We start from the raw sequence: 69,519 nt of genomic DNA, 5'->3' as shown, positions 1-69,519 counted from the left end.
AGAAAACCCTTTCAGGTTAAACATAGCACATCATGCAGAAATTCTACTTCTAGATATATACACAAAAGAATTGAAAAGAAGGACTCAAACTGATAATTGTATGTCAGTGTTCATGGAAGCATTATTCACAATAGCTAAAATGTGGAAGCAACCTCCTGTCAATCAAAGAATAAATGGATAACAAAATTCCATACAGGGCTTCCCTGGTGGCGCAGTGGTTGAGAGTCCGCCTGCCGATGCAGGGGACACGGGTTCGTGCCCCGGTCTGGGAGGATCCCACATGCCGCGGAGCGACTTGGGCCATGAGCCATGGCCATTGAGCCTGCGTGTCTGGAGCCTGTGCTCCGCAACGGGAGAGGCCACAACAGTGAGAGGCCCACATACCGCAAAAAAAAAAAAAAAAAAAAAAAAAAAAAAAAAATTCCATACAGTAGAATATCAGCCATAAAAAGGAACGAAATTCTGAAACATACTACAATATGGATGGACCTTAAAAACAGGTATGAAATAAGCCAGACACAAAAGGTCAAATAATTGTGTGATTCTCTTATGTGAGGTACTGAGAGTTGCCAAATTTATAGAAAGTGGAAAAGAGGTTGCCAGGAGCTGTGGGAGAGAGGAATGGGGAGTTAGTATTTAATGGGAAGTTTGTTTGGAATGATGAAAAAGTTCTGGAGATGTACAGTGGTGATGGTTGCTGAACTTAGAAATGGTTCAAATGGTAAATTTTATGTTATATATATTTTACCACAGCACCCTTACACTGAGCACATTTCTCATCCTCCCCAATTTATAGTCTGAATTAAGTTTATTAGCATGTTCCCTCCCACAATGCTTTGCTTCATTCTCCACTCAAAACTAAGTGAAATCAAGCAACTGAATACTGAGAAACAGCTTATATATTTCCTAGACATCTTAATATGGTTGTATAATTTTCAGTCCATTAATAACTAAGGGTTTTGCCTTGAGGCGCCAACTCACCTTTCTGTAATAGGAACCTTACTTATTGGGAACGATGAGTTAGGTGATTACCTTCCTTAGCTTTGCGCAGTGGCAGTATCGTAGCCAATGAGGTTTATCCGAGGCGCGATTATTGCTAATTGAAAACTTTTCCCAATACCCCGCCGTGACGACTTGAAATATAGTCGGCATTGGCAATTTTTGACAGTCTCTACGGAGACTGAATAATGCAGGTTTAAAGAAAGTATGTGTTTTTATAACCGCCGTTAAACCTCCGGGAAGATACGCTGGAAATTCAAAATCACTCTCAACGTTGAGAATACACACTGAAAAGCCAAAATAACTAGCAACGTTTAGAGTACGCTAAAGAACCAGACTCACCCGCATTGTTGAAGATACGCTGAATATCCGTAGTTATCAGCAGCGTTATATCCGCTCTCAAGTTTTCACTGTTTACTAGGTGGGGAATTGTTTTTCTAGGAAAAATGTAGCACGTGTTCTTTTCGGTTTCGTCTTCAACATAAACGGTTAACTTATGGAAACAGTTCGTTTCATATCTGCCCCCCAGTTAGTTCGTTCTTTACGCTTGCATGTTAGTTGTTGTCCAAGTCGTATTAACAATTGAGATATTTACTTCATTTCTGAGGTGTTTTTTTGGGGTTTTTTTTTTTTTTTTTTTTTTTTTGCGGTACGCGGGCCTCTCACTGCCGTCGCCTCTCTCACTGCCGTCGCCTCTCTCGTTGTGGAGCACAGGCTCCAGACGCGCAGGCTCAGCGGCCACGGCTCACGGGCCCAGCCGCTCCGCGGCATGTGGGATCTTCCCGGACCGGGACACGAACCCGCGTCCCCTAGCATCGGCAGGCGGACTCTCAACCACAGCGCCACCAGGGAAGCCCTTTTTTTTTGGTTATAACACCCACATCTCCACCTACTCGTTCCCCTTTCGGATTACTCTCTGTTTCCGTTTTTTCTTGCCGCTGTTTTTTAGAACGGGAGTCATTACCCGGAGCGTCTTGGTGATGTCATGGTAATTTGCATAAAATTCCCCAGCGTCCTTAGCGAAAGGCGTTCTTATTTTCAAAAGGTTAGGGTTCGACAACAGATGCTCTAATACCCAGCAGCTCTTCGTCACATGGGTTTTAAACAGAAATGTTTGCAGGGAAATGCTTCATATCTTCCGGCTCGTTGTCAGTCGCTCACCCTCACAGTAAAAGCAGTTGTCATCCATGGGGGAGGTAGGTGCGTGCTCCCGTTCTCCAGCTTTGCGCAGTGGCAGTATCGTAGCCAATGAGGTTTATCCGAGGCGCGATTATTGCTAATTGAAAACTTTTCCCAATACCCCGCCATGACGACTTGAAATATAGTCGGCATTGGCAATTTTTGACAGTCTCTACGGAGACTGAACAATGCAGGTTTAATAATAGATGTAGGATTTATTTATTTTTTTTTATTTTAGTGAAGTGAGTGTTTTGGTTGTTGTGGTTTTTCTGGGAGTTTTTTTTACTAACTCTTGCTAAAGTGTTTGTGGGTTTATATTATTGTTAAGAGCGGATGGCTTGTCTGTTTCGGTTTTTACCGGCTCTCAGTATACCTGCTTTTGAAGAGACTTTGTTGTCTTTTTTAGTGTAAGTTGGATCGCAGCTCGAATGTGTTCCAGTACAGCAAAAGTAGTTTTGGTTGGAATAGTTGTTGTCTGGGAGCTGATAGTTGCAAAGTGATCGACTTCACTTTCATGTCACGGATTCGCAGGAACAGACGAAAATCTGCAAATATGTCATCCAAATGTTTCGTTTTAAAGCGATCACAGGCAAAGAACACAGTGGATTTCGTTAAGTCTCACTCTGGAGTCCCGGGTACAGCTGCCCTTGGAATTAATTTCTCTTAGTGTTGGTGGGGTGCTGGTTTCCACTATATCACCTGCTTCTAGGCTTGTGATGTTAAAAGAACCAGGCGTGTCCACGCACAGAAGGCTTGAGAAGTCTTAAGCCTGGGCGTGGCAGATCCAGCTGGACCTAATTAGGCCACCACCCATGAAATTTTTCTGTTCTCTAGCAAAAGAATGCGGCTTGTAAGGGCGAGGGTGGTGGAACAGCATCTACTGCTTCAAAGCAGCACACTGTGGAAAACCGCCCTAGCAGCAAATCAGACACAGTCCCTGCTTCAGGGAACTCACCGTTTTGAAACCGCAGATAAACAAAATAATTACAGATTATTTCAATACTATGGGGGGATGTGATGGAGCCATTCTGGAGACCAGACAAGTTCCAACACCACCAACTACGGATCACTTACTGTGTGCCAGACTCCACATGAAGTGCTTACTTCATATGCCAGACTCCATGCAAAGTGCTTAAAATGCTTTGTTTCGTTTAATTCTTACAGAAACAATTCTCCCCATCCCCCCCTTTTTTTTTACAAAGAGCTCTACTGAGGCATAATTGATATTCAATAAGCTACACATATTTAAAGCCTACAATTTGATGAGTTTTGAAAACATACACACCCATGAAACCATTACTGCAAACCAGCTGGCGAACACATCTATTACTCCCCAAAGTTTCCTGGTGTTCCTTTGCAATCCATCCCTCCCTCCCATCTCTCCCCACTACCCCTCCTCCATTCTGTCGCTATAGATAAGTTCGCATTTTCTAGAATTTTATAGGAAAGGATTCTACTGTATGTGATCTTCTTGAGATAGACTTTTTTTTTTTTTTTTTTTTGCGGTACGCGGGCCTCTCACTGCCGTGGCCTCTCCCGCTGCGGAGCACAGGCTGCGGAGCACAGGCTCCGGACGCGCAGGCTCAGCAGCCACGGCCCACGGGCCCAGCCGCTCTGCGGCATGCGGGATCCCCCTGGACCGGGGCACGAACCCGTGTCCCCCGCATCCGCAGGCGGACTCCCAACCACTGCGCCACCAGGGAAAACCCCGAGGTAGACTTTTTTCATCAAACAATATGTCCTTGCAGTCCATCCAGGTTGTTGCATGTATCACTAGCTCATTCTTTTTCCTTGCTGAGTAGTATTCCATTTTATGGAATTACCAGATTTGTTCAACCATTCACCCATGGAAGGACATTTGAATTGTTCCTAGTATTTTGCGATCATAAATAAAGCTGCTAAGAGCATTCCTGTACAAGTTTTTGTATGAGTGTAAGTTTTTAATTCTCTGGGTCGTATAGTCAGTTGCATGTTTAGTTTTGTAAGAAGCTGTCAAATTATCTTCCAGAGTGGCTTTCCATTTCCATTTTATTTTCCACCTGCAGTTTAAAAAAATCTAGGCAAGTGCCCCTGACTTTTTTTTTTTTTAATAAATTTATTTATTTATTTATTTTTGGCTGAGTTGGGTCGTTGTTGCCACGCGCAGGCTTTCTCTAGTTGCGGCAAGTGGGGTCTACTCTTCGTTGCAGTGTGCGTGCTTCTCATTGCAGTGGCTTTGGAGCACAGGCCCTGGGCGCATGGGCTTCAGTAGTTGCCATACATGGGCTCAGTAGTTGTGGCACACGGTGTCTGTTGCTCCGGGTATGTGGGATCTTCCGGACTAGGGCTTCAACCCGTGTCTCCTGCATCGGCAGGCGGATTCTTAACCACTGCGCCACCAGGGAAGCCCCCGCCCCGCCCCCGCTGCCTTTTCTCTTTCCTTCATGACACTGATATTTTGAAGGGTCCAAGACAGTTATCGTGTAGAAGCCTCACATTCCAACTTCACTGACTGTGTTCCCTTTATTTCCTGTAACCAAGACCACAGCTTGATTCAATTCAACAGAACTTCAGAGATGGCGTTGTGAACTTTGTATTGCATCTGCAACTATAATCGATGCTGAGTTTAAGCACCAGGGTAAAACAGTAACTGGGTCTCTCTCTATTGTAAAAGTGCACTTTCCCCTATGTAATCAGTAATCTGTGGAATGAACAATCCTTGACATTTGATGATAAAAGCCCTTTGCTTTCCACAACTACTCCCTTAAACCACTTCCTGGGCTTCCCTGGTGGCACAGTGGTTGAGAGTCCGCCTGCCGATGCAGGGGACGCGGGTTCGTGCCCTGGTCTGGGAAGATCCCACATGCCACGGAGCGGCTGGGCCCGTGAGCCATGGCCACTGAGCCTGCGCGTCCGGAGCCTGTGCTCCGCAACAGGAGAGGCCACAACAGTGAGAGGCCTGCATACCGCAAAAAAAAAAGAAAAAAAAAAAAAAAAAAACACTTCCTGATCAGTCATCAGAATATGGCTAAGTAAGATAAATTAATGTCACTTCTTCTCTGGAACCTAGGGTAGGTTTGCTGGGACCAAGGAATATCCTGTGTTCAGGACCTGTGGTCCCAGGAAAGGGAAGAAGAGTCCCCTGCGGAGCCAATGTATTACAATTGAGCAAATATGATGGAAAGAGGGGGTCAATGATAACTACCCAAAGGGGCATCCTGAAGACCCCACTACGATTGTGGGAACTACAAGAGGAGCCAACATGTGCTACCCAGAGGCTGAAATTTCAAGCAGCTAAAAATTTCCTTGATAGTGTGGTCTGAAAATGCACTCCAACCATTTCTTTTCATCTTAGCTGGTTGCCAAGATGAATAATCTGGGTGTCAAAACAGGCCTGGAGGAGACAGAACATGAACGCTCCCTCCTATGGCAAATTTTGTATTGATTGGAAAGTCAGATGATGCTCTGGCAAACACTCATGTGCGTGTGTGTGTGATTTTCTTAGAATTTATAATAGCAAGTAAGTAAAATAATGACTCATTTGTAAGCATACAAGAAAGAAAAGCATGGAAAAACCACCAAGGGACTTCCCTGGTGGCACAGTGGTTAAGAATCTGCCTGCCAAGGCAGGGGACTGGGGTTCGATCCCTGGTCTGGGAAGATCCCACATGCTGCTGAGCAACTAAGCCCTTGCGCCACAACTACTGTGCCACAACTACTGAAGCCCATGTGCCTAGAGCCCATGTTCTGCAACAAGAGAAGCCACCACAATGAGAAGCCCACACACCACAACAAAGAGTAGCCCCCACTCGCCACAACTAGAGGAAGCTAGCGCGCAGCAATGAAGACCCAACGCAGCCAAAATTAAAATAAATTAAAAACTTATTTTTAAAAACCCACCAAAAGGGACTTTCCTGGTGGCACAGTGGTTAAGAATCTGCCTGCCAATGCAGGGGACACGGGTTTGAGCCCTGCTCAAGGAAGATCCCACATACCGCACAGCAACTAAGCCCGTGTGCCGCAACTACTGAGCCCATGTGCTGCAACTACTGAAGCCTGCGTGCCTAGATCCTGTGCTCCACAACAAGAGAAGCCACCACAATAAGAAGCCTGTGCACCACAACGAAGAGTAAGCCCCACTCACCACAACTAGAGAAAGCCCGTGTGAAGCAACAAAGACCCAATGCAGCCAAAAATAATGAGTAAATGGATTTGCCTTAAAAATAAATAAATAAATAAAAATTTTAAAAAAGCACCTCACAAAAAATATGAACAAAAAGCTTAAGGATAAAAAAAAAAAAAAAAAAAAAAAAAAAAAAAAAAAATTGGGCTTCCCTGGTGGCGCAGTGGTTGAGAGTCCGCCTGCCGATGCAGGGGACACGGGTTCGTGCCCCGATCCCGGAAGATCCCACATGCTGCGGAGCGGCTGGGCCCGCGAGCCATGGCCGCGGAGCCTGTGTGTCCGGAGCCTGTGCTCCGCAACGGGAGAGGCCACAGCAGTGAGAGGCCCGCGTACAGCAAAAAAAAAAAAAAAAAAAAAAAAAAAAATTAAGGAAAGCAAAACAAGTTTTTTAAAGGTAAAATTTATAAAACATATATGTGATATTCTGCTCTCAGCTCTACTGGAATCTTTCTTTGGGTAGTTTGAGTTACAATGACTTTTTTTTTTTTCATTGAATTAAAATTCACAGAACGTAAAATTAACCATCTTCAAGTGGATCCATGTGATTTTTACATATTATTGGTTTCAGTTTCACAACCTAATTTTTTTCTGGTTGTAAAATTACTGCATGTTGGTATATAAAATCCAAACATTATATATATGCAGCAGTGGCAGTCAAAGATCACCATAATCCCACCTCCATGGCTAGAGAAAATAGCCACAGATAGGTGAGATTATTCCTCCAAATTGTTCTATTTACGTGTCAACCTAATTATTAACAAACATTGGATTATATTCTACATTCAGTTCTACTATTTCCTTTTTCTTTCTGCTAAACTAATATATGATGGACCTATTTTCCATGTCAGCATATAGCTCCCCTCTTCCCATATGGATATATCCCACTTCAGCTAACCAATCCCTATGGATGGACATTTGGATTGTTTCCAGTTTTTCCCAATTATAAGCAATGCTATGATGAACATCCTTGGATGTGCATCTTTGCCTACTCATAGGGTTTTTTGGGGGGAATTTTGCCTACTAGTGTGCTGTTTCTATGGGAAATTTCTGTAGGTGAGATTGCTTGCACAAAAACCATTCACATTTTGCATTTTATTTATTTATTTATTTATTTTGGCTGCACCGTGCAGCTTGTGGAATCTTAGTTCCCCAACCAGGGATTGAACCTGCAGCCTCGGCAGTGAAAGTGGAGTCCTAACCACTGGACCACCAGGGATTTCCCCATATTTTGTATTTTAAAAGATGCCCCCAAGTTGGGTCCCCCAAGACTGTACTGTGTATTCTCCCACAAAGCAACATAGGAGAGCATCTGGAGAATATTCGATGTGTACGTCTGAAACACTGCAGCTTTCACAGGACTCTTCTGGGTTAGGGAGGGGACGAAGAAGGAGAGTGAATTCATATCCAGCTCCAACATTTAGTTGTTCTCTAGCTCCTTTCCAGGCAGAAAGCAGAGAGAAGGGGCTGGCTTGGGTGAGGTAATCCTGACCCTCTCCCCTTCCACCACGTATGGAAATATCCTTGGAAACATCAGTTCCAGATGGAGCCAACCCCCACCCCACCCCCTCCCACCCTGTCGCCCAAGCTAGCCTGGATCTACTGGCTCCAGGGGACAGAAGAGCTGGACTCTGAGGAGTATCTCAGCAGGGAACGGGTCCACCAGCCCCCAAACAATCTTCCCAGTGTAAGTCCCTGCAGGCTGTCTGCAAGAATCACTGGCTTCTCTAGGTTAAAAATATCCTGTGCCCAAGGGGCCTTCAGTGTCTGTCTCAGAAGAGAGCTTGCTTACAGCTCTCCATCACTGGGGAAATGAACTGAGACCAATTGATTTTTTTTTTCCATGAAGCTTTGAAACCAGACTTTCTGGGTTCAAATCTTTGCTCCACTATTTACTAGCTGCGTGACCCTAGGCTACTTACTTAATTTCTCTGTGCCTCAGTTCTCTGGCTGTAAAAGGAGTGTCAGGATCATCACATCTATCTCAGAAGCCAGTGGGTCTCCACCCGGGCTGAGCACTTAAAATCACCTGGGGAGCTTTTAAAAATCCTCTTGCCCAGGCTGCATTCTGGGTCAATTCAAACAGAATTTCTGAGCATTAGTTCTGGGCAAAAAAAATATTTTAAAGCTTCCCAGGGACTTCCCTGGTGGCGCAGTAGTTAAGAATCCACCTGCCAGAAAACTATAAGACACTGATGAAAGAAATTAAAGATGATACAAACAAATGGAGAGATATACCATGTTCTTGTATTGAAAGAATCAACATTGTGAAAATGACTATACTATCCAAAGCAATCTACAGATTCAATGCAATCCCTATCAAACTACCAATGACATTTTTCACAGAACTAGAACAAAAAATTTCACAATTTGTATGGAAACACAAAAGACCCCAAATAGCCAAAGCAATCTTGAGAAAGAAAAACGGAGCTGGAGGAATCAGCCTCCTGGACTTCAGACTATACTACATAGCTACAGTAATCAAGACAGTATGGTACTGGCACAAACACAGAAATATAGATAAATGGAACAGGATAGAAAGCCCAGAGATAAACCCATGCACATATGGTCACCTTATTTTTGATAAAGGAGGCAAGAATATACAACAGAGAAAAGAAAGCCTGTTTAATAAGTGGTGCTAGGAAAACTGGACAGCTACATGTAAAAGAATGAAATTAGAGCACTCCCTAACACCATACACAAAAATAAACTCAAAATGGATTAAAGACCTAAATGTAAGGCCAAACACTATAAAACTCGTAGAGGAAAACATAGGCAGAACACTCTATGACATAAATCACAGCAAGATCCTTTTTGACCCACCTCCTAGAGAAATGGAAATAAAAACAAAAATAAACAAATGGGACCTAATGAAACTTAAAAGCTTTTGCACAGCAAAAGAAACCATAAACAAGACGAAAAGACAACCCTCAGGATGAGAGAAAATATTTGCAAATGAAGCAACTGACAAAGGATTAATCTCTAAAATTTACAAGCAGTTCATGCAGCTCAATATCGAAAAAACAAACAACCCAATCCAAAAATGGGCAGAAGACCTAAATAGACATTTCTCCACGGAAGATATACAGATTGCCAACAAACACATGAAAGGATGCTCAACATCACTAATCATTAGAGAAATGCAAATCAAAACTATAATGAGGTATCACCTCACACCAGTCAGAATGGCCATCATCGGGCTTCCCTGGTGGCGCAGTGGTTGAGAGTCCGCCTGCCGATGCAGGGGACACGGGTTCGTGCCCCGGTCTGGGAGGATCCCACATGCCGCGGAGCAGCTGGGCCCATGAGCCATGGCTGCTGAGCCTGCGCGTCCGGAGCCTGTGCTCCGCAACGGGAGAAGCCACAACAGTGAAAGGCCCGCGTACCGCAAAAAAAAAAAAAAAAAAAAAAAAAAGAATGGCCATCATCAGAAAATCTACAAACAAATGCTGGAGAGGGTCTGGAGAAAAGGGAACCCTCTTGCACTGTTGGTGGGAATGTAAATTGATACAGCCACTATGGAGAACAGTATGGAGATTCCTTAAAAAACTAAAAATAGAACTACCATATGACCCAGCAATTTCACTACTGGGCATATACCCTGAGAAAACCATAATTCAAAAAGAGGCATGTACCACAATGTTCATTGCAGCTCTATTTACAATAACCAGGATATGGATGTCCAACAACAGATGAATGGATAAAGAATATGTGGCACATATATACAATGGAATATTACTCAGCCATAAAAAGAAACAAAATTGAGTTATTTGTAGTGAGGTAGATGGACCTAGAGTCTGTTATACAGAGTGAAGTTAGAAAGAGAAAAACAAATACCATATGCTAACACATACATGGAATCTAAAAAAAAAAAAAAAAGGTTCTGAAGAACCTAGGGGCAGGACAGGAATAAAGACACAGACGTAGAGAATGGACTTGAGGACATGGGGAGGGGGAAGGGTAAGCTGGGACGAAGTGAGAGAGTGGCATGGACATATATACACTACCAAATGTAAAATAGATATCTAGTGGGAAGCAGCGCATAGCACAGGGAGATCAGCTCGGTGCTTTGTGATCACCTAGAGGGGTGGGATAGGGAGGATGGGAAGGAGATGCAAGAGGGAGAAGATATGGGGATATATGTATATGTACAGCTGATTCACTTTGTTATGCAGCAGAAACTAACACACGATTGTAAAGCAATTATACTCCAATAAAGATGTTTAAAAAAAAAAAAAGAATCCACCTGCTAATGCAGGGGACACGGGTTTGATCCCTGGTCTGGGAAGATCCCACATGCCGCAGAGCAACTAAGCCCGTGCACCACAACTACTGAAGCCCGCGTGCCTAGAGCCCGTGCTCCGCAACAAGAGAAGCCACCGCAATGAGAAGCCTGTGCACGGCAATGAAGGGTAGCCCCCGCTCAATGCAAATAGGGAAAGCCCGCGCAACAACGATGACCCAACACAGCCAAAAAAATAAAATAAAATAAAAGCTTCCCAGGTCATTTCAATGTGCCAGTGCTGTAGAGATTTTGTGGGTATTAAATGAGATAATATAGGAAAAAGTCTCCCCATGGTGCCTGACACAGAGTTATATGCTTTGGTGGGGGTTGTGGGACCAATTATCCAAGCCTGGGTGGTGGTCAGGGAAGGCCTCCTGGAGGAGGGGGTGTTGAGCTGTGAACTGAAGGAGGAGAGAAGTTAACCAGGAGAAAGAGGACAGGATGCCTTTTAGCCTGGGTATCAGTACCTGCAGGGTTCTGGAGCCAGGAGGATGTGACCGCTTGGAGGAATTTAAAGTCATTCCCAGAAATTCCCTGGCAGTCCAGTGGTTAGGACTCCACGTTTTCACTGCTGAGAGCCTGGGCTCAGTCCCTGGTCAGAGACCTAAGATCTGGCAAGCTGCACGATGCGGCCAAAAAATTGAAAAGTCTTTCCCTGTGACTGGAGCTGAGAAAGGAGAAAGGAGAGTTGGTGGAAAATCACTGGGCTTTATTCTGGTGTCAGGAAGATTTTAAGCAGGACAATGAGTCGGGGGGGTTGCCCTCCCCCCAAATTCAGAAACAGCAGGGCCTCCTCAAGGCATTGTGTCCAAGCCCTCTGGGGAACTTGAACTTGCCAAGGGGTGTGGGACACAGTCCCCAAGCTCCCCTTCAGGAGCCATGTCCTAGACTGTAAAGTCAGACAGTCCTGGGTTTGAATCCCGACTTTGCCACCTCGTACTTGTGTGGCCTTGGGCACATGACTTCATTTATGAGCCTCAGTTTCCTGGTTTGGAAAATAGGCATAAAACCCCCATTGGATCTTTGTGAGGATTAAATGAGATGATAATGTAAAAGACTTAACATGTTGCTTCCCACATGCTAAACAATAAATGTTCCCAATATGTGTGTCAGTGTGTGTAAAAGACGGGTCTAGAAGAATCTACAACTGGTCATTAATTTTGGGGGGATTATGGATACTTTTAATTTTTATATCTCAGTTTATCTGTTGTTGTTTTTCTAAAATTCTTTCTGCAATGAACAACCACTGTTTTTGTAAAGAAAACTTCCACATCTGTATTGTAAGCTCTGGAATTTATTCTTCTAAATCTTTTTTTCCCCTTAATCCCCTCTTTCTTCCCAACATCAATTAGTGCAGTGGTAAACTTAATTCATTAAATGGGTACTTAACAAATGTTAGTCACACAACATATTTTTATTCAGCAACTACTATGTGCTGTGTCCTGTGTCAGGCACTGGGGTAGAGCAGTGAATGAGACAGACTTAGTCTCTGCCTTCCTGAAGCCTAGAATCTGGTAGGAGATGGACAGATGCAAACGAGTGCATAAGAAGTGTTTAATTACAGCCGTCCCTCGTTATCTGCGATTGGTTCCGGGAGCCCCGAATGTACCAAAATCCCTGGATGCTTAAGTGCCATAGTCGGCCTTCTGTATCTTCAGTTCTGCATTCGCAGATTCAATTAACCATGGGTTGTGTAGTACTATCTGAATTTATTGAAAAAAAACAATCTGCTTGTAGGTGGAACCGCTCCATTCAAACCAGTGTTTTTCAAGAGTCAACTGTATAATTATGAGGAGTGCTTTCAGGGTGCTAAAAAAAAAGGGTCTTAATAACAGGAGCCCTGACATAGTCTACGAGGCCAGGGAATGGTTTTCTGGGGAAATGGCTTTTAGGTTGAAATCCCCCCAAATAATGATGCCAGCTATCATTTAAATCTGTGCTGTCCAGTGTGGTAGCCACTAGCCACATGTGGCTACTGAGCCCTTGGACTGTGGCTAGTGGAAATGAAATGTGCTGTCAGTGTAGAATGCACATATGATTTCAAAGACTTCCTATTAAAAAAATCAGCTATCTCATTGATATTTTTTATACTGATTACAAGTTGAAATGATAACATTTAGGATGGACTGGATTAGGTAAAATATACTAAGATTAATTTTAACTGTTTCTTTTTATCTTTTTTAATGTGGCTACTAGAAAATTTTTAATTACTAATTTAAAAAAATTTAATTACTAATTTTAAAATTAAAAAATTTTTAATATGTGGCTTGCATTTTGTTTCTAGGGCATAGCGCTGAGTTAGAGAGTGCCTGTTAGTGACAAGGTTTATGCTAAGTAGTAAATGTGTGGTATCTTGTTTAATCCTATGATGACTCTGACAGGTAGGTATTATTTATCTTCTTTCTACAGAGGAGGAAACTGGCACAAAGAGTGAATGGTCTGAGATTCACCACCAGCAAGGAACAAAGCTGGCATTAGAACCTGGGTGGAGTCAGTCCAATGAGCTGTGCACTTAACCTCTACCCTACACTGCTAAGTAGAGGGGCCTGTGGGCTGGGACAGGAAGAGGCATCAAGAGCCATCCAGGTGGAAGGAACAGCACATGTCTGAAAACACTGACATTCCATGGACTAGAGGGCCTCAGAACATTCGGCCGTGGAGTGATCCCATGGAGGATCTACTTTCTTGGAGACTGTCTTCTCACCGTGAGGACCCTGAATTCAGTTTTGGCAGGGCTGTCCGTCAATGTCCTGTCAATGTCAGTTCTTTTTTTTTTTTTTCTTTTTGAGACTATTTTCCGTCAACCTATTTCCATTTTAAGAGTTTGTGGAAGAACAGCTTAAGACCACTCAGTGGTTGTTCTACCCATTCAGTGGCCTGAGCAGTGGGAGCTGCAGACCAGCCTTCAGTGGGGGGACTGCTGAATAGGCACAGAGGGCACCTGCACACCTTCGGACCAGTCTGCCACCTCAGGTTGAGTAGCAATGAACTCAGGAGGTGGGGCGGTCCATTCACCCTGAAATTCCTCCTTGGTCACAGCCTTCTCAGCTGCTGCCTGCTCTTCCTTTTCAATCTCTTCAGGATCTCTGTAGAAGTAGAGATCAGGCATGACCTCCCATGAGTGTTCACAGTAGATGGTGCCACGCACGTGCAGAACTTCCCGGGTGAGTATCCACCACATCAGACCCACTGAGTGAGCTCCCTTGTTGTTGCACGGGATGACAATGTCCACATAACGCAGAGGAGAGTCTGTGTTACAGACTGGTTACAGTCTGGTAGGCAGGTTAACATAAGCGGCCTCTGTGAGAGGCTGGTGGTCAACCCTGGGATCAGTAACCACCGGAAGTCTTGGCTCCCGGAAAGCTGCCTGGATCTGGTTAGTGAAGGTTCCAGGAGTGAAGCGGCCAGCAATAGGAGTGGCTCCAGTGACAACAGCAAACTTCAGCCCAGCTCGCTGGCCAGTATTCCTGGAGGATATGACACTGACATCAGCTGGGTTTTCAATGGCAACAGTGGCACGAGCTGCCAACAGAAATTTCTCCCAGGTTCTCTGCATATTTATGATGTAGGTGCCATCAATTTCCCTTTGTAGATGTACTGTTCCATTTGGAAGTCAAGGTTGGTGCCACCTAAGTGGGTTCCTGCTTCAAGGAATTTGAGGATATCCTCCTCCTTCATTTGCTGGACATCAAGGGCTCCGGACATTGTGAAAATTTCCCTTTAAGTTACGATGGGAATCCAGAGCAACGCCGTATGGACCCCTGTCTGGGTAGCGCGGAAAGGCAATGCCAGTTCATCCTTAGGAAGTATGAGAAAACCTGGTTTGAGTTAACCAAGTCTGATGGCTGGGGGATGGGAGTCCCCGAGGGGATGAAAAGGTTTTTTTTTTTTTAAAGATCCTTTTTAAAAAAATTTTTATTGATTGATTATTTATTTTTGGCTGCATCAGGTCTTAGTTGCAGCACACGGTATCTTTCGTTGTAGCACATGGGCTCTTCGTTGCGGCACGTGGGCTTCTCTCTAGTTGCGGCCTGTGGGCTTCTCTCTAGTTGTGGCTCGCAGGCTCCAGAGAGCACGGGCTCAGTAGTTGTGGCACGCAGGCTTAGTTGCCCTGTGGCATGTGGGATCTTAGTTCCCCAGCCAGGGATCGAACCCGTGTCCCCTGCATTGGGAGACGGATTCTTAAGCACTGGACCACCAGGGAAGTCCCAGGAAAAGGTATTTTGGGGCTCTTTACATTAGGAAATCCCAAGCAGGGGTCTGAGTGTCCAAGGTCACCAGCACTGAACTCCAAAGACTGAGTTCTCCTTAGAACTCCACCCACCAAGGGCAAAATTGACGGCTCAATTGAGGTCTTGTTTTTCCTCTCCAGGGAATATTGCTTTGAAAAAGGTTTGAGACCTTTGAGACAGGGACAAGTGTATGTCCTGGGATTGGTCTAAGGATAATGGTTTCACCTGGCACAGTAGCAGGTTTCCCGCACAGGCCTTAGCAAAGAATTCCCAGGTTCAGATCCCAGTCTTCCCACTTACTAGCTTTGTGACCTTAGGTAACTCAATCTCTCTGTTCTTAACTTTTCCAACTGGAAAAGGGGATAATAGTGGTCATCTCCTAGGCTTGTGGTCAGAATTAAATGCAAAAAAGCATGGCAAGCACCCAGCCCACAGCCTGTTCATTATACTGATAGTACAATTATAATTGTTACTGTTGTTCTGAAGAGAACGCATTTGACCTTCTCTAGAGGAAATGTGACATTACATCCCCGTTGTAATATCCCCTATTACAGTTTTCGCATACTGTTCACCCCAGAAACTCCAGGGCTTAATGTGAATTAGACTAATTGTGGGTTCTTCTTTATGCCTCTCCCAGCTTTAGCCCAGTGTCTGAGGCAGGATAGGCGCCCCTGCTAACCCCTCTGTACCCCCCTTATCAGTCTTCACCTTGTATTCCATGCTGCAATTTCCTTCTAGTTCTTCCAATGCACCATGGTCTCTGTCTTGCTTAAAGGCCTTTGCATATGCTGTTCCACACAGCTGGGAATGGTGTGAGGTTATTCATCCTTCATACAGGCCTGTTTGCTCTTCTGTCTGCCCTTTTGGACTAAATCCCAAGAAGGCAGGCACCATATCAGTCTTATTCATCATTGTATTACCAGCCCCAACACAGGACCTGTTCGAAGGGAGTGCCAATAAATATCTCATCATTGAGTGAATGAATGAGTGATCTCACTATCTTAATCGTCCATTAAACTGTGAACTTTTTGAGGAAAGGGACTACAGTTTGCTTTGTTCCAAGTGTCAGGCGCAACATCTGCCAGCCATTCAGCAAATATATATTGAGTGCTTACTACGTGAAACACACAGACTAAGTACAGATATGAACAAAAATGGACATGGTTTCTGCCCTTGTGCACTCTTAGTCTGAAAGGGAGAAAGACGTTTATCAAACAATCGTACCACTAAATGTAAATTACAGCAGAGAGACGTGCCTACAACACAGGAGTACATGGAAGGTGTTGGAAGGGCATGCAGTAGACTGCCTAGCTGGGAAGCAGTCTTAGCTCTTGAATTTTAATGGAGGAGAATGTGGCATCCACAGAGGAGAGCCACTTGGTTCTGCCTTCAAAAAAGAGCTTATCATCCAGCTTGAGAAATGACAGCTTCCAGATGCAGGGCCTTCAGGACAAGGTCACACACTTCATGGGCATCCCCAGCTGATGGCTGAACATGGTGGGGGAATTGGGACCTGGACATTTCTGCCCAATGGGGACTCCTCTAATGAAATTTTGTTCCAGGGCTCCCAATTGAGTTGGCTTATCTTTGTCATATCCAAGTTTCTCCTTGCCAGTCCTGCCTCTTCCTCTTTCTCTCTCACAGGCACTCCTCCAACTCTATCTCAACATCTGCTTCCTGGAGGACCTAACCTGACACAGAGGGTCTTGAGGGCTGGATTTCTGTGGGAAGGGGAACTTTTTTTTTTTTTATCTGCGTTGGGTCTTTGTTGCTGCGCGTGAGCTTTCTCTATTTGCAGCAAGTGGAGGCTACTCTTCGGTGTGGAGCACAGGCTCTAGGTGCACAGGCTTCAGTAGTTGTGGCTCATGGGTTCTAGAGCGCAGGCTCAGTAGTTGTGGCGCATGGGCTTAGTTGCTGTGAGGCATGTGGGATCTTCCCGGACAGGGCTCGAACCCGTGTCCCCTGCATTGGCAGGTGGATTCTTAACCACTGTGCCACCAGGGAAGCCCCTATTACCCAATTTCTGAGTCTGTGGGAGCAAAACCCCTCTGGAGTCTGGGATGGCAGTGGGGTGTTTCAGGAAACTATACCCAGCGCTGGGTGTAACCTCCCTGTAGCTTTTCCTTTACCGTCTAAGGTGGGGTCCTTTTTGCTCCATGCAGAGTTTCGGAAAAATCTCCGTCTAGAGAGGATGGATATGTGGAAGATTAAAGGATATATAACCTCGAAAATATTGAATCTGGCCCCAAAGCCTGGGCTGCGAGCTTCACTGCCATCGATCCAGAGGGCGCCCTGAGGAAAGGTCCTCCAAATGTTCCCTGCCTCGCCTGGTACTGATTTAGAGTCCCCTTGGGAGGCGACTTAACTGGGAGATAGACGGACAAATCTGACTCTCCAGTGGACAGACATGTGATGGATGGACAGACATAGGTCAGACTGTGAGATGTCAAGACAGGCAGATGGATCTGTTAGCCAGTCAGGCATGTGACTCTCAGACAGAAAGACTGACAGAGGAGAGGGCCTGAAGGCCTGGGAGCGTCCCACCTGCCTGCTGGGCCACAAGGCGGCGCTGCCGCCTCGCCCAGCGGCGCCCACCGTCCAGGCTGCGCGCGCTCTCGTGGGCCGGCGGCGGGGGCGGGGCCAGCGTGCTCACGGGGCGGGGCCAGCAGCCTCGCGGGGGCGACCACGGACGGAGCGCGCGGCGGGGGCGGGGCGCGCGTGCTCGCGGGGGCGGCTGGGGGCGGGACGCGAGGCGGGGGCGACTGGGGGCGGGACGCGCGCGGCGGCGGCGCGTTCCGTTCCGGGCCGAGGCTCGCGGCGGAAAAGTTGCGCGGCGGTGACGAGCGGCCCCGGGACGGGCAGCTAGCGCGACGCTGAGCCGGCTCCCGGCGCCCGCGGCCCCGCCATGGACGACCTCGGTGAGTGAGCGGGAGGCCGAGGGAGTAGGCAGCGAGGGGTGCGCGGCCCCGGGCCGGTGCGGGCACGAGCGAGCGGCAGGCGGAATCCCACCCGCGGCGGCCCGAGTCCCGGCTCTGGTTTCGGCCGGCCGGGGTTCTGCGGGGCCGGGATCCCGCGCTGGGCCTGAGTCCCAGGCCAAGGCCAGACCCGCACCGTCCTCACAGCTGCCACCCCCTCGCTTCGAGGACAGCCCCACCTCCGGACCCTCGACCTCGGGGTTCCACCCCCATCTCCCAGAGCAGCTTCAGGGACCCTCTTCAGGGACCCACGTCAAGGACCCGCCCCGTCCGCCTCAGGGACGGGCCCCCACTGCCTGGACCTGACCACCTCCCCAGCTGTGGGACCCTCACTTCACAGACCTTTCCCCCACCCCCATCGCACAGATGGAACACCCAACTTGGGGATCAGCTGCCTAATCTCACAGGCGGGGCCCTCAATTCCAGGATCTGCTCCCACCCCCTCGAGGACCACCCCTTCACAGACTGACATCCCCACTTCAGGGGTAGCCCCACCGAGCCGACGCCTTTCATTTTACGGGTCAGATTCACAAGTAGAGATAAGTCTCTGAGGACACAGCCTCTGATGAGCTTCTGAGCCGCCACAAAGACAAGTTTCCCTCCTGTCCCACCGATCCCCCCAGTCCATTTCACTGACTGCCCTGGCCACTCTGTGGACCAGCCCCTCCCCTTTTATATCACAGATCAGCCTCGTCCTAGAAGAGTAAGCTGGGGAGACAGACTGGTGAAATGCCAGAGGAATGAGGTGGGAAGTGGGCCCCAAGGTATGGCCATCTTTGAACTTGTCCAGGCTGGTAACGTTCCCTCCACCCCCTCAGCAGCATAGCTTGCGGGAAGCCACTCAGGTAAGGAAGTTAAGATGCCCAGAACAGAGTTTTACTGTTTTCGTTGTTAGTGGAGCTCCCAAGTTACTCTTCTCAGTTCAGTCTTGACCTGGTGTTAGGGCAGGGGAAAGTATCTCCTGGAACCAGACACTAAACCCAGGGAGCTTGGTGCCAGGGTTCTAGGAATGCCTTGAGTGGTGTGAACTCTGGAGTGGGAGGATTCACTCTCCCTCCCTCCCCTTCACGCCTGTAGCTGGAGGGCCTCTGAGCCGGGCAGTTGAGGGGGGAAAAGTTTCTTCTCTGTAGGAGCCTTGTCTTCCCTCTATGGACTGTGGGTGGCTTGTGTGACCGCTGATGCTTTCTCTGTCTCAGGCTCTGAGGGGTGGATTCATCAGACAGGACTGATGGGCCTCCCCTGAGCACACAGGGCACTAAATTAAGACTGGCTATTTGTAGGCACTGAATTTCCAAGGGGACAGGGAGGAGGATTGGGACTTGACTGCTTCCCGGAGGCTTCCTTTTGGGATCAGGGTGCCTCCCCACCCCACTGACCCCGAGATCCTGGAGCTGGGTATGGTGTCCGGTCCTGCCTGTTTTGCAGAGTGAGATGGTTGCCAAGCATAGTTCTACCTTTGGGTCTGGCTTGGCACCCATTTTTCCAACACACTCAAGGTTGGCATGGGTTTCAGGCAGGTATTTTTTTTTTCACATAAAAATAACTGAGCTGAAAGGAGTCTGGGGGGATATTTTTCGAATCAGGATCTGAAAGTCTCAATGCTTTCCCAGTGGGAATTTGCGAGCAGAGTTACTGTTTCTGAAACGCTGATGGGGGTTCTGTTGCTTCTAGACAGTCCCCTTGCTGTTTGAAGGACTGAGAAAGTCTTTTTAGAGTTTGCAGTTGAAGGCTGGAATTCCTGTCCTCTGACAGTCTTCCATTTAGGGCCAGGAAACTGAGTTCGTCTCTGAAAGGAAAGAGAGTGCCCTGGCAGAGTGGATTGTAGGAATTTAAATTTGCTGTTCGTGGAGTGCTTCCCCGTACCTCAACTCATCTCATCTTGTCCTCACAGCGGCCCTTTCTGAGAGCCCCTTAGGGCCACTGCTATCGTTACTACCTGCCTTCTACAAATTGAGAAAACTGAGGCTGAGAAAGGTTGATTCACTTGCCGAGGGCTGCACAGCCACAGAATGACAAAATCATGGCTAAAAGCCTAATCCCTAGCTCCTAGGTCTGCAGCTCTGTGTACCCCGAGGCCTTTCTTCCTGAGGAGGGGTCGCAGTGGGGTATGGCTGCCACTTGTAACTTCTGCTGCTTTCCCCCATAGGCTCCTCAGTTGTCTGAATCTGGGCTGCCCAGCTTCCTTGGCCTAAGCTCCCAGGGGGCCAGCCACGCCTGGCTGAGCGGAGCCTGGGGTGGGAGGAATGGGCTGTGCAGGAGGAGAGAGGAATTTGCCTCTGCGCTCAGGCCCCATCAGCTGTCTGGATGGCTGCTCAGCACCCTGCCCGTCAGCTGTTTTCCTAGTTAGGCTGGACACATAGGCCAGGCCTCTTGTTTTTATTTTTCTCCTGAGAGTGCTCTCAGCTGTGAGCCTCTTGGTCCCTGAAACAGGGGCGATTGACATGTAGCAAGTCTAGAGGGGTCAGAGTCTCTGCTGTGACTTTTTTGGTCTTAAGAAAAATTGGGGAACTCTCCCCTTCCTGTAGCTGTTAGTGACAAACTCACTGTGTGTTGTTTAATAAGTTACAAATTTATAGCTCTCTGGGCAGAAAAACATAAACACAGCATGTCCTGCCCTTCTGTGTGTGTTCTCTCTGCTTTGTGCTGCGGGGTGGCTGCTGGTGGCTTTTCTCATTACTGTTTAGATGCTGGTTTGGCTGGGAGTTCTCCCTGTTCGACTTCTGGCTGGAGTTTCATGGACAGAGTTCCCATAACACTGAGATGCACTCTGATTATGTTTTCGGACCGGACTCCTCTCTCTCCCCTCCTTCATGTGTCTAGTGCACTTTGGGGTGGGGGTAGGGACAGTGACCACAGCTGGGGGCTAGTAATGATCACGTGCGCTTGATGGGAGCCAGGCATCCTACTCAGCATTCCTTGGTATCATCCCAGCCATTCTGAGAGGGAGGTGTTTAATCTCCGCTTTACAGATGCAGAAATCTGAGTCAGGGAAATTCAGTGGGGGGCACTGGGATTGTAACCCAGATTGATCCAATTCCAGATTTGGTCATCTTCATCATAATAAGGTAGTAAGTGCTCGGTAATTAACCAGGGGGATGAGCCATGGGGCCTCCTGAGTAATTGCTAGGTACCTTTTACATTTCTGCCCTGGGGGCCGTCCCATATGGTCATGGTGGCAAAGGGTGGTCTGGTTCAGGCCTTGATAGCTTTGCCTTTCCCATCCCTTGCAGGGGGAATAGCCAGCTGTTGGCAATGCCCAGTTGCTGCTGGAATCTGGACCTGTCTTCGTGCAGCTTCTTAGCAGTCTTGACCCTCTGGAACACAGTGCCTCATTGTCCTTGGGGGGAGTACTGGGGAGCAGGGGAGTTGCCTGGGGCATTCCGGGCTACGGAGCCTCTCTGTTCCATGGAAAGTCTGGACTTTGGGCTCACCCATCTGTGGTGCCTCTGTGTGTTAGGCTAGGGTCAGGGCACCCAGCTGCTGGGCCTGTGACAGGCGCGGCCCATGGGGTGATGGTGAGTTCCTAGTGGGGTTCTGCGTCAGGGCCAGATCTTCTCCGGGGCTGTGTGCTAGTGAGGTGCAGAGCTGGAATTCAGACCCCGGAGTGCTGGATTCTTAAGCAGGTGCCCTTTCTGCTGGGCAGCCATAGCTTAGTGTGGAAATGTTCAGGCCGCTGGGGGCCAGAGCCCTGCCACTGGGGGTTTGAAGTCCCCCGAGGGAACATCTCAGTATTCTTTTCTTCCAGTTTCCCCAGGGGTGGCTGTACGTTGGCCAGTGGGAGGCCAGATTAACTGTGGATGTGCTGACCAGCCCTCCTCCCCCATTTATTCATCGTGCCTGAGTGTGCCGACTCTCCAAAGCTTCCCTTGGGCCTTTACCTTGTTCCAAGGCCAGAGATGTTGAAAAAACTTCCTCCCAGCTTCACTCTCGTTCCAGCCCTCCTCTGGGTTGTCCTGGTCTCAGTGCCTTCGTTAATAATAACAGCCATCTGCAGGACACTTTTTCTTTTTTACAATGTTTGCAGAACTCTTACTGTAATGTTTATTGAGCACTTACTATGTGCAGGCCCTGTGCTGGGTACCTTACATACATTGTTTCATTGAATCATGTTGGCCCTGTGAGGTGTAGGTTCCGTTATTATTACTAGTACCCATTTTACAGATGGTAAAATGGAGGCACAGAAAGGGTGTGCCCACTTGCCCAAGTTCTATAACTAGTGAGTGGCAGAGCTGGGATTTAAATGCAGATTGGGCTTGTAACCATTTTTACATGTCTGTTCATGATACTGGATCGATCTCAGTTGCCTGTTTTTTTAAAAACTTTATTTATTTATTTTTATTTTTGGCTGCATTGGGTCTTCGTTGCTGCACGCAGGCTTCCTCTAGTTACGGTGAGCGGGGGCTACTTTTCGTTGTGGTGCGCAGGCTTCTCATTGCAGTGGCCTCTCTTGTCACGGAGCGCGGGCTGTAGGTGCGCGGGCTTCAGTAGTTGCAGCACATGGGCTCAGTAGTTGTGGCTCGCGGGCTCCAGAGCGCAGGCTCAGTAGTTGTGGCGCACAGGCCTAGTTGCTCCACGGCATGTGGGATCTTCCCAGACCAGGGCTTGAACCCGTGTCCCCTGCATTGGCAGGCTGATTCTTTTTAAATAAATTTTATTTATTTATTTATTTATTTATTTTTGGCTGAGTTGGGTCTTCGTTGCTGCATGCAGGCTTTCTCTAGTTGCGGCGAGTGGGAGCTACTCTTTGTTGCGGTGCGAGGGCCTCTCATTGTGGTGGCTTTTCTTGTTGTGGAGCATGGGCTCCAGGCGCGTGGGCTTCAGTAGTTGTGGCACACGGGCTCAGTAGTTGTGGCGCACGGGCTTAGTTGCTCCACGGCATGTGGGATCTTCCTGGACCAGGGCTTGAACCTGTGTCCCCTGCATTGGCAGGTGGATTCTTAACCACTGCGCCACCTGGAAAGCCCTTGGGTTGCCTGTTGGTTTGATTGCTTTCCATTTCTAGGATGCTAAAAATCTTCTCTGCCCCTTCCCAGACACACATTCTCTGTTCAGTGTCTCACATCTGTCTTTTTCCTGTTTTCTGTGGCTTCTTCCCTCTCATTTGTTCTTTCTTGGGGATGCCATGCTGAGGATGGGATGCTGGACACTTGTGGCAGTGTCTCCTGCTCAGTGGAGGACCTCATTCCTCTCTTACCTGTTACCTCTTCAGTCACCTGTTCGCCTCAAGAGAGGGCTGCGGGCTTACAGCACAGCTGCTGCGGAGCACCTGGGGGGGTTCTGAGCTCCCTCTTCACTCCTTGTGGTTGGAATCAGAGCCCTCTGTGCCCCCCCCACCCCATACACTCTCCTGTCTTTGTTCAGGTGTTTGCACATGGCTGCCATTGGGAGCCAGCCCATTTCCAGAGGAGGAAGTCCTAGGAAACTTTTGAGGTGGAGAATTGAGGATGTCCTGTGGGAGAGAGGGAGAGAAAGCATTAGGAAGTTGAATTTTCCCAGAAATCTTGACAAACCAGCAGATTCATAGGGGTATCCAGGGGAGTTCCCTGGCGGTCCATTGGTTGGGACTCTGCGCTTCCACTGCAGGGGGCCTGGGTTCGATCGCTGTCACGGAATCAAGATCCCACATGCTGGGCAGTGCGGCCAAAAAAAAAGGGGGGGGGCAGGCTGTCCAGAGATGGTCTCCTGACCTGGGATAGGCCTGGAGCCACCACGGCCTCCCAGGTCCACGTTGCCTTTTCAGTTGGAGTCACATCCGGCCTCAAGCGTCCATTCACATCCAGATAAGTCTTCCAACTAATGGATTGATTGCCTAACCAGTGGGGCCCAGGGCTGGCCTCTCCAGGGAGGCCTTGGATGCTAGGCCAGTGACAGGCAGAACATGTGGTTGGCCAGGCCCAGCAGAGCCCCAGTGGCCAAATTTTCCCTTAAAGATGGCCTTTTAATGCTTATTTTTTGTGTGATTGTGGTATTGTGGTTTTATGGGAGAACATTGTTATTTAGGTGCATGCGAAAGTATTTGGGAGTGAAATATCATGATGTCTGCAACTTAGTTTTAAATGATGTAGTAAAAAAAAAAGAAAGGGGGATATGTGTATATACTGTGTATATATGTAGAGAGAGAAGGAGAGAGAAATTTTGTGCAAGTGTGTACAAAAAAGTGGCAAAAACATTAACTGTGACTGAATCTAGGTAGAGGGTATATGGGGTGCTCATTGCAATGGCCTTTCAACTTCTCTGTATGTTTAGACATTTTCATGATAAAAAGCTGGGAAAAAAGTAAGAGAACCTTGCTTTTCTGTAGTGGGCTTGGAGTTATTCGGTCAGGGGTGCTCATAAGTGACTACCTGTGGTTGACCTGAGTGACTCTCGGCCTCCCTGGGTGGGTAGAGACAGGAGCCAAGTGGTTCTGGGATGGTGGTGACTGGTGACTCTCAGCTGGGGATGGGGGCACATGGTGACCCATGCAGAAAAAGGACAGGGCCAGGCAAAGACAGTGAGCTTCCCTGGTGTGGAGGGAGCCTCTGGGGTTATTTTGGGTGTGGTGATGTTAACCGGACCAGGGTCAGGGCAAGGGAGATGCTGGGCTCTGGTTGGAGTTTGGAAGGGGTTGCCTGGGTGGGATGCAGAGCAACGCTTTACAAAAGGCAGAGAGCAGCCTCTGGGCAGCTGGAGACTGGGGGAGGGGACGAAATGCCATTCGCTTCACATCACGAACCTCTTATCTGTGGCCAAAGGAACACCATTAGCCTGTGGGCAACGGAGGCCAGAGTGGCCCCTGGCTCTTGCAGCTCCTCTGGCTGTCCAGTTCTCCAGACTTGAGGCTCCCTCTCCTGGAATCCCCACTCCCAGGTCTCTCTTGTCTTGGTTTGTGCGGACTCAAATCCTGTCCACCAGGCCTCCCATCTATTTGGGAGAAATAGCTGGGTTCTGGAACCAGTGGCCCCCTTGGCTTTGAGGGCCCTGGTGCCTACTAGAAGCATTTTGGGCAGCCAGTCGGCCCTCGTAAGGGGAGTGCTTCGCACGAGGGTTTTCTGTGAGCCTCACATCTGTCTGTCAGCGAGCAAGGATACAGAGGCTGGCCGCTGGGTCATGATCATGGGGTCGTCCTAGGGAGGTCTCAGAGCCGTGTGTCCAGCCTGACTGCCTGTTTGAGGAGCAGGATGATGTGTGTTTTATGGGGGTGGGGGTGGGGAGGGGTGGTGCTGGGAGGAAGCTTTATGTAATTCTTGGCTGGGACTCAGGTAATTGTTTTAATGAAATGGAATGCAGCTTATTCAGAACTCGCTTGGCAGAAACAGCCATGTTCTGTTCTGTTTTCTTGTTGGAGAGAACGAGTCACACACTTGCAGCCTCTTGAAAGAGTGGAACCCAGGGTGAGCTAGCACGAGCAAGGTGGGCCGAGGCCTCCGGGGATCTCCTCTCGGTTCAGCGCAAGGATCCTCAGACGGCTCGACTCTCCTGGACGCCGGCCTGGGAGCCTTTCTGAATGAGCCATGGACACTCAGTCCTCTTGCAGCAACAGAAAGACCCTCTGCTGCAAGTGGGCTGTGAACTGAGCTGGAGCTGCCGCCTCCCTCGTTGTCAGGAGGCCTCGTGATATGGACGTGGGGGCGCTCAGCACACAGCAGACAGACCCTCCAGGACGGTCTGCTGTTTGCTGTATCCCCTTTTTTCCACCTCAACACCTCCTGTAACTCCCCGCGCGGCCCCCTACCCCCCCAGCATCTCCCATCAGTGTCGACATCCGCGGTCTAATGGGACCCATCCGCAGATACACCTGGATCCTCTTTCCTTCTGGTTTCCTTTCCCCACCCCCGTCTGCCCCTGCTAACTTCTTTAGTCTGCTCCTTTTTCTGTTTTTAATGCAGCCTGGGCCGTTCTTCCACGTTTTCTCTTTTGCTAAGAATGCATCTCACTCTGTAGCAGCCATATTTCCCCTCCCTTCCTTAAAATCTGCTTCTCCGCAGAACCCCCCGCTTCCTTCCCCCCTCCTTCTCTGATCCCTTTGTGGGGCGCAAAATTGCATTTTCCCAAAAGCTTTTTCTGGGCTCCCTGTTTCTCTCCTAGGTACCCAGGTCAATTTATCTACTTGTGTGACCTCTTTTATCACTGGTATGTTGGCAACTCCTAAATTTATATTTCCACCCCTGACGTGGATTCTATTGTCCAGATTCTTCCGGTCTGTACGCCAGCAAAGACCCAGCTCATTTCCTTCTCACTCTCTCTTCACGGCCTCATTTGTTGTCTGCTCTCTCTGTTATTGCCCCTTCCCCTCTCTTGGCCTGTGTTAAACCATTTCTGCAACAGTTTAAAATTTATTTATTTTATTTATTTATTTTTGGCTACATTGGGTCTTCATTGCTGTGCGTGGGCTTTCTCTAGTTGCGGTGAGCGGGGGCTACTCTTCATTGCGGTGTGCAGACTTCTCATTGTGGTGGCTTTTCTCTCTGCGGAGCATGGGCTCTAGGCGCACGGGCTTCAGTAGTTGTGGCACACAGGCTCTAGAGCGCAGGCTCAGTAGTTGTGGATCGTGGGCTTAGTTGCTCCGCAGCATGTGGGATCTTCCCAGACTGGGGCTCGAACCCGTGTCCCTGCATTGGCAGGGGGATTCTTAACCACTGCGCCGCCAGGGAAGCCCCATTTCTGCAACATTTTAAGGTTGAGGAAACATGTTCATGTGCTTCGTCATTGATGATGATTCTGACAACAGCCCTTTGGGGTATGTGGTAGCTTCCCCCATTTTACAGATGAGGAAGCTAAACTGCAGCTCAGGGCACATAGAGGAAGGGGTCACACCCAGTATCACCACAGATAATGTTGCAAAAACTTGATCTTAGGTCTTTGAGTGCCCAACCCCTTCTCTTTTCGGTTCTTCATGTTGGAAACCTTAACGCAGAGACGGGAATTCGCAGGTTGGGTTTGGCCTGCAGACCCGTGTTACTTGGCCTGCGTGGTATTTAAAAATGTTCTGAATTAGTTGCTAGTATTTAAAGTATCAGGAGATTGCACCCAAAAATCCGCATGTTATTTCTTTCGAAAAATCAGAGTCGGCTACACTGGAAGCCCATCCTTCATGGCACTGGTTTGTTGAATTCGACAGCTCCCGCCCTTGCATCGGCCCTCTCTGTTGCCTGCAGCGGGCCCACTTTGGAAGGTTCTAAAAATGCTTTCTTTCTGCCCTGCATTTACGGCAAACACACAGTTGCCAAGTCTAGGGGGCTTCTTGAACTGCATTCTCTGAGTTAGCTTTGACTTCTGACCACTCCAACCACTTAGCTCTGCCCGAAGACTGGACCCTTTGTCCATGTTGCAGAAAATAGCCTCCTGACCTGTCTGTCTCCTTTCACTCTCAGCCCTTAAGGTCTCAGTTGCAGTCACCTTCTTGAGAAGGTTTTTTTTCCGGTTAAAACTAGCCAGCCTCTTGACCCTCCTGCTTCACTGTAACTTCACAGATCTGTGTACACTGGGCTTTTTTCCTTTTGTCTCCCCCTCTGCCCTGTAAGCCCGTTGAAGACAGGGATCTTACCTGCTGTTCAAGTGTCTCTAACCTCCGAGTATGGCTCAGTTCTGTCTGCGGTTGCTTAATAAATATTTGAAGGTGGCTGATGATTAAATGAGTGTGAACTGCAGACACCCACCATGATGCTGAACCTCCAGCAAACCACTTCCTCCATTGGAGAATCTGAGCCAGAAACCCTCTGGGTTCCAGGCAGGTGGGGAGGCAGCATAGTGCCACAGACGGAACACAGGCTCGCCTATCAGCCCCTCCTCTCCTGGGTCTGTATCCGTGCTGCCACTTGCCAACTGTGTGACCTTGACGGGTCACCTTATACCCTGAGCCTCAGTCCCCTCATCTGTGAAACAGGCGCATTTCCTGAAATGCTGTAAAGTACTCAATAAACGGTAATGATTATCATTCTTCTTATTATTCCCTGGAATAATCTAGACATTGCTCTGGGGGGGTTGGCTTTCTCTGTCACCTTTCCACCTGACAACTCTGCTGCCTGTGTCTGCTGTGGCCTTGGTGGCGGGCATTTAGAGCACACACACCTGGATGGCCATTTAGCTGGGCCTGGGGGAGGATTCTGAGTTCTGTTAGCTCCCCCGAGAATGTGATTTGGGACCCTTTGTGGCCCTGTGGGGTGAGGCCGAGTGTTCGGGGCTCTGCTCGCAGGTGAAATGGTCATGTCCTGGTGCTGGTGGTGTTAAGTTGGGGTTTGATTATGTGACATCTCGCTTCCCCCGAGGCTCTTCCGTGGCTTTGAGGAGGAAGCAGTGGGGGAGGAGGTTGTTTGGTGGCTTGGTTTATACTGATTGCTCATCTAAGGCTAAAATTTGAGAGCGGCCAGAGAGCTGCTCTGGGATCAGTGCAGGGCTTCTCCCAGAACTTGCAGGCCTTCCTCTGGCGAAGGCAAGCTGTAAAGGATGGTCTGTGACATCTACAAAACCTCCCAGGATGGGTCTAGGCCAGTGAGGCTCCTAGTAGCAGTAGAACAAGGGAGAGTTTGGTTTTCTGGGCCGTGAACTGTGGCTTTTGTCAGCTGAGTGGACCCAGTACCTAGGCTGCCCCCTGTCTGCCTCTGTACCCATTTAGGGACAGCCGATCTGTTGGGTCAGTCCCAGACCCCATTCAGGTTTGAAGTGGCTCAGAGAGTCGTGGCCAGGCTTTTCCTTGCTCTCTGTTTCCAGGAATATTCCTCTTCCTTGGGTGGAAATGGGAGTGTCCCACAGCCTGCACTTGGTTTCCTCCGGATTTACCACTTGCCCCGTGGACTCCCTCTGGACTCTGCTGACCGGCTGGGGTGGGTTCTCATCACTGGTGAGCTGCAGGACAGCTGCATGGGGCGGGGATGAAGGAGCGGCCACGGCGCCTGGCACACTACACTCGTGCCTCGTCGGAGACCTGACCTGGTGCCCTCCTGGGCTCGCTTGGTTACATGCTGCCCATCTTGGAAAGTCCTGTGTCCTCACAAGTGGATGTGTGGTTTCCTCACTGTCCTTAGGAGCGTCAGCCTAGCTGCATCTTTGGGGTGAGGGAGCTGCTGAGATAGCTCGGTGGCCTTGTTTCCTGCCTGTCTGAACCCCTCAGATGGTCTCTTCTGCCCTGTCCTAAACTTTCCAAGAATTCCCGCCTCTTTGTCTTTGGAGAGCCGCACTGGAAGTCTTTTTGCCTGGTCTGCTGAGGCAGCCACGCCAGAAACAAGCTGGGGAAGAAGAGGAGTGTCACCTGGAGGTGGTTGTCATGCTTCCCGTGGTCACTTGTGATCATCTGTTCCCAAACATCCTGTTTGCACCCTGTTTGCAGCAGGAATTCTGACCTGGAGACAGCTATTATCTATCTGCCTGATCTTGGACAGAGGCATGGGGCCAGGGGTGTCACAGCTCATTTGCCCCTGGGGGACCCTGGGCTTGCTGGTTGCTGGCTGTTGATGGCATTGCCGGTAGCAGCTCCTTTCCTCGTCACTGGCTTGGGCTTCATCCCGGCTCCGCCCATTCTCTTCTCCCTGCTTCTACTGCCTGTGAGATTTTTCCTCCAAATCTGTTGCGTGTGACCAGTCAGCACTCTCCCTTCTCTGTGGTTCTGGACTGATTCAGTCTTTCTTAGAGTGGAAGGGGCCTTAGGATGTCACCCACTCCTGTGGTTGGGGTCTCTGCCGATCACCTCTTTAGTCAGAGCTGCTCACTTCGTATCTGTTTATATATTGGGCTTCCACTGAAGACTGCAATTGCAAAAGGGGTTTTGTGGTTTTTCAAAAATTTGAAAATAAAAATGTAAAATCATTTGAAAATCACTTATGAGGTTCAACCCACCTGTTTTACAGAGGGACAAACTGAGACCCTCTGAGGAGAAAGTACTTGCCTGGGGCACTTCATAGCAGAACAAGCCTGTGCTTTTTTCCCTCTTTCTAGCCCTTCTTGGGGAATATCCGGGTTCCTAGTTTTCTTCATTTCTAGAACCACACACTTGCCACAGTGTAGCCTCAAGCCTTGTTTTCTTCTAGAGACCTTTCTCATGCCATTTTGTATCCAGTATTGTTACTTACTTTGTAAAAGTTTTTATGTCAAAGAAGATACATACCTATTGTAAAAACAAAAAAGAAAAAGGTACAGAGTGAAAGTCCTTCCTTCCTTCCCCCACCAGGGGTAACTGTAGTTAACAGTTTGCTGTGTATCTTACCCACCCATCTTCTACACATTTGTAAATACATAAACATGCATGTGATATACATACCCTTCACTTTTTTTAAACTAAGATGAAATTCACATAACATAAAATTAGCCACTCTAAAGTATACAATTCAGTGGCATTTAGGACATTCACAGTTTGCACAACCATCACCTCTGTCTAGTTCAGAACATTTTCATCACCACCAAAGGAGTCCCTGTATCCGTTAAGCAGTCACTTCCCTTTACTCCCTCCCCATAATCCCTGGCAGCTACTAATCTGCTTTCTGTCTTGATGGATTTGCCTATTTTGGACATTTCATATAAATGGAATGATACAATACCTGGCCTTTTGTGATTGGCTTGTTTCACTTAGCATAATGTTCTTGAGGTTCATTCATGTCATAGCGTGTATCGGTACTTCATCCCTTTTTATGGCTGAATAATATTCCATTGTATATATAGACCACATTTTGTTTACCCATTCATTTGTTGATGGACATTTGGGTTATTTCCACCTTTTGGCTATTGTGAGTAGTGCTGCTATGAACATTCTCGTTCAAGTATTTATCTGAATACCTGTTTTCAAATCTTTTATGTTTATATCTCTTCATTGTTTTTTTTTCTCTCGTTTTTTTTTTTAATTTATTAATTTATTTATTTGGCTGCGCCAGGTCTTAGTTGCGGCATGTGGAATATTTGTTGCCACGTGCGGGATCTTCCTTGTAGCATGTGGGATCTTCACAGGGGCATGTGGGTTCTTTAGTTGCGGCACGCCAGTTCTTTAGTTGCGGCATGCCGGTTCCTTAGTTGCAGCACACCAGTTCTTTAGTTGCAGCACTTGGTTCTTTAGTTGCGGCATGTGGGATCTTTAGTTGCGGCATGTGGGTTCTTAGTTGTGGTATGTGGGATATAGTTCCCTGACCAGGGATCGAACCTGGGCCCCCTGGGAGTCTTAACCACTGGACCACCAGGGAAATCCCTTCCTCTCTTTTTTTAATTCAAGTTTATTTACAATATTGTGTTAGTTTCAGGTGTACAGCATAGTGATTCAGTTTTTTGTTCTTTGGGGTTTCTTTTGCAGATTATATTCCAATATAGGTTATTACAAGATTTGGGGTATAATTCCCTGTGCTACACAGTAAATCCTTGTGTTTATCTATTTTATGTATAGTAGTTTTCCTCATTGTTTTTAAAGTTTATTTTACTATATTGTTATAAATGCCTATGAAAAGGACTAATTATATTCATGTTCCTTTTAATATTTAACTTTTTTTAATACTGATTATCAGTGTTATACACATTCATTGTAGAAGAACTTAAAAAGTACAGAGATGCACAAAGAAGGATATAATGAAAACTAAGGGAGATAATCGTCCAGAGATAACCACAATACTGTTTTTATGCATTTCTGTATAATCTCTTCTATGCATATGTATTTACATAATTGGGATACCAGTTACCAGCATTAATATAACCTTTTCCCTGTGCCGGGCACAGATCTAAGTGCCTGGCTTGCGTTACCATATTTTTTTTTCCTCACAACAACCCTTTGAAGTAGGTATTCTTTTTTTTTTTTTTTTTTTTTCCCGGTACGTGGGCCTTTCACCGCTGTGGCCTGTCCCCTTGCGGAGCACAGGCTCCGGATGTGCAGGCTCAGTGGCCATGGCTCACGGGCCCAGCCGCTCCGCGGCACGTGGGATCCTCCCGGACTGGGGCACGAACCCGTGTCCCCTGCATCGGCAGGCGGACTCTCAACCACTGCGCCACCAGGGAAGCCCTGAAGTAGGTATTCTTATAGATGCAGATGCTAAAGCATGAAGAGGGTAAGTGACTTGCCTGAAGTGAATCGCTGGTAAGTGGCTGAGCTGGGATTGGAATCCAGAGACTGCTGTAAGTCACTGTCCCATACAGCCCCCTTTGATTCCTGTAGACTGTTCTGATTCCCACTCAGAGATGCCACTGGGGAGGGAGGAGGCGAGGGAGACAGGCTGGTATGTGTGCATGTGTGTATTTCGTGTGTGTGTGTGTGTGTATCACAGTGTGCTTGGGAGTGTAGTGATTGAGGAAAGTCAAACAGATGCATGGCAGGTGTGAACACTGCCCTCCCACCCATATTTGTCAGGGAGTGAAAACCGCTGGGAAGTATAGTGTCAGTTGGTATGTTTCCCTCCCCTCTGGGCGAGGTCTGTGGGCCCCGCAAAAAGAGAGGAGCCTTTCCTGCTCCTTGGTGTCCCCCAGCCACTTCTGCTTCAGCCCTCTGTGGGTTCCCTGTCCTGCTGCTCTACAACTTTGGGGTTATTTGCTTATATCTTCCTTCAGCTTCCTTTTGAAAGTTTTTTTTTCTCAGTTACTGAGCTTTGTCAATTAGAGAGTTGAACTCTCCAGCTACGATTGTGGATTTGTCTTCTTTCCTTTCATTTCTGTCGATTTTAGCTTTATCTGGTTTGAAGCTCAGTTATTGGATGTGTATGTGTTTAGGACTCTTACATGTTCATGACGAATTGACTTCTTATCGTTATGAAGTGTCTTTCTTTATCTCTAATAATATTCCTGTCTGGAAGTCCACATCGTCTGATTTTCACAGAACCACTCCAGCTTTCTTGATATTAGTGTGAGTGTGGTATATTTTTCTCCATCGTTCTATACCTATCAAACTGGTAGGAACTGTTTATCTGTGTCTTTATATTTAAAGTGTTTTTCATAGACAGCTTATTTTGAATTTTGCATTTTTATCCAGTCTGACAATCTCTACCTTTTAATTGGAGTGTATAGACCTTCTACCATTTAAAGTAATTATCAACACAATTGGGTGTAAGTTTACCATCTTGCCACTTGTTTTCTGTTTCTACCATTTGTTCTTTATTCTTTCTTCTTTTCCTGCCTTCTTTTGGATTCATGGTGTATCTTTTAAGATTCCATTTTATCTCCACTGTTGGCTTACTTGGCTGTACTTCATTGGTTTATTTTTTTTTCACGGTTGCTTTATGGTTTACAGGTTTAACTTAACACAGTCTATCATAAACCACTTCAAATCATAAACCACTTCACATATAATGTAAGAACCTTACAACGGTGTAGATATTTCCATTCTCCCCTCCCGTCTTTTGTGTTATTGTTGTCATAAATCTTACTTCTACTTATATTATAAAACTCACACTATGTTGCTAGGCTTTTACATTTACCCACAAATTTACTATTTCTGGAACTCTTTGTTCCTTTGTAAAAAGGGCTTTTTTTAAGTCTAAAGAAATTAACCAAAATGTTTGCAAAACATTATTTTTTTCCTTTCCTCTCTCTTTCAGTTTCTCATCCAAAAACTTGTCGTCCTCTTTCTTTTCCTGGCGAGTTTCCCCTGCCTCTGGAGCTTCCCTCTGCATCGCTAATCCGTGCGTGCTTTTTGGCTGTCTCATCTGTGGCTCGGTGGTGATAATCAATGATGCTACCAGCTACTCCAACTACAGAGCCCCATGGCTGGTGTTGCTAACACATTCCAGTGGTTCAGGGTTCAGAAAATCCACACATTCCAGCTCCCATCTCCTGCTTCTCTGCCCCACAGGGAGAGGTGTGACAGGATCCGACCTACAGGATGCTGGGGCTGCATTTCTCCCTGTTCCTCCTTGCCTTCCTCCTCCCCCTCCAGTGCCAAGTGAAAGTGCCACCAGCCCCAGGGCCTGGCTGCCCGGGTACCAGATTCCCGCCAGCTGCCTCACTCTTGTGAGCCAGCCCCCTTCCCTGACCTGCCCTCCCCCACCCACAGAGGAAGCCAGACAGGCCACACAGTGAGTTGAAACCTTATGTACCCACCAGGGGCTGCTCTGCTCAGGCCACAAAGTCTTATGCAGTGTTCCTTTGATTTTTTTTTTTTTTTTTTTTTTTCTTTAAAGGGCAGGAGTGGTGCTGGTTGGAGAGGTAACTAGATCACAGTAGAGGGAAATTTCCTGGGATAGAAGAGGAGGGAGGGCTTGGGCCCTGTGCTTATGTGTTGCTCGCCCACATGGTGCTTAGCGTGTATTGAGCGCTCACGGAAGCCCAGAGTGGCGTGGACTGCAGTGGTGAGCAGGTCTCGGCAACAGATGGGCTTGGTGGGGCTGGGCTCTGCTCGATGCAAGGAGGTAAAGATGGATGGAGACAGACTCCCTGCCCTTAATGGGCTGTCACAGGCTGGTGGGACAGAGGCAGTCAGGCAGACAGTTCCTCCCGGTTTGATATGTGCTCTCATAGGGGGTGTGCACGGTGCTTTGGTAACTCAAAGGAAAGGGACCTGGAACCCTGTGCCAGGAATGTGGTCAGGGAGGGCTTCCTGGAGGAAATGGGACCCTAAGCTGACTCTTTGATGTGTGTTTATTTTAACTGAAGTCTTGACATTTAGAAAAGCCCCACACTTTCATCCTTTATATAAATCATAAGGATTTCCATAATAAGATTTGGGAATCTCTTACAGAAGATGCTGTAAAACCTGTACATTGTGGTGTATCTGTCCCTAAATAAGTGTTGTCTTCTCCCTTTCAATGTTGCTATAAACATTGTCACCCATGTAGCATATGTTTGACTTTTTTTTTTTTTTTTTTGGCCACGCCATGCAGCATGAGGGATCTTAGTTCCCCAACCAGGGCTCGACCCCGTACCCCCTGCATCGGGAGCGCGGAGTCCTAACCACTGGAGTGCCAGGAAAGTCCCCAGACTACCTTAATTTATGTGTGTTTCCTCATTGTAAGCAGGCTTGTCTTCCATCTGGATTTTTTTTTTTTTTGGATTTTTTTGTGTATATGTGTTCTACCAATTAACTACTTTTGCCGTTTTAATCCTGTATTATTTCCCCCTTTGTTTTGTGTAAAAGGGGAAAAATAAAAAAGCTGGAATCCCCGCCCCCTCCAAAATGTTTATTTTCCATAATAAGATTTGGAAATCTCTTACAGAAGAGACACCCCCAGCATAGAAACCACGTGTTCCTATTTATTTAGGTAGGTAGAACGAATCCTTTTTATACTCGTGTTGCAGAAGAGGAAACTGAACTGTGATGAGTCTCAAGGGATAAGAAAGGATTTAGCCTGGAAAAGAAGACAGGAGAGTGGACGGCCCAGCATGTGCAAAGACCTGGAGGGAGGAGGCTTTTGTGTGTATGTGCTAATAAGTTCATGGGTTCTGCTGTGGCACCGTGTGTTGTCCCAACAGGATCTTACAAACTCATCAAACTTAACCTGAGCGACAAGGCCACGGACAGTCGCTAGCCTTTGTTTCCCCAGTGGAATGACCTTTTTGGGTGGCCTCGGTATGGCAGTTGAGGTGGGGCCAGCCTCTGGGGCTTCTGTTATCCTCCAGTTAGGTGTTGAGCTCTGTCAGTGCAAATTCTTCCCTGGCTCAGCTGGGGTAGAGCCCTGGGCCAGTTCTGAAGGGCATTTCCACAAGAGTTTGGGGCCTGAGATTGTGTCCTGGGCCCGCTGGCCCCAGTGGTGAGCCTGTATGCTTGTGTGACAGGAAGGACCTGGTTCCTGTGATAACACGCTTGACTTTACCCCTCTTCCGGAGGGGGGCTGTCGGGGGATGGAGGCAGCTTTGTATTTGGATTTCAGGGCTGGACTGGGGCACCACGGGAGTGGGCTGAGGGAGGGGTGAGCGCTCTGAGAATTCCGGAGCTGGCTGCATGCAGTTCACAGCTTCCCCACACCCGGGCCAGAGCACACAGGAGTGGCAGCACTGTATCGTTCCCCAAACCTCTGCTTCCTGGGCCCCGGAGAGATTCAGAGGTGGCTTGGCCAGGGGAAAAGAAAGGCCCTTGGGCTTGGGTAGCCCCGTGGCTCTGCCTGTCCTGGATCGCTGCCCTTGTCACCCTGACGCTCCTGTGCGCCTTCTTCCCCGAGGCCCTGCTTCTCCTCCCACCTGCCCTATCTCATCTGGTGGATGTTCCGTCCTCCCGCAGGAAACAAACGTGGGAGGCATCCTGTACTCCTCTGTCTTCATAGCCACTCAATTACCAGGTCTCCTTGATTTCGCCTAGTTTTATTTAGAGCATTGTGACTCTTGGGCCGCCTCTGGTCAAGCCCCGCCTCCCTCCCGGCTCCCCTGCACACACTGGTGTAAAACGCAAGCCTGGTCCTGCGTTCCCTCCCCCCACGGTTTGCCCTTGTAAGTCCAGACTCCACAGCAGGTCCTGCGCTCCTCTTCCCCCAAGCTGGGACTTGTGCTCTGAGCTCCAGCCCCCTCTGTCTGCCAGGCTGTGTCTCACCTCTGCCTCTGTTCCTTCCTGTGCCTGGAAAAAACCTCTGCTCTCTCCCCCTGGCCCAGATTATGACAGTCTTCCACTAGTTAGCGCTCTGTGGGGACAGAGACTGTTTTGTTTTGTCACTGTTATTCTGGCCGCGCCGTGTGGCATGAGGAATCTTAGTTCCCTGACCAGGGATTGAACCCGTGCCCCTGCAGTGGAAGCACGGAGTCTTAACCACTGGACCACCAGGGGAGTCCCCAGACATTGTATTTTTGCCACCTCTGTGCCCAGCATGGTGTTTGTAGACATTATCGGGGCCACCGCGGTAAAGGTGAGGGGGCACCCAGGGAGAGGGTGGAAGGACAGGAGGAGGCAGGCCCTGGGGAATTCCCCATCCCTGTGATGTTAGAGGCTGTTATCGTACCCAGTCTACAGATGCAGGAACTGAGCTCAAAGAGGTGCAGTGCCAGCAAGTGGCAGAGCTGGGACTTAGAAGCTTTCCAACTACAAAACTCACACTGCATTTCCTTGCAAACTCACTTACTTGCTGAGGCCGGTGGGTGTTGTGAATGGTTGGAGTGGGCCAAAAAGAAAGGGCGTTAGATTTCATGCTACAGCCAGTGGTGGCCCTGCAGGTAAGTAGACCCCTATTGCTAGCTCTTCTGACTGCTCCTGGGAAGCCAGACAATCTGGCTTTCATGTGAAATCTCTCAATTTATTAAGACTAACACAGATTTCTTTTAAAAGCACAAACAGGGACCTCCACTGCAGGGGGCCAGGGGGTATGGGTTCGATCCCTGGTCGGGGAACTAAGGTCCCGCGGCCAATAAAAACCCCACAAACACATCCAGGGAGTTGTGTGGTGGGATGCAGCCTGCAGGCCTAGGGCTGGTGGCGTCTGCCATATTCTCTGTTGCCTCCTTTAACCCCCCTTCCCCGGGTCCTGCTCCCTCTAGAATCCCCTCTGGAAGAAGAATCAGAGTTCATTACTTGAAAGAGCTCTTGGAAGATTATCTGGGCCAACCCTTAGCCATGTGTGGTTCCTATTTCACCAGAAAGGTAGGTAGGCGTGGGCAAGGAAGGAACTGTAAAATCTGCCCTCACCGGGAGTCTGTGCTCCTGGGCCTGAGCAGCTGGGCTCAGCCCCACTGCCCCACCCCCAGTGGCTGCTGGCACTTCCTGCTGTCGGCCACTGCACACTGAACTGCCCTTGGCTCTAAGGGTGGCACCACCCCTGGGATCTTCCCTCAGAGGACCTGGACGCCAGGCCAGAGTGCCATGGCTGCGCTTTGAGCCTGGGTTTTGAAGTTTGTCCCTCTCACGTGGAAACAGGAGTCTTTGTTCACAGCCAGTGAGACTTGACTCCTCTCGTCCCAGCTCCTACCTCAATTACGTGTGGGGTAGGACAGTGGAATTGGGGGATCAGGCACCCCCCTGCCCCCGACTCCCTGCAAGGGACGGTGCCCATGGAGGGAGACCTCACAGTTCGGGGTACGACAGGGAGTGGGTGGATGGGGACAGAGACTTGCACTTTTTTTTTTAAGTTTTATTTTTTTATTGAAGTATAGTTGATTTATAATGTTTCAGGTGTATAGCAAAGTGCTTCAGTTATATATCTTCTTTTTCAGATTCTTTTCCATTATAGGTTATTATAAAATATTGAATATAGTTCCCTGTGCTGTATAGTATGTCCTTGTGTATGTCTTTTATATATAGTAGTGTGGATCTGTTAATCCCAAATTCCAAATTTATCCTCCCCTGCTTTCTCCTCTGGTAACCATAAGGAGACTTGCACAACCAATCAATCAATCAATCAATAAATGAATGAATGAATGAGTGAATGAATGGCTGTGTTGGGTCTTCGTTGCTGCACGTGGGCTTTCTCTAGTTGTGGTGAGGGGGGGGCTTGCGGGGGTACCACTCTTGCCATCTGTCCTGGCTCTGCTGGGTTGGATTCCCAAGAGCCCCAGATGTATCCTCCAATAAAACCCAAAGCAGGGCTGAGATGGATACTTCCCCCACCACCCCAGGCAATCTCCTGATGTAACCAGCTGGGCATGGTGGAGGGAGGCCAGCCATGCCAAGCCAAGCTGAGCCCTGGGACTTTTTCTGCCATGTGAGCCCCGGGGCACAGACCACCCTGTTCGGTTCTTCCGTGAGGCTTGGCATCTGCTTGGCTCTCTGCTTCAGTTCTGGGGCTGGTAGGCTTCTAGGTGGCGGACTACAGGGGCTTATTTTGGTTCTCTTCCCGCCCCGTCCTCCTCCTCTGTACCTTGATGTCCCTACCTGTGAGCCCTGCCAGCGAGACTGACGGTCCTTGGATGCTTTTACTTTCAGGCAGGTCTTTCCCTCCTTTTTTTGTCTTGTGGTTTCCCAGTGTGACTCTTGCTAGCCAAAGTCGTGAGGACTGTGGCCTCCATCTGTTCCCTCCCTGTCCAGGAAGAGGCCGAATTCCCAGTGCAGAGAGTCAGCTAGGATATGGGCTTCCAGAGAAATTTGTCTTGGCCTCCTCAGGAAATGGCTGGAAGCACCTCTCCTTTGTAGATCAGCGACACCATCCAATCAGGGCCTGTGTGGGGAGCTTGGGAAGGACTGGGCCAAGACTTCGGGCTCCTCCCTTACTCAGGAGGTACCAACAGTCAGTCAGGCAGCCCGAGAATTTTGTCTTGCCCCAAACCAAGCAGATGGCTTCCAAACTTGTGAAAGTGGGAAGACCAGGGCTGGATGGCATAGATACTTCTAGGGAAGTGGAAGTGTAATTGAGGGTCAACTGGGGGCCACTGGCCCTGGCTCTTTCTTGCCCCCTCTGCCCCGCTCTTGACTATCTCAGATAGTGGTTCCAACTGTGTTCTGCAGTGTCATACCCTCCAGATGATACTCGTGACAGATAAGGATCATGAGCTGCCCATCCTTCTGGAGGGTGCTGCCTGGGGTTCTGCGCACCTTCCAGCTCTTTCTCTCCCTCAGGAAAGCATATTGGAACACATGTGGCTGGGCTGACAGGCATGAACACACTTAAGCTTATTTTCAAACAGCGAAAGCAAATAAATAGCAAATGTCCATACTTTATGATCCTTAGCTAAGGACAGGTGGCGGCACACCTCAGGCTGATTGATCGTACATCATGCGAGAGATTCTTTGTCCCTCCCTCTGTTGGCTGTTTGGTGCCTTCAGTGGAGCCTTGACTGCCAGTCTGTCTCCTGATGATTCCCTTGCCACCTCTGCCTGATTCTGGTGGGGGCTGGGGAGCCACTGTGCCCCAGAACAATGGCCCAGGCTCCTCAATCTGTGCAGATAAGAAGAGGGCGGAGGTCAGCGCCTGGGGCAGCCCCATCTTGCATCATGCTGTTTGGATGGGCAACAAGGTGGAAAACAGTCTTGCAAGTAGACCTACCAGGCAACGAGTTAGCCTAGAACATGGAGCTCCCCGTGCCACCACTAGGGGCTCATCTGTGGCACAGGGCCCTGCCTGAGGGGCAAAGACAAGAAGGGAGACCCAGAGCAAGGGCCCCAGCAGAGGCCGGGGTAGAGGGGCACCCCAGTGGCCAGCCTTCTTGGATTGCTCCAGGGGCTCTGGAGACTGGCGCTTTGGAAATGGAGAGTGCGGAGAGTGGTGACAGGCAGAATGAGGGACAGCTGCTGACAGCGATGTTCCTCTCCCAGTGGGCTGTCATGGAAAGAACATGGGTGAGCTCTGCAGTCAGGCAGAGCTGTCCTCGTGGGGGTGGGGGACTCTGCCAGGCTGCAGAGCGTACTCATCAGACATCTCTGAGCCTCTTTGTCCTGATCTATAAAATGGGGTTGTGAGGCCTGCACGTTTCTCCCCGTGCCCCCCTGTCTGAGCTGCTTTCTGGTCACGCGGCCCTGTCTTTAGGTTCCTTTGTGGCACTCTGCAAAGGCTGCTCTGCCCTGGGCTTGCTCTGGGAGGTCAGAGACTAAGAGCTCCTCTGTTGCCGAGATTCCAGGTTCAATGCCACAGAGCTCTCAGCAGTGGCTTCCCAGCAGGTAGCAGAGCTGGCATGGGGCTGGGGGGTGTTGGAGCCCTGTAACTTCTCGCTCTCGCCTCTGTCCTTGCTAGGGAGTGAGTTGGAGGCTTCTGGGCTCAGCTGATGTTCTCTGAGGAGGACTTGGAATGAACCCAGGGAACAGAGGGATGAGGTCAGTGGTTTGCTCAGCAAGGAGGCCCGACTTAGTGACAGACCTGTCACAGCTCCCAAGATTCCTGGCCGCAGTCCCTGGCTCCGCCTCCTCCCCCTCCCATCCTTAGGGAGATGAAAGTCGGCAATGATGCAATGATGCCATGATGCGATGATGCGGGTTTCTTTACCCCAGTGTCTCCTTGTGGCACAGCGGGAGGCCCGGGAGGCTCTCCCCAGCCGTGGTGGTTTTCGCACACTTTTTCATTGATTACTCACCCTGTGCTCTATGAGCTATCTGAGTAACTAAAGCCCAGAATTGCCACCCAGGCTGGTGAGTGGTGTGGATTTGAACCTGTCCCCCTCTCTACTTGAAGGCCCGTTCTTTCCACTCGGCCACGCTGCCATGCAGGCTGGGATGCCAGGAGGGGTATAGAGAGAGATATGTCATTGTCCCAGCTCCCAGCGCCACATGAGAAGACAGATCTATGGTATGGACAGGATGGCTTTGTGGGACTGCTTAAATGTCACCTAAGCCCCCATGTGCATGTACAAAAGGTCTCTCTGAATCCTCAGTTCTTATCTTACAATTCCTTTGCATTTTGCACCTGACTCCATAAAGTAGCCTTTTAATTTAAGGCAGTGATTTCAATTTCTTGCTTCTGAGTCAGGGGTTTTTTTTGTTTTTTTTTTTGCTTCTGAGTCAGTTTGATCCTCAGAAGGTGTTCTGGGTTTACCTGTGCCCCTGGCCTCCACGCTCCCCCTGGGGGTGTGGATATCCCTGTAGATGATGGGGGTGGGAGGCATGTTCAGTGCTGTGAATAAAGGCACTTTGCTGGGGAAAGGGCAGAGGGGGCCCAGTTTGGCCAGCGAGGCAGGTTGCAGTGAGCCAGCAGAGAAGGTAAAGGCCAGTCGGGGCTGTATTCTGAGAGGCTCAAGACCAGAATGCCAACCCCAGGGGTTCCGATCTCATTCTGTAGGCAGAGAGGGTCATGGTGGCTGAGTATTCTGACTCTCTTTGGCTTGGCAAACGCCCAGTCACTGTCCAAGAGGCTCATGAGGGTATTCGCGCTGTGGATCTAGCAAGGGGGGAGGAGGTTCCTGCCCTCAGAGGGCAAGCGGTCTAGTGGATGCGCACAGAAGGGGCGAGGTTTCAAGTTCACACTGCTGGCGTCTGCTGCAAGGGTTAGAATGGGGGAGCGCAGGGCAGGCGCTGCCGGTGAGTTTGAGAAGGGGCCGAGCGTGGATTCGGATGCCCATCTAAGTTGTTGGCTTCCTGTGACAGAAAGGGAGGCAAGTAAAGGGGAGAGGCCCCATGAAGGAAGAACTGATGGTACTTGGTGACAGTGACATGTGGGGAGCTGGAAGAGGGCCGCAGGACATCACAGGTGCTATAGGAGAACCGGGGAAGGCCAGCAAGAGAGAGTGCGGTCAGGAAATGGCCTAGCTGCTGGAGATGGGGAAGAACGGACCTGTCCTGTGGCCACCGTGAGCCGTGTTCATTAGTCAGAGCTTGACTAGTCAGGAGGGGCTAAGTAGTGCTATGAAATCCACAAACATCGGGAAAAGACTACAGCTCATTCCTGGAACAGGCCAACTTTTGAACTTTCTGTTTGGGTCTCTGTAGGGCGGATGACTCACTTCTAAGCCCCTCCTAACCTCTGTTGATGATTAGCAGGGGTGAGAGGCCCCCGGAGCCGCCCTGCTCTGCAACAGACTGACTTGCCACAAAGAGCCCAGATTGCAGGAATGGATTGGGTGGATTTGGAATAGCTGAGAAAAATTCCAGCCCCTGAGCCACATGGGTTAGATGCTGTCTATCTTGTTGTATGTAAATCCACGTTTTACCCTTTGAAGGAACTGCGGGGTGGGCCTGGAGTTGAACCCTAGACACGACCTTAAAAAAGTCCAGAGTCTCTGGGTGACCCGAGGAGGTGATGAAATCTGTCCAATGAAATGCGTCCACGGGGTTCTGGGCCCTCTGGGGGAGGGTGGGGCCCGCTGATCCCGGACCCAGAGATGAGTTATTTACGACAGAAATGAGACTCCGCTGTCCACTCAGCCTGGACCTGCTGCTGTGCCCAGCTTGGGGGGGTGGAGGTGTGCAAAGTATACCTGGGCAGCTTCTCCCACCTGTTGCTGCTTAACCTGCTGGAGCCCCATCAGATGGGGAAGCCGCCGTGGCCCAGGGCCTGGTCACTGGGGGCTCCTGTGTGGGTGCCCAGTGCAGATGGGGCCTGGCACAGTTGGGCTTCTGCCTGGAGCTGGGGGTGACCTCTGGCGTTGCCTTTCTGCCTTTATTCTCTCGTGTCTCTGGTTACCTGTGCTCTGTGACCTTGGGCGCCAGCCAGGCACCCAGTAAAGAGAGCCAGCCTGCCTACACGCTCATGTTGTGTCAGCCCCTGCAAGGAAGGGCGGACAGGAAACCGCCCTCCTAAGGCATGTGGGAAGCCCAGGCAAGAAACGCCTTCTCCAAAGGGCCGCCTCCCACCTCTCCGAGCAGCAGCTTGGAAGACTCCTGGCCGTCGTCTCCCCTGGTTTCCTGTGTGTCACCCCCAGCCCACACTTCCTTCAGGGCTGAGAGTAAAATGGCAGTTCCTGTTGAGTGAGGCATGAGTCAGCGAAGGAGAATGGTGGCTGAGTCTTCATAACCTCCAGGCACGGCTATTAAATATTTAAATGACACTACAGTATTGATTGTTTCTCCTCCATCCCCTTAGGGAGAGCAGTTCACTGTCTGGGATTCAGATAATAGCAATATCTTGGATTTAGACAAACTCTGAAGAGCTCCAGAAAGGTTCTGTGTAAATTTCACTGGAAATTATGTTATCTCCTCCTCAGAGCTTGCTATCAGGCGTGGGAACAAATTGGGTTCTGCCCGTTTTACCGCTAGAGAAGATGCCCGACCCGATGACGGGCACCCAGCAGGCTGGGCCTGGAATCACAGCATCCTGGCACTGGCTACTTTCTCTGTTCATAGCTCCTTCCCCATCTTCCTCGTCCTCACAGCCCCGCTGTCATTCAGCCATTCATTCTACCTGCAGGGGATATGGCATCAAGCAAGACAGACAGGGCCCCTTAATTCTTGGAGAGGAGGCAGTCAGTTGACAAGAACCCAAATCGGCAGGGGAGGCCCCTTCAGGAGATTGAGTTCCTAGTCGGTGTCCAGGCCCTGGGTCCCCGGGCTGGGTAGTGCAGAGCAGATCTGGCCTAAATTGTAGATGGGCCCTTACCGGTCACAGATCTGTCTTTCCTCCCAGGACAGTTATCAGGATAAATATACCCAGCTCCCCATTCCTGGGGAGTTACTCACCACGTAAAAGTGCCCTGCTGCCCTGGATTAGATTACCTCTGCTCTAACTGCTCATGTGCTCAGGGCTGGGGGAGGGGGAGACCCGCCTTCTCGTCCTGCTCTCCTTCCTAATCTGGAAGAGTCTCAGCAAAGGGGCTGAGATGAGACCATCCCCGTAGAGGGGAGCCGGTCCTGCTGTTTACACAGCTCCTTCCTTAGGAAGGGCCGAGCCCCGCTCACTGCTTAGGTACTGAGCTTGGGCAGCTGTAAGGAGGCTGGGCAGCTTCTGCTCTGACACTTGAGGCCACCAAGCCTGCACAGGTGGTCAGCAGGGGAGCCGAAACCTCTCTTGCCCACAGTTCTGAACCCAGCAAGGTAGGCAGGCTGAAAGGCTGGGTTTCTCCAGGTCCGGTGGGGAAGGGACTCACCAAGCTGCTGCTGTCTCTGTGAGAGTCTGGGTCTCACCGTAAATGGAGGGAATGGACAGTTGGCCCTGGCCTGGGAAGGCCTTGTGCAATGGCAGTCCCTTATGGCTGTGCTGGAGCTCTCAGGGTAGTGTTTGCTACACCTTCCTTCTGCTTCTCAGCTCCCAAGGAAACACCTGCCTGGGCCGCGAAAGCTGAGTTACACTGGCCTGCAGAAAGAAGGTGGGTGAGCTGAGCCTTGTTCTTATTGTGGGCCTCTTCTAGGCTAGGTATCAAGAATATAAGGCATGTCAAGCTGGGGTCTTCCTGGTGGCCAAAGGACCCCACCTCTTTTAGATCGGCCTAGCGCTGGTGTGTCAGAGGAGCCTGTGAACTCTGGGATGCGATGATGCCCCACATGTACCTGCCCCATCATGAAGATCTGGGCAGGCTTCTCCATGGTGACTTTGTTTTCCCCAGAATGGTGCCCCTAACTGATGATCTAGGATTGCAACATCCTTTGCCTCCAGGATGTTGAAACGCATTTCTCCTTCCCCTCCAGGGCTAACCATCTCTCTGGGAGGGAACTCCATCTACTGAGCGTGTGCTCTATTCCAGGGACTGTGCTAAAGCAGGCACTTTATATCCACTCTCTCATGTAATCCTTACTCCTGTGAGTAAGGTGGTGGAATTCCCATTGGACGGACAAGAAAACCGAGGTACAAGAGCAGTTAGGCAGCCTGGACGAGCAACTTGGCCACAGAGCAGAGTTTGTGTGCCTCAGAATTCCCTTGTGTGAGTTCTAACATCTCGTGTCCCAGGAGCCTGGGAGGAAGAATGAAATCACTCTGGTAACCGCGCCCCCCCCCCGCCCCCCAACATTTGAGGGATCCTGGATGGCCCTTTATCTCACTCTCTTTGGCATCCATCCCGCTCTAGGCCTCTGATCTTGATAGTCTTTATCACATACTAAGAAGTTGCTGGGCTTGGGTAGGAGGAAGCCAGTCTTGTGAAAGAGGCTTGACTTGTCTTTATACTCCAGTTGGGGGTGGAGGTGGAGGTGGTTAGTTGAGTCTCTTTAACTTATTATTGGGCGCCATGTGTCTGTGGGTCAGCCCAGGCCCCCAAGCCTCAGTCTGGCGGAGATCCCCTATGTTGGGGATGTGAGGGGGCCTGGGGCTCCCTCTGTCCTGGGCACCTGAGCTGGTCTGGGAATATGAGGGGCACAGCTGCAGCATTTGCCCTGGAATGCAGCCCGACCGGCCCCCGAGTCTCCTCCCTCCCAGCGCAGAGAGCCTGGACACCTGAGTCTTAACCCCCTCAGGGCTGCAGAGCCAGCGGCTAACCCCCACCCCCACCCCCCCACCCTCTCTGTCCTCAGGATTGTGCTCGGCTGGTGGTTGCTGGGGCCCAGGGAAGGGCCTTTCACCTCGTCCCGGCCCCGTGTGCTGTGCCCACCCACCTGCTTGCCCCTGGGCAGCCTCTCAGTGGAAGCCACAACCCCTCTGAGTGGCTGCTTAGGTGCAGCCGCTGGGCACTGGAAGCTAGGGCATGTGTCTGTCTCTTGTGTCACTCTTGAGTCACGCCTTCAAATGATGTGTGCTGCAGGCACGGCCCAGAGGCTTGCCCCCCCTGGCGCCGTTGTGCTCCTCCTCACAGCCTGCTCCGTCCCTCCAGCTCAGTCAGGCATTCCCTGGCACTGAAACTTTCCCGGTGCACCCATGGCCGGCTGGGGGCTCCCGGGTCTTCCCCGGCTCTAAAATTCCGTGATTGCGCGAGGTTCCCTTCGATTACTCCCCGCGGCGGAGAGCCGATGAGCCAATAGCTCCCTCTGGCGGGCAGCGGAGGACAGTCCGCACCCCTTCGCTGCCAGGGCGCGACAAGCTGGTTGCCTCTGGTGGACTGGAAACTCTGCATTAACTCCCCCATCCCCAGTTTCGAAAGGAGAACTCTCCCTCTCCACACATACACTAGATAGACTCCCAGAGACCTGGGCTTTCCCTCTTCTTGGATGGAAGTGACAGAGCCTGCATCCGCTGGTCTGGAGAGGCAAGACGCCTGCAGAATCTAGGGTGATTTCCTCCAGCAAGGGGCTGGGAAGCCCCAGAGAGACCTCTTTCCCCAGGGTGACTAGGGTGGTCCTAGTCGCTCTGACTTGTTCCGGTGGTCTCAGGCCTGGACCCAGAAACTTAGTGGAGCGATGCTGAGGAAGTCTGAGGCCTTCCTTAGGCTGAATGAGTGAGCCCTGGCTGCTTACTGCTTCTGTGTGTATGGAAGCCATCCTCCAAACATGTGGGAGAGAGGGTGTGTTCCAGCGGCACCATTTCCTCTGACACCTTCTTCGGGGTATGTGTAGAAGGAATCCTGAGCCTGCCCCTAGGGTATTCAGAGCTGGCACCAGGCAGTAACTGTAGCTGAAAACTGGGGACCTTCCCCCCGCCCCCACCCGCCCTGTGGACTGCAGGTGAACTCCATCTGCCACCTCTGTTTACTCAGGCCGGGGAGGAGCTTGCTGAGCTGGCAAGGAGACTTTGGCCCATCACCATTTTGCAGCCTGTGGGGAGATAGCAGGTCTTGGCACCCATAGGAATCCAAAGTAGAGGCTAGCGAGTACTCCTCTGTGCCTCCTGTATTCCTGGCTCTCCCCTGAGGTGCTTGTGAGGAGTTTGGTGGGACAGTGGCACCAAGTTCTGTCTATCACAGAGCAAAGACCATGGATGGAGAGAGAGGAGGAAGCTACACCGCAGAACCAGTGGCTGTGCATGTCCTAACTCTCACTCAGACACAAGTTTGGACAGTGGTGTGCCTCCGCTCTCTGACATCCACAGATGTGTCACTCTGTTTTTGGGGTGTTTTAAAAAAGATTTATTATTTATTCATTTTTGGCTGTGTCGGATCTTAGTTGAGGCATGCGGGATATTTCGTTGCGGCGCGCGGGCTTCTCTCTAGTTGCGACATGCGGGTTTTTTCTCTCTAGGTGTGGCGCGCAGACTCGAGAGCGCGTGGGCTCTGTAGTTTGCGGCACGCAGGCTCTCTAGTTGAGGCTCACGAACTGAGTAGTTGTGGCACGCAGGCTTAATTGCCGCGCGGCATGTGGGATCTTAGTTCCCTGTCCAGGGATCGAACCCACGTCCCCTGCATTGTAAGGTGGATTCTCTACCACTGGACCACCAGGGAAGTCCCCGAATGTTTCCCTTTGAATGTTACTTTATTACTTTGCTTTTGCATTTCTCTTCAAGGTTGCCCTTTTCTTGTCTTGCCCAGATCCTACCCATAGAGGACTTAGGAGAAGTCAGCACTTTGCAGCCCAACCTGACCTCCTTGGAGGAAAATCTTTTTCTGAATTTCACAAAGCACACGAGATGTGGTGTTTGCAGCTTCCCGTGTACTATAGCACCTGCTATCCCGTATAAACCTCACGCCAGTGCTGTGAGGTGGGGAGCTAAGTGATTTGCTCTGTGGCTGTGGGTAGTGTCGATAGAGGAGCTGGGACTGAACTCAGGCCTGGCTCGACTCCACAGATCTTTTGTCTCCACCCCCCAGGACTGGTCCTTTTGACCAACAGATGTATCTGTGTTGAGAAGAGCCTGTTTAAATCATAAACCAGAATCCATCCATGAACCATAAGCCAGGCTTGGAGCCAGGTCATGAGTGAGGTGGGAGAAGGTGTCTGGTACAGAGGCTGGTGGTGTCCCTGGCTCAGAAGGTCTGACGAGGAAGCTTAACCATCTGTCTTCTATTGAGTGGAGCCCGAGAGACCCGAGTCCCGGTCCCAGCGGTGTCACTTCAGCCGCTCAGGCAGCGTGGAGATGTGCCTCTGCCTCTCTGAACCTCAGTTTTGCCATCTGTGCTAGCGGTATCGTGAGAAGGAGGAGAGGTGACACAGCTGAAACTCCTGGCACGTGGTGGGCATTCAAGCACGGCAGCTGCCCTTGTTACCCCTACTGGACTTGCACTTGTTGGGGGCTGGCTCTGCCCATGATGGAGAAGGAGGGACCCCAACCCTCCTGCTGGCTTGGGCCCAGAGGAAGCCAGGACGCCTTGTGAAGCCAAGGCAGCAGGTGTGGCCGTGGAGAGGCCACTGGGATTGGCCCTGGACACTGGTTCCTTTTCCACTGTTACCTAGACACACAGACTCCCTCTAGTTCCGGTTGCTAGAGATAGGAAGTCAGACTTCTTCCAAAGGACCTGGAGGAGTCAGGGGCTGCAGGAACTGACCTTCCTTGGAAGTCAGAGACATCCCGGGCCTTGGAACAAGCTTCTGATCAGCTGGGTAGGAGCCTGGGGTAGGTGCTGCCAGCCTTGGGGGTAGGACATCAGGGCACGTAGCTGGGAGGTGTGGGCCCACAGACCCAGGCCCTGGGTGAGGCCCTTGCTTCTTTCTTACTTCCTTTGAGCAGGGGTGGGGTTGGGGACAGGGCTACCAGGAAGGATCAGACTGGCAGCCCTCAGAGCTTGGGCCCCGTCATTCAGGAAGTTGTACTGTTTAAATCTGACGCCATCTTGTGATCACAGCAGCCTCTTGCAGGGCAGATTTTTGGGGTTTGGGGCTCTGAGGAGTCAGTCCTGTCACTTACTGGCTTTGTTGTTTGGGGCCAGTCCCACCACCTCTTGAGGCCAGTTTCCCCGTCTGTAAAGGGAGGGTGAGAATTCCAACTTCATGGGGTATTAGGAGGATTAACTGAGACCATGTATGCATCGTGCCCAACACGGTGCCTGTTACTAGTAAACGGCCATGATCCAGCCATTGCTTTCTGGTGATTATTATCACAAGGGCCAGGGAACGAGTTCCCCCACTGCAGCAGGCCAGCAAGGGGGGGGAGAGTGAACTAGTCCGTGGCACAGCAGGAACGAGGGCATGGCATGTAGGGCCAGGCTGTGGGGCTGTTGAGGGGCCCGGGAGGGCAGGATCAGCAGCTCCTGCCCCCACCCCTCCAGCTGTACCCTTCTTGTCTGGGGACTGGGGAGATGCAGGGCCCCCTGTGGGCTGCCTAGTGCCAGGGTAATGGAAGCTTGCACTTGAGGGCTGATTCGGCTCCCTTGCTGCTGTTAAAAGCAGAATAGTGGGGCCCTGGAGCCTCTGGGGCCAGGCTGCTTGCCAGGCTTCCTCAGAAACAGCCTACAGAGCAGTCCTGCCCCTCTCTGCTGACGGTGGGGGGTGGGGGGGAACGCTGCACCAGCCTTGTCCCTCACCGGCAACCCTGAGACTCGGGAGGAGCTTGGAGCCTGAGGTTCGGCTTCTACCTGGTCAGGAGGGCAGGTACCGCCCTAGGGGCCCCTCCAGGCTGGGGGCTGAGCGGGCTTAAGCTCTTGGAAATTAAGTGGGACCTGGCAGTGCCCAGGCCCCTCCCTGTGACGTGGGGCCCCTCCCGCCCGTTCTCTCTGCCTTGCCCTGCGGAGTCAGAGTGCGGGTTCCAGGCAGGCACTTCTGACTCCCAGCCGGCCAGCCAACCAGCCAGCCAGCCAGCCAGCTGCACAGCCCTGTCGGAAGGGAACGCAGGTGCCCGGCTCCCAGAGGTAGGAGAGCCCTCAGGGCGGCCCCAGGAACCTTCAGAGCACCTTCTTCTTGGCTGGGGAGAAGAGCCTTGGGAGCTGTTCTTAGCCAGGCTGGTCTGGGCCGGTACCTTCCTGACCTGAGGCTGGTCATTTCTCCCATGGGCGGAGCAGGTGCTCAGAAGTCATTAACTCTTGGGTGTAGGCAGGGAGAGTGCTGCCACTGGAGCCTTAGTCCCCAGGATCCATTTTCTTACCCGCTCCCCGCGCCTTCTCTCTGCAGACGCCCTGCTGGCAGACTTGGAGTCCACGACCTCCCACATCTCCAAACGGCCTGTGTTCTTGTCTGAGGAGACCCCCTACTCGTACCCAACAGGAAACCACACATACCAGGAGATTGCCGTGCCACCCCCTGTCCCTCCACCCCCGTCCAGCGAGGCCCTCAATGGCACGGTCCTTGACCCCTTAGACCAGTGGCAGCCCAGCACCTCCCGATTCATCCACCAGCAGGTAAGGTGGGGACAGGGGCTCGGAAGTCAGCTTCAGGGCACAAGGAGCTTGTCTGGCAGTGGCTCGGAGAGCCAGCGATCAGGGAAGTGGGGAGAAGAGGCGGGAAGCGTCTGGCTCTCCCCACCCGCCGCCGCCGCCACGTGAGGGGGCAGTGACCAAGTGTTAATCACCTGTCTCCTGGTCAGAGTGTGGAAACTCCCTGGTGAGACTGGCTGTGAGCAGGAACCTTCCGGGGGTGACTCGGGCTGTTCCTTTTCCTCCCCGGGGAGGCTCTGAGCACTGTCCTTCCTGCAGCTTCCATCCCCGTCCCCTGTGTACGGCTCCAGTGCTAAAACTTCCAGTGCCTCCAACCCCCAGGACGGCGTTGGCCCTCCGTGTCCCCGAACCGGCGAGGAAGAGCACGTGTACAGGTACTGCCCAGCTCCTCCCCCTGCTTGGGAATCCTGTGCATCGGTGGGCAGAGGCCACTGAGGCCAGGGACAGGCACGGCACAGCGCTGGGGGGGAGGGGGATTCTGCCTCAAGGGTCACTGGGTTAGACGGCAGAAGGCCTCTCAACTGGCCCGGTGGCCTTACCTGCCATCACCGTGCAGCAGCTGGGCTGGCTCTCACATCGCCCTGCGTTGAGGAAGGTTCAAGAACTGAAGCAAGACTTCCTTTCTCCCCTCTTCTTGCCACATCACTTCCCCGCTCTCCGTCCTCTGGCCGGTGGAGACGCTGTATCCCCTCTGCCTTATTCTTCTTGAGGATTTGGGGGCCGCCAGAGCTGGGGAGCGTCTCTCACCGAGGTCTTCCCTTTGCCTCTCAAAGCTTCCCCAACAAGCAGAAGTCGGCCGAGCCTTCACCCACCGTCATGAGCTCCTCCTTGGGCAGCAACCTTTCTGAACTCGACCGCCTGCTGCTGGAGCTGAACGCCGTGCAGCATAACCCCCCAGGCTTCCCTGCAGGTAGGACTAGGTCAGGCCCACCAGGCCCACCTGCTGGCCTCTGGATCCCTGCAGGGCTCAGGGCTGAGCAGCTTTTCTCTTTTCCTTCTCCCAAGATGAGGCAAACTCAAGCCCCCCACTGCCTGGGGCTCTGAGCCCCCACTACGGCATCCCGGAGAATAACAGCCCGCTGGGGGGCAAAGCTGGGCCACTGACCAAAGAGAAGCCCAAGCGGAACGGAGGCCGGGGCCTGGAGGACGTGCGGCCCAGCGTGGAGAGTCTCTTGGATGAGCTGGAGAGCTCTGTGCCCAGCCCCGTGTGAGTCTCCACTGGGCCCTCCCAGGCAGGGGAAGGTCTCGCCCAGCCCGTCCCCTGCTCCAGGGTCTGCCGTCTCATCCCCAGTGTCACCCGTTCCCTCTGAAGTGCCTGTTGTTTGCCAGGCCCTGCACCAGGCCTTGGGGGATGGTGACGAGTCATGCAGACACCATGCCTGCCTTCAACGAGCCACTATCCATCAGGAAGGACAGACACTGTGCACGCTGAGGGCACCCGTAGCCCAGCAGTTGTCAGCACAGGCTTTGGAGCCACACAATAGGGTTCACATCTTGGCTGTGCACTTACTAAGTGTTGTCTCTCAAGCCTTTGTTTTCCCTTCTGTAGAATGGGATAAGGGGAAATGGGATAAGGGGGATAAGACCACCTACCTCAGTAGGGGTGAGACCCAATAACACACGTAAAGCACGTGCACACAGGACCCGTGGTAAGTGTCTACCGAGTTTTAGCTCTCCTTGGCGTTACTGTGTTGTTGGAACAGCTTCACATGTACGTGCAGTGTTGTGGAGGATACACAGGATGCTGGGGCTTGTTGACCGGGCAGGCTTGGACTTGGTCTTCTTGGGAAAGCAGTGCCATTTGAGCTGACCTTGCGTCTCTCCATCAGCTCACCTCAGTGCTCTGTCCTGCTGGCTAACAGCAGCCCCTCCCAACGATGGGTCCCCAGGAGAGACTGGGAGCTGGTGGGCTTCCCGGGGTTAGGGGTGGCAGGACCCCAGTGTCAGAGCTGAGTTGTTGATTCCCTGGGGAGAGGAGGGACATGCTGGGGGTGCACGGGCTGGCCTCTGGGGTCCCCGCTGATGCCATGCCTGCATGCAGCCCCGCCATCACTGTGAACCAGGGCGAGATGAGCAGCCCCCAGCGAGTTACCTCCAGCCAGCAGCAGACACGCATCTCCGCCTCTTCTGCCACCAGGGAGCTGGACGAGCTGATGGCCTCGCTGTCGGATTTTAAGGTGCCCTGAGGTCCCTCTTCCCTGCCCTGGCCCCTCAGAACCCCCATCCTTCCCCTCCTGTACCTCAGCATGAGTAGTTGGAACTTGGCCCCTGCGTGTTTGGGTGCCTCGCCCTGAGCCTGGGACCCCGCAGGCAGTGCCCTGGCCTTGCCAGGATACGGGGGAGGGAGGGCCAGGCCGGCCACGTGGGGACTGAGCTGCCTCTCAGCCTGTGAAGGCAGGACGTGCTCAGCAGGACATTCCTTCCTCCCTGGGTGCTCTCAGCTCCCAGCCACCCAGGCGAGGGATCAGGAGCCTGGGACAAAGGACCCTGTGTCGATGGCTGCTCTTGGTAGGGGAGGGGGTGCTCTGCTGGGCCGTGTGGGATCCTGTGCCGAGAGGTCATTTGCCCTGGAGCCCCATCTCCCACACTGGCTGGCTGTCCTCAACACAACCTTTCTTTCTGCCTCTGGCTCCTGAATCCACAGGCCTCTTTCGCCATCCTCCTTCCATCCTCCATGGGTCTCTGTGAGTTCCCACAAGTTCTCTCTGGGAAACCTCACCCGTCAGGCTACTGGGCCAGTCCTGCATGAGGCGCCCCATCTCCTCCCCGGGCCTGCCAGACCCGAGATGTTTTATTTAGAGGATGCAGTGCTTTGATGGGGACTGATGGGGACTGAACTCGCCAACAGTTGCTGACTCCACCCTTCCACGGGGGCATGACTTAGGGAATCGGAGGAGGGGAGCTGGCTTTTGGCCCCATTGGTGCCTCCAAGCCTCCCTTCGGCTGGGGTTTCACGGGGCCGGGGGGATGGGAGCGGCCTGGGCTTGTGGCCCTCATGTGCCAGTGGTTCTGAGTGGCCACCGTCAGGAGCAAGTACACTGGACTCAGGAGTTGGCCCGAGGGAGCCCTGCCCCAGCACCCTTTAGGCGGTGCTGCTTTTCTGAGATCCCTTGAGAAGCTGCGCTGGTTCTCACTGTGCCCCTGGGGCAAGGTCTCGGGGGATGTAGGAGAGCTGGGATTGTCTGGGAGAGACAGAGCGAGAGCTGCCTGTGGCTGTCTGTCCCTTGATTGGTGCCTGGACTGACCTCCCCGTGACCCACCTCACCTTAGCTTTTTCTCCCTCGTCTGTACTTGGATTGGTGGGGGGCAGTGCCTGACAGGCATGGCTCAGAGGCTGCTTTCTGCTGCCTGGGTTTGATGGGAGCCAGGGATATGAAACCCAGGAAAACCTTTCTGGGGGCTGGGTCTTCTTGCAGGGCCAGTCCTCATGCCTCAGCTTCGCCACCACCTTGGTCTTGTCAGTGTAGACGGTCTTGTCAGTGTAGACGGGGACTCTCAGAGCCCCGAGGCCCAGCCTGCCCCTTGCAGTGGGCTTCCTTCCTCATCTCTCCCAACTCTCTCTCCTCTCCCCTCTGTCTTTTGTCTTTCTCCTCCAGACCAGCTCCTCTGCTGTGGCCTTGAGCTCCCCAAGGCTGCTGCCCAGCTCAGCTCCATCCTCACACCACATACTTTCTCCTCCTCCTCCTCCTCCTCCTGGGCCCTCTGTATTCCTGCCACCCCCTAGGAAACCCTCCCCTCGAGGCCACAGCCACACCCTGGAGGTCCTCTGCCCTGAGGACAATGTGGCCCCCAGCTGGCTTGATTTGGCTGGCCTTTGGGAGATGCCTGACACCCCCAACTCAAGGTCTCCCTCTACGAAGAGTTCTCTGGGGCCACCGGGTGCAGGGGGCCAGCCTCGCCTTTGGAGGGACCCACCAAACGCGAGCCTGGTGAGTGAGCTCTCCAGGGTGCCTCCCGGCCACACTCTACCCCACGCTGGGTGCACAGGTCCCCAGGAAGCTGAGGAACCCCAAGTGCTGTCGGCCAACGCTTTGTGCCCAGGAGAGGCCGTGACTGCCACATGGGAGTGGCCGTGGGCTCTGGAGGCGCTTAGGCCTGAGTCCCCCCGGGGAGCTACGCCCAGCTTCCAGGAAGTAATCGAGCCAACCGCCATGGCCGTGGACCATCAGGCTATCTTCCCGGATACCTGGAGTCTCACGAAGGCATGTGGACAGCAGGAGGAGAGGGCAAGGCCAGAGCCAGGGGAGCCAGAGAGCAGATGCCCTGCCCCAGTTGAGGAGGAGCAGTTAGGTGGAGAGACAGCCACGGGGGGCAGCCTGGTCAGGCCAGCCCAGGGACCCGAGACCCCCAGGAGGCCAGAGGGCACCACCGAAGCCGCTGCAGAGGCCAGGAGGGAACGGCCAGAACTTCCACAGGCTGTGGTCGTGGACACACCCAACACCATGGAGAGGATTTCCACCTCTGGCCAGGCAGGCGTGAGCTCGCACGGCTGCTAGGCATGGCCCCGGCAGGCCACACGCGGACCACGCCTGGCTAATTGCATGCAGCCTCCCACTCTGCGCATGTTTGCTTGGGCAGCCGATTCCGAGATGCCGTGGCCTGAGACCCTGACAACCAGCACAGGGCAGTGGGCTCTGTGGGGCCGGCGGAGCTCCCAGGGCCCTGGAATTTCTCTTAGTGGCACTCTGCCTCTTGCTTGATTAAGGCTTTTTCCTTCAGATGAGCTTCCCCTGACATCCTGATGGGATGTGTGTGGAATGGTGAAAAGCATGGGCTTGGGAACCAGATAGAACTGAATACAAACCACGCCTCCAACACTTGCTCCCTGGGTGACCTTGGGCAATGCCCGCACCAGCCTCAGTTTTCTCTTCTTTAAAATGAGGGTAATAGACCATTTCCCCCAGAGTTGTCCAGAGGATTAATGAAGTAATGCCTGGAAGGTGCTTAGAAAGAACATAGCACATGGTCCCCAATAAGCCGTGGCTGATGTTAACGGTTATTATTCACTTCTTGATTAAAATTTTAAGCCCTTTTCAAAAACAAAGTAAAATAAAACAACAAAAAAAATAACCAAACCAGGACTTCCCTGGCAGTCCAGTGGTTAAGACTCCACGCTCCCAGTGCAGGGGGCACGGGTTTGATCCCTGGTCAGGAAACTAAGATCCCTCATGACACACAGTGCGGCCAAAAAAAAAAAAAAAAAAACCAAACTGCTAGAAACAAGTAGGTTATAATGTAAACAAGGAAAAAAAACCTGGTTGAAGGATTTACTGTAAGGAAAGACCACATTTTTTCTACTACGAATCAAAAAAAGGAAGGGAGGGAGGGAGGAAGGGAAATTCTTATGCCCTTTCAAGAATGTCCACTTACATTCCTTCAAATAATTCTTGTAATAACCCTGTAAGGCAGCTAAGAAAATACCATTACCCCATTTCAAGGATGGAGAAGCTGAGGCCCTGGAAGTGAAGTGTCTTACCCAAGGTCAGGGCTGACTTGGAGGGAGTCTGCTCTGCCCCCTGCCTCCACCCTAGCTCAGCTTGGCTCTTCTCTCGTGGTTTGGTCCTGCCCACCCCTCCTGGGGGCTCTTGAGTGTGGACTGAGCAGCATCTGCTGAGCCCAGAGTGGCCTGTGACAGTTCCCTCCCCCCACCAGATCCGCTCCATGATCAGAAGGAGCCGGGAGACCGGCCACGCTCACCCCATGTCCCGGGAGCCCTCCCCTCGTCGCCGGCTGGACCCCGCCACCCTGAGCAGGACCCCGTCCCAGGAGCGGCTCATCGCGGAGCTGCAGGGTCGGCTGGGCATCCAGCCGGAGGTGGAGGAAGCCGAGGGGGCCGCGGGGGCCTCTGCCGAGGACTGGCTGACCGAGGGCGTCATCATCACTGTGCAGCCGTGTGGGAGGCGGGCTAGGGGGCAGCTGGTAGAGAAGGTAGTGAGTAGGTGCCCGGGGCTGGGCCAGGGCGGAGGTCCTCCAGTTCTTCCCCAGCAGCAGCCAGAGGGGAAGTTTGGCATGTGGGGGGGGTCCTGCATCCCGTGGCCTTGTGAGGCCAGCCTCACTCTTGGTGCCAGAGTGGGAGGGCCCCAGGGAGCCCCTACTTGCTGAGCTGATGTGTCCTCCGCCGTTGCCTTCATCTCTCTCCCTCTCTTCTTCCTCCCAGGTTGTCTTCCCTCCTGGCTCTCCCATTCCCCTGAGAAGAACCTTCTCTGTTCTGCCTTCTCCTCCTCCTCCCAGCCCTTTGCTCCAGCATCGCAAAGACGCCTCGGCCAGCAGCTCTTCTCCCCGGCCCAGCCCGCCCACCTCCTCCACCCTGGGGCCCTCGGCTCTTCCTCGAGGTCCCCCCGGGGTCCAGAGTGCTGGGGCGGGGCCACGGGAAGACGGTGTGCAGGGCCCCACCCCACCCACTCCTGCGCCCCACTCTGTGAGGTCCATGGGCTGCCAGACTGACGAGGACCCACTCTTCCCCCCGATGCAGGCAGGCCTCCCGGGGCCCTGACACCAGCCTCCCTGTCCCTGTCCTTATGCTCTAGTGGTGTTCCCGCTCTGCACACATACACACCCCCTCTGTTCCTCCATCCACAAGCCCTGCATGGTACCATGGTCCTTCCTGAGACCTGGCCTTGACCCTGGACCCTCGCTTAACCTGATGTCCACGCTCTCACCCCCGAGACATCAGCTGCCCTCTTTCTTCCCCGTGGGGCCTCCCCTCTGCCTGCCCCTTCCTGCCGCCCCTTGGTCCTGCCCCAGGCTCCGTCTGAGGAAGCCATTCCCAGAAGGAAAACCAAAACCTATTCCCCCCCTTCAGCCCCAGACCCAGTACCTGGCGAGGCCTCCTTGCTCTCCGGCCCCATCACCTCCCCTCCCTAAGTCCTGCACCTTTTGGTAGGCTTACCTCTCTCTCCCTCTTCATCTCTCCCTGGGCCTCTCTCTCGTGGTTGTTTTTCTCTAGGCTTTTTCTCCTGATTTTGGTACTGCTAGTAGGGGAAAAAAATCCATCTTTTCATTTCATCCTAAAGTCCTTTTTGTGAAATGGTCCGATGACAAGGTCTCTTATTCTTTCTTTCTTAATTAAGAAAAAAGAAATTCTTATTCTTGTTTCCTCCCCTATCTAAGATCCACGGCCTGGAACAAAGAGCGGACGGAGAGCTGTGCTGGGCGGCCGGCTGGCCTCCGAACGGCAGCCAGAGCAGCCCTGAAGGGCAGGACGAGGGAGGGGTCAGTGCCAAGGCTGGGGCTTAATGTCCTGCTTGCCATGTGTTCCCAGGGCTCGGTCAGGCCCACCGTGAGCCCCTCGGACACCAGAATGTCTTGCAGATGCCACTCCCACCTTGAGGGCTTCTGAAGCCCCTGGAGGGGCTGTACTTCCTGCCTCCACCAGCCCGTCTGTCCAGGAGAGGGGAGAGCCCCTGGGGCTGTGAACCCCGTCCCCAAGGCCCGGATGTCCTCACCTGCCCTCTCCCCTCTCTCCACAGTTCATGGCCCAGGGGAAGACAGGGAGCAGCTCTCCCCCGGGAGGGCCCCCAAAGCCTGGGAGCCAGCTTGACAGCATGCTGGGGAGCCTGCAGTCTGACCTGAACAAACTGGGGGTCGCCACAGTCGCCAAGGGGGTCTGCGGGGCCTGCAAGAAACCCATCGCGGGGCAGGTGATGATGGGGTGGGTGGGGCAGGGGAGGGAGCGGTAGGTGGGCACGGGACCTTGGCTTCTCTGGGAGGGTGCTTTGTGGCAGACCTGCATCCTGAACCGTATCCTGCCTCCCTCCTCAGGTCGTGACCGCCATGGGGAAGACGTGGCACCCGGAGCACTTCGTCTGCACCCACTGCCAGGAGGAGATCGGATCCCGGAACTTCTTTGAGCGGGATGGACAGCCCTACTGTGAAAAGGACTATCACAACCTCTTCTCTCCACGCTGCCACTACTGCAACGGGCCCATCCTGGATGTGAGTTCCCGGGTGCAGGTGGTGCCACCTGAGGCTCAGAGAGGTCACACTACGTGGCCAAGCTCACACAGCTTGGAAACTGGGATTCACACTCAGGCCGGATGCACAGCCCGTCCTAATGCACATTAAGCAGCGCTACCTCTCATCCCCGATTCCCTTCTGCTGAGACTCCCAGAGGTTAGGAGCCCTGCCCAGGTAAATGGAGTGAAGTGAGGGCTCCCTCACTCTCCTGCTGTGTGATGTTAAGGCAACGTCTAGCCTCTCTGAGCCTGAGTTTCTTCCCTTATAAAATGGGAGTCACAGTAGAACCTATGATCTCAACTGCACATGAGGATTAAAGGAGACAGAGTGTGCCTGACATATCACATCCTTCAACAAGTCAGAATTCTCAGTGGTCTTCAGAGCACAGCTGGGAGAGACCCCCATCCTGGGAGTGTTACACTCTTTCCTTTGCTGGGGCTGGGGGCGGGGCGGAAGGACAGCCTTGCCTGTGGGTCTCAGCTGTGGGATCTGTCCAGTGGGGCAGCCGTTCAGCTCTGGCCCCACACTTTGCTTTCACAGAAAGTGGTGACAGCCCTTGACCGGACGTGGCACCCCGAGCACTTCTTCTGTGCCCAGTGTGGAGCCTTCTTTGGGCCTGAAGGTACTGAGCGGTACCTTCTCACTCGCTGTCACCCGGAGCACTGGGGAGGCGGGGTCATGGTGGGAGACCTTGCTGAGGCTGGAGTCAGGGTGGCTCCTCCTCTGGAGGCCTCATCTGCCCCCCACACCCCCCCGCAGGGTTCCATGAGAAAGACGGCAAGGCCTACTGCCGGAAGGATTACTTTGACATGTTCGCCCCCAAGTGTGGCGGCTGCGCCCGAGCCATCCTGGAGAACTACATCTCGGCCCTTAACACCCTGTGGCATCCTGAGTGCTTTGTGTGTCGGGTAAGGGGCCCCCAGCCCTCCTCTGGAGGGGGCCGAGAGCGGGCAGTGGGGAGAGAAGGGCCTACCTCACTGTGCTTTCTGAATCTGATTTACAGGCCCTGTTTGGGGGTATTAATGAGGTGAGAAGGCAGGGGGTACACTCTTCAAGTCCAGTAGGTCCTGGGCCAGGGCTTGTACTGAGGCTGGCGGAAACCAAGGGCAAGGTGGTCCTGTGCAGCAGCCCTGAGATGGGTCATGTTCGGGAGAAGGGTGTGTGAGAGTGAAATGAGATAATACAAGCATTTAGCAGCCTCAGCGGAAATGGGCAATGGTTTCCAGACTGCATTCTGGGGGGTAATGTCCCCCAGATGTTATTAGAGATCCAGTAAGTGTCCCCTGATCAAATAAGTTTGGGAAACTGTTCATTGCCAGACTTCTCAGAGCCTTTAATACCTAAGCGTGCCTTTGGATCTCCAAATGGGAATCTAGGATGCAGAGTTTGACCCTGGAACCCTTTTCTCGACACCAGGGTTTCTGGGCACACCGTTAAGCCACCTGCTGAAGTGCCCAGGCATAAGACCCGTGCCTGAATTCAGGCAGTACAACTTAGCGGTGGCAAGTCAAGGTCATTGGGAGACTTCAGTAAGCAGAGCACACCACACTTGGCACGTGGAGGATGCTCAGCAAGGGGGAATCGTTTCGAGTGTGATGACCCTGAGTGTCTCCTGCCCATCGCCTGGGAGCTGCCTCAGCCCCCAGCCCCAGCCTGAGCCCCCTGCCCCCCCGGCCCACCCCTCTTCTGTCTCCAGGAATGCTTCACACCATTTGTCAATGGCAGCTTCTTCGAGCACGACGGGCAGCCCTACTGTGAGGTGCACTACCACGAGCGGCGGGGCTCGCTGTGCTCCGGCTGCCAGAAGCCCATCACCGGCCGCTGCATCACCGCCATGGCCAAGAAGTTCCACCCGGAGCACTTTGTCTGTGCCTTCTGCCTCAAGCAGCTCAACAAGGGCACCTTCAAGGAGCAGAACGACAAGCCTTACTGTCAGAACTGCTTCGTCAAGCTCTTCTGCTAGGCGCGCTCATCCCTTCCTCTGCCCCGCTTCCCGGCCCAGCCTCCCAACTGCTACTGTGACCCAGAGGCCTCGCTCAGGGGTGAAGGGGCAAACCCGACTGAAACTGGAACCACGTCCTTGGCTGGTGCAGGATGGCAAGAGGGTCCTGAGGGGTCCCGCCTGCGTTTCTTACCCCCTGCCAGAGCCTCTGGGCCTCCTTCCTCCTCCTGCAGCTCCCCCCCAGGCTGCCAGCTCTTCACCCTCCCCAGAGGCAGAGGCTGGAGGGCTCCACCTGTGTCCCCACGAACCCGCCTGGCCAGGCCAGCACCCCACACTGGAGCCGTCTCTCATATTTCGGCAGTGGAGCTGGGGGTGGGGGTGGGGAGGGCAGGCAGGGTCACATGGGGGCCTCTTTTCATCCTTATCCCCCCCACACAACCTAATTATCCTTGTTTTGAGAGTATTGGGGGACAGCAGCTCCCTCCAGACAATGCCAGCATCCACCCATCCATCCATCCAAGGGCGGAAGTGTCCAAGGGGCCATGGAAGATTCCTTATGCGCCTCCTGCCCTTCCAGTCTCCCCAGGCCTGGGCAGCTGCCCCCCGACCCCTGTAACTGCTCTGGTTCTACTGAGAAAGGCCTCTCCAGCAATAATGTTTTATAGTCACTTCCTCCTTCTCCGGGGATGGTGTGAGGTGGGATTTCACCCCGTGCCTGGACACTGTACCAACTTTGATAGATTTCTACACTGAGGTTTGAATTCATATCGTCTGAGTTGCTTTTACTCCTCTATACAAAAATGATTTTGAAGAGATTTTAAAGACGTCTCCTTTTGTACCTTTCCCCCGTGTGCACTGCCACTGTCCTGTGTATGCCACGGTGGCTCTGGTATATGGGGTTTGCCTTATACTGAGGGCTTGGAGGGGGGGAAGCAATTTGTATTTTATTTTTTCTTAGCACAAGCAGGTGAACTGGGAGCAGCTCTGTGACTTCCCTTCTTTAACTTCACAGCTCACAAGGACTGTTTTTTATAAACTGCTGTATTTTGAAACCCCTTCCTTACTATGCAGGCCAGCAAGCTCTTCACTGAAACCGGCCTTAAGGGTGTCTTGCCCTTTGGGGCCTAGAATTTCGAACCTCATCCGTCCTGTTCCTGAGGGAGGAGAAGGGGGAAGTACACTTTGGGGGTGCTGTTTCCTAAGTAAGCCATTAGGAGTGTCCACTCCCCTGTGAACTTTCTGGCAACAAAGAGAACATTCTCGGCCGTCTCACTGCTTCTGTGGGGCTCTTCTGCCTCCTCAGGAAAGCTGGTATCTGATTTTGACCATCAGTCTTGTTGATTCCACTGGGTGCATCCCTTCCCCAAATTTCCTGCCCTCCCTGGAGACTGGTGTCCTGGGGAAAAGAGCCCAGGTCATTGGCTGGGGGCCTGCTAGGATTCTGGGCAAAAGGACAAGATCTCGCTGAAGCAACAGGAAGCCCCCAGAGTGCTCTCCCTAAGGATGAGACAGGTAGGGCTGGGGTTCTGGGTTAGTGGAACGGGGTCCCAGTGTGGTCTAAAGTGAGGAAGAGCCAGACCACTCCGCTAGCCTCCTAGCAGAGGCTGGGTGTGCCGAGCCTCTCAAGGAGGCTTCCCAGGGAGGGAAGAGGGCCCCTCCTTGGGGGCAGGGCTGAGAGCAGCCCGGGTCTGGGGAGGTCAGCCCCGCCACGGGTCTGATGTCTCCACGTCTACCCACAGGCCTTATTGCTCTGTTTACAGTGACCCCTCCCCTAGAGGACCTGGGGTTTCAGAGGTCCACCCTCTGGGTCAATGGTTATTTGATGAATTTAATTTTTTTTCTCTGTAAACTTATAACCTGGCTTTTCCCCATTTCAATTCCTGTGATTTATGCCAATAAAGTTTGCCAGTATTTTCACCTGTGCTAGTGCCGTTTTTCTGTGGTCTGAGATTAACAGCTTAGTCCCAGAAAAGATACCAAACCCTCCCCAGGCTCACAAGGACCACAGTTTGGGGGTAAATCATTGAAGTTCACTTACTTGATGCCAAAGCCCTGGGGATGGGATCCCTGTCCCACAGGGCACTTGTTGTGGTCCTCCTGGCTTCCTGCATGGGTCAGGCCCTGCCCACTGCAATTTGCCATGGATTCTCCAAGGGCATCCTTACATGGGCCTGGGGGTGGCCTTACACTCATGGATGGAGAAAGAGGTTCAGATAGAACCGACGTGCACAAGGTATCCTGTGAATGAGCACAGAGACAGGATGTGAATCCAGGGCTTGTCTCTGTCTGTGTTCCTACATTGACCAGACACCACCACTCTCACGTTGCGGCACCACACCTCGGGTGTAAAACCTTCCCAGTTGAAAGTGGCTTCACTTACAGTTGAGGGTGGTTCTCGACTGCCCCCTGGTGCTCATGTCTGTATTTGCATGCTTCCTCACTCTCATTAGAGCCAGAACTCCAGTCCTTGGCCCTTGAGAGCTTCCTGGACAGCTTTGTAACTTCACTGTTTTCCTGTTGTTTGGAATGGTCCTCCAAAAGCTGCATGTTGACTTCTAGTCTGAACCCTGACCCTTTCACAGTAAGCTCAGAAGTGAAAATCACCTTCACCCCTCACCCAAAGATAATATTTCCAGCCCACGTTGGATTTATTTCTATAAATGAACACAGTACACTTCATTGTAATTTGTTTTTTCACTCAATTATACTTTGTATTTAACCATGTCAATAAATAAATATGTGCATCATTTTTTAATGGCTTCATGGTATTCCATTATATTGATGTACTATAATTAGAGACATATTTATATTTATATCATCAGAGCCAGGATGTCCTTGGGAAGTTACTATGTGAAAATGTATATACTTGGAAAAGTGCATTTGGAGGGAAACAGCTTTAGGGTTTGGAAGGGACTGTATAGCATAGTGAGGCCCATGGGCTTTGAACTTGCTCCTAGATTTCGGTTCTGAAGCCACCACTTATCAGCTGATGGACTTGGGTGTATTATTTAACCTCTGTGAATTTTCTTATCAATAAAAGTGAAATACTAATACTGTACCTCCTTGGGGGATTGTTGCAAAGATTAACAGTGGTAATGTGCACAAAGTACTTAGCACAATGCTGAGCATGCAGTTATATCAATACATTGTCACTAAAAAGAGCTCTTAGCAGTAATGGACTCCAGCAGTTCTCTATACAGGCTCATCATCAGAGGCACCAGGAGGCTTGAAAACAACATACCAAGGTTTCTAACTTGGTCAAGTGAAAAGGGTGGAGATAGGGAGAACCCCTCCCCACTTCCGACCTAGGATCTAAGCTCATTCATTAAAAACATATTTATTTTATTCTATTTATTTGGTTGCGCCGGGTCTTAGTTGCGGCAGGCGGGCTCCTTAGTTGCATCTCCAGGGCTCCTTAGTTGTGGCATGTGTGTGGGATCTCGTTCCCTGACCAGAGATTGAACCTGGGCCCCCCACATTGGGAGCATGGAGTCTTATCCACTGTGCCACCAGGGAAGTCCCAAAAGATTTTATTTATTTATTTACTTACTTATTTTGCGGTACGCGGGCCTCTCACTGCCGTGGCCTCTCGCGCTGCGGAGCACAGGCTCCAGACGCACAGGCTCAGCGGCCATGGCTCACGGGCCCAGCCGCTCCACGGCATGTGGGATCTTCCCGGACTGGGGCACGAACCCGTGTCCCCTGCTGCATCGGCAGGCGGACTCTCAACCACTGCGCCACCAGGGAAGCCCCGAAAAGATATTTATTGATGTAGCACAATTGTTCAAATAAGCGTTGAATGAAGGTGTAATAAAATAAGTTGACATCTAGTGATTTCCTCCTATATTCCAGGAACTGTGTTGTCTTAAGACATAGCGCTCTAGAATGTGAATACTATTATCCCCATTTACCGATAAGGAAAGGGAAACAGAGGGTCAGCAAGGTGAAATCATTTCCTAAGATGACACAGCTAGCAAGTGGCAGAACAAGGATATGCATCCAAGGTTATCTGTCTGCAAACCCTGAATCCATTTATTCAACAAATATTTATTATAAGCTCACTATGTGCCAGGCACAAGGCAAAAATCTCTGCAGAGAGAGACAAACAACAATGTAACAAATAAATTATATAGTGTGTTACAAGGTGTAAGTGCTGCCAAAAAGATAGATCAGAGGAAGGGGGAGTGGGAGTGGTTTTTGGGTAATTTTGAATAGGGCAATCAGGGTAGGCCTCCAGCAGGTGATGATATTTGAGCGAAGACTCAATGGAGGTGTGGATATCGGCAAGAAGGCTTCCAGGAAGATGTAATAGCTAGTGCAACATCATCCGGCTGGAAGGAAATGAATCAGTAGGCAAATTGGAGATTAGATTATAGGGGTGGAGGTGGGGAACAGATCATGTAGAGCCTTGTAGGCTATTTAAGTTTTAGGCTTTTTACTGAGGGGAAAATGGGGAGCCTTTAAACAGTTTTGAGCAGATGAGGAAATGATCCGACTTAGGTTTTAAAGGATTCCTTTGTTTCGATAGGGAGAAGAACAAACTGCAGAGAAGACAAGAGACCATTCTGTTTCTAAACCATGAGCAATTTTTTTTTTTTTCATGAGCAATTATTTCTCAGCTCTACGTCATACTCTTTAGTTGCGACTTGACCGGAAGAAACGCGGACTCAGCTCGCAAACTCTAGCGCCTACACGAGAGCGGCTCCAGTCCGGCAGAGGGAAGCAACTCTGAGAAAGGTCCTCCAAGACACAGCAGTGCCCTCCTTTAACTACTTCGTTTAAAGGGAGCTTCCTGTTGGTTGGAATGGCACCGATATCATCCAATGGTTGTCTGTATCAATCCGGCTCCTCCAGACAGACGTTGACCCCAGCCAATAGATGGGGGCGCTGTCCGCAGCTTCTAATTGGCTGCTTCGTTCATCTATAAAATATGCAAACCGGCGAGAGGCCCTCCTTTTGCCAGGCGTCCTGGAGTGAGGTTCGTTCGTACCGTGCAGTCTCACCCGGGACTGGCGGCGGGGAGGATGGTTTTTTGGGGGGGGCGCTTCGGGACTGCAGGGTCTGGGCCTGTTTGGCCTGGGCCGCGGCGGCGGCAAATGCAGCCCCGGGCCGGGCCGGGGCGGTGGGCGCCCGCGCGTGATTTGCTCCACGTGTGCCTTGGGCTTGGAGCCCGCCATGTCTTGGGGACTTGTGTCGGGGTGTCTTGAGCTCCCTTTCTTCTCTTCAGTGACATCGTCTTTAAACCCTCGTGGCAATCCCTGACGCACCGCAGTGATGCCCAGGGAAGACAGGGCGACCTGGAAGTCCAATTACTTCCTTAAGATCATCGTAAGTGCGGGGTGGGTCCCAGCCGCCCACCGTGCTGCTTCGGTCCCGGGCACTAACGGGGACAATCAGCAGCCATGTGCTGAGTGCCTACTACCACATTAGGCCATTTTAGGCAAATCTCATTTAATCTTCCCAATTTCCCGAGATCCGCGCCCTTCCTCCTCCCTTTGTTGCAGGTAAACAGGCTCAGGCCCGTTAAGTGGCTCCTAGGGTGACAGCATTAAGGCCCAGGTCTGTCGGCTTCCAAATAGCGCCCATAGTACTTTTACTCCCCTGCCTCCTTGTTTGGGAAGGTCTGAGGTAATGAGGGGCTCATTATAAAGAGTCGAGTTGTTGCATATTCAGGTCCTATTAGGAAACTGAACTTTTAAGTGAATGCTTTCTTTTGGATGGCCTTGAGTTGGGTCTTCCCCTGCCTAGAAATGTAACCATGCTGCTCTTCAGGCATTAGGATGCGTTGTAGAGTTTAGTCCATTGTATTCTTCCCCATTTATTCAGGATTTCAGACTCACAAAAAACTTAAAAGAATTGTAAAATGATCACATACCCACAACTTAGGTCCTACAGGCAATATTTTACTATATTTGCTTTATGTTGCATTTTGAATACTTTAAATCTAACCTTACTTGGAAGGGTATTTTTTTTCTATTAATGCAGCTGATTTGGTGAAACAGAAACATGCTTCATGGTTGGGAAAAATTAAAAATGCAAGTTACAATTAAAACTTTTTGATTGAATGTAGAAACATAATTTTCACCATTCATACTCAGCAAGCAAATCTTTGAAAATCTGGCGTTTTAACTCAGGCAGCTGGCAGTAAGAGGAATTGTCCCAGTCTCTGAGACATTTCCAAAGCATAGAAGAAAGGGAGTGAGATGGAAACCAGTTATTGTAGGATTTGGTTTCTCTTAATCTCTTCCCTCTTTTGTCCTGTGAAACGTTGCTTGTTTGTGGCTTGTTTCTGTAGCAACTTCTGGATGATTATCCGAAATGCTTCATTGTGGGAGCAGACAATGTGGGCTCCAAGCAGATGCAGCAGATCCGCATGTCTCTCCGAGGGAAGGCCGTGGTACTGATGGGCAAGAATACAATGATGCGCAAGGCCATCCGAGGGCATCTGGAAAACAACCCAGCTTTGGAGAAGTCAGTTCATCCTCCTGGGCATCTTTATCCGCCCTTCTCAGTGTCCTCCTCCCTTTTCCTGGAGAAGAACGGTGCTGAAAAGTGACCGTCTCCCATAAACTTCTCTTTGCAGACTGTTGCCTCACATCCGGGGGAACGTGGGCTTTGTGTTCACCAAGGAGGACCTCACTGAGATCAGGGACATGCTGCTGGCCAATAAGGTAAGGGGAGAATCAGGTTGGTTGGAGAGACCTTATTAATTTTGGCTCCTTAAAAGCAACAAAACTGACTTGTCTCAGGTTGTGTCTGTGGAGAGAAGATTTCTCACTGTTTCTCATTTTTTGGTTCAGGTGCCAGCTGCCGCCCGTGCTGGTGCCATAGCCCCATGCGAAGTCACTGTGCCTGCCCAGAACACTGGTCTGGGGCCTGAGAAGACCTCCTTCTTCCAGGCTTTAGGCATCACCACTAAAATCTCCAGGGGCACCATCGAAATCCTGGTGAGTGGACCTGGCTTGCCAGTGCTAGCCGGGCTCGGTTGCTGCCGACCTGCTGGATGTCCAGTGTTAACTGCCAACTCCCTTGTTCTTCAGAGTGACGTGCAGCTGATTAAGACTGGAGACAAAGTGGGAGCCAGTGAAGCCACGTTGCTGAACATGCTGAACATCTCCCCCTTCTCCTTTGGGCTGGTCATCCAGCAGGTGTTTGACAATGGCAGCATCTACAACCCTGAAGTACTGGACATCACAGAGGAAACTCTGCATTCTCGCTTCCTGGAGGTACACACTGCCCATTCCAGGCCCTTCTTGCATTTATAGTTGAGAGTGTGTCTAGCTTCAGACTGAATCCTGGCCATGCAGCTGACTAGCAGTGTAATAACCAGGGACAGTTGTTTAATCTGTACCTCAGTTTCCTTGTCTGTAAATGGCAATAACAATATAAGATTGTTGAAGGATCTAATGAATTAATGACTGTAAAGCCTTAGAACAGTGCTGGGCACATGGTAAGGGCTGTTATTCTAGGGCAGGCAGTAAGAGGAGATTTTGAGTAGTGTCAATGAGTCAAAAGAGGAATGAGAAGATGAGGTGGTTAATACATCAGTGTTGCCAAGTACCCTGTCTTGGGAAGATGGACTCTTTCAGGGACTGTTATTGCTTAGCTTTTGCCACTAATATATCCTCTAGTTAACAAGTAAGGTGGTAGGAGATACAATTCCTTTTTTCTTGGGTGAACGGAACATTGCAATTATACATACTCTTAACTCCAGTTACTTTTGGAAATCTCACTAGTGAATGAAATTCACATCTGGAACTAATTTAATGTTTTTCTCTCTTGGAATGCAATGGTTATGTTAATAGTTTATATTTTCACAAGGTGGTGGCTTTTGAAGTAAGTGCCACCATCATGGTATAGGGAACGCCCATGTTGAGAATAACAGCAAAAAGCATTTATAAATTATTGGGTCTGAATTTCCCTGCCAGAAGCATTTGGTGTGAGGTGAAGTGTCCTGTGTGAGACGTATACTAATCTAGCAAGTCTTGTTTGCTGTCGAGCTTTGCTTGGACTCAACAGCAAAGACATCACACCTGAAGTGATTTTTTTCTTTTTTTTCCCTTCCTTCCACAGGGTGTCCGCAATGTTGCCAGCATATGTCTGCAGATTGGTTACCCAACTGTTGCATCCGTACCCCATTCTATCATCAGTGGGTACAAGCGGGTCCTGGCTTTGTCTGTGGAGACTGATTACACCTTCCCACTTGCTGAAAAGGTAAAAAAAAAATCTACCAGGACCACAGCAGACCTGACAGTTATTAGCAGGAGGATAAATAGCTGCCTGTTGAGTTAGTGTTTTTATAATAGTGTTTTATGTAGCAGATACATTTTTAAGAGTATAGATACCCTAGGGGGACTGGTTCCAGGGCTCCCCACGGACACCAAATCCATGGGTGCTCAAGTCCCTTGTATAAAGTGGTGTTACGTTAAATAACACTTCTAGGTTACTTACAATACCTAATACAATGTGAATGCTATGTAAATGGTTGTAAATACAATGTAACTGCAATGTAAATAATTGCCCCCGTGCAGAAAATTCAGGTTTTGCTTTTCGGAAATTTTTTCTTTTTTTTGATCAGCAGTTGGTTCAATCTGTGAATGTGAAACCTCTGGATACAGAGGGCCAACTGTATACTTGAGGTTGGGAGGCAGGGGAGGCGTGTCCGCGACTTTAGAAATTACAAGAGACTTAAAGAGGGGTTAGTTAACAGGTAGGAGCTGGGCCTAAGATCACCAGGCTATACCCAAGCTGTCCTGTCTAGTCACTTCCAGAGGAGGATTTCACTGATACGGAAATTGGTCCTTAAAACTAGAGCTCTGCAGAGGCTGAAGGGTTGTGGGTAGTAGTGGGTGTAGATGACTATTTTGACCATGAACTTTCCCCCTTGCTTTAGGTCAAGGCCTTCTTGGCTGATCCATCTGCATTTGTGGCTGCTGCCCCCGTGGCAGCTGCCAGCACTGCTGCTCCTGCTGCTGCTACCGCTGCAGCCCCAGCCAAGGTTGAAGCAAAGGAAGAGTCGGAGGAGTCGGACGAGGACATGGGATTTGGTCTCTTTGACTAATCACCAAAAAGCAGCCAACTCAGCTGGCTTTATTTGTGAAGCAAAGAAATAAAGGCTTACTTCTCTTACAAGTCTCTGGATTTCTCTCATTTTGTGCATTTTGAGGTTATAGTTCTGTGTGCTAGAAATTAAAGCCATGGTAAAATCATAGAGCTTTATTTGGAGTTGACATTTGGTGTCCTCTTTGTAAGTGAAGTACTGCCCTCCGAGTATCCTGTACTTTTTGTGGACCCAGCTTTAACTATTCTTATTAAATGGAATTGATTCCATGACCATCAGGCCACTATCCTGGGTCACTCCAAGATACTTTGAGTAGGGTGTCATATTGAGATAAGCACTGGATGAGTGCTGCCAGGGTTTTTCAAACTGGGTGGTGATGGGATTAATGATGAGTTTAGTGGTGACTGTTACTTAAGGAGATAGAACAGCCGATGCTGTAGGTGTTGTGAATCTTAGGTTTCACTTACCGATTTGCACTGGGTCACCCAGT

General features: G+C 51.2%; 2 protein-coding genes and 1 pseudogene across 5 annotated transcripts; 2 read left to right on the top strand and 1 right to left on the bottom strand.

Moving 5' to 3' along the window:
- Positions 1-13,461: 13,461 nt before the first annotated feature.
- On the bottom strand, positions 13,462-14,647 carry LOC309814695 (small ribosomal subunit protein uS2-like; annotated as a pseudogene). Its single transcript has one exon. The product of its transcript is annotated as a small ribosomal subunit protein uS2-like (transcript).
- Positions 14,648-17,629: 2,982 nt separating this feature from the next.
- Positions 17,630-61,890, top strand: PXN (paxillin). 3 transcript variants are annotated; one of them, XM_082640628.1, is made up of 15 exons: positions 17,630-17,772; positions 49,808-50,034; positions 50,329-50,444; positions 50,844-50,980; positions 51,076-51,277; positions 52,112-52,247; positions 53,667-54,539; positions 55,723-55,998; positions 56,228-56,542; positions 57,181-57,282; positions 57,540-57,710; positions 57,832-58,005; positions 58,567-58,648; positions 58,786-58,934; positions 59,723-61,890. In XM_082640628.1, the coding sequence occupies exons 1-15, from the start codon at positions 17,760-17,762 to the stop codon at positions 59,987-59,989; spliced, it is 3,240 nt and encodes a 1,079-aa protein (XP_082496754.1). In that variant the 5' UTR covers positions 17,630-17,759; the 3' UTR covers positions 59,990-61,890. The 3 variants fall into 3 exon arrangements, with proteins under 3 accessions (XP_082496754.1, XP_082496752.1, XP_082496753.1); XM_082640626.1 differs by lacking the exons at positions 53,667-54,539; positions 55,723-55,998; positions 56,228-56,542 and having other exon boundaries at positions 17,636-17,772; XM_082640627.1 differs by lacking the exons at positions 53,667-54,539; positions 55,723-55,998; positions 56,228-56,542; positions 57,181-57,282 and having other exon boundaries at positions 17,637-17,772.
- A 2,971-nt stretch (positions 61,891-64,861) lies between these two features.
- RPLP0 (ribosomal protein lateral stalk subunit P0) lies at positions 64,862-69,100 on the top strand. Its single transcript, XM_082641569.1, has 8 exons — positions 64,862-64,946; positions 65,196-65,296; positions 66,264-66,439; positions 66,552-66,639; positions 66,769-66,915; positions 67,009-67,194; positions 68,042-68,182; positions 68,862-69,100. Exons 2-8 carry the CDS (start codon positions 65,243-65,245, stop codon positions 69,027-69,029), a joined length of 960 nt encoding a protein of 319 aa, XP_082497695.1. The 5' UTR covers positions 64,862-64,946; positions 65,196-65,242; the 3' UTR covers positions 69,030-69,100.
- The last annotated feature ends 419 nt before the right edge of the window (positions 69,101-69,519 follow it).

The sequence above is a fragment of the Mesoplodon mirus genome (genome assembly GCF_964341445.2).
Source record: "Mesoplodon mirus genome assembly, chromosome: 13".
In the NCBI taxonomy this organism is placed as follows: domain Eukaryota; kingdom Metazoa; phylum Chordata; class Mammalia; order Artiodactyla; family Ziphiidae; genus Mesoplodon; species Mesoplodon mirus.
This window is presented reverse-complemented; position numbering and strand designations above follow the sequence as displayed.

Excerpts from the sequence above, each read along its gene's own strand:
- RPLP0 (XM_082641569.1), top strand. The coding sequence starts at position 65,243 with ATGCCCAGGGAAGACAGGGCGACCTGGAAGTCCAATTACTTCCTTAAG. Across the intron at positions 65,297-66,263 it reads ATTACTTCCTTAAGATCATC|CAACTTCTGGATGATTATCC; the intron begins GTAAGTGCGGGG and ends TTGTTTCTGTAG. Across the intron at positions 67,195-68,041 it reads TGCATTCTCGCTTCCTGGAG|GGTGTCCGCAATGTTGCCAG; the intron begins GTACACACTGCC and ends TTCCTTCCACAG.
- PXN (XM_082640628.1), top strand. Across the intron at positions 50,035-50,328 it reads CCCGATTCATCCACCAGCAG|CTTCCATCCCCGTCCCCTGT; the intron begins GTAAGGTGGGGA and ends TCCTTCCTGCAG. Across the intron at positions 51,278-52,111 it reads AGCTCTGTGCCCAGCCCCGT|CCCCGCCATCACTGTGAACC; the intron begins GTGAGTCTCCAC and ends GCCTGCATGCAG.